Below are 72,089 nucleotides of genomic sequence, written 5' to 3'. Positions count from 1 at the left end.
GATCATCAAACCCATAAAAACTGCTGGAGTGTTAGTCAAACCGAACGGCATGACTATAAACTCGAAATGACCATACCTCGTTCTGAATGCGGTCTTAGGAACATCTTCCTCCTGCACTCTCAGCTGATGATAACCCGACCTCAGATTAATCTTCGAATAGACAGAAAAACCCTGCAGTTGATCAAAAAGGTCATATATTCTAGGTAAAGGATACCTGTTCTTTACCGTTGCTTGATTCAGCTGACGGTAATCAATACAGAGCCGCATAGAACCATCCTTCTTCCGAACAAAGAGAACAAGAGCACCCCAAGGCGACACACTAGGTCTAATGTATCCCTTGGCAATCAAATCCTCAAGCTGTTATTCAATTCTCTCAATTCGACCGGTGCCATACGATACGGAGCTTTGGAAATAGGTTGAGTACCTGACACAAAATCAATGCTGAATTAGATCTCTCAAATAGGCGGCAATCCAGGAATATCCTCTAGGAAAACGTCAGCAAATTCTCTAACCACCGGTATATCAACCAATTCAGGGCTAGATTTCAGTGTACGTCAACTGCATAAATCAAAAATCCCTCTGCACCTCTCTGTAACAAACGAGTCATCGATAACACAGAAATCAAAGGAATTCTAGATCGAGAACCCTTACCAAAGAATTTCCCCTCGTCTGCCATTTCAGGTCTGAATTTGACAACCTTCTAAAAACAATTGATGGTTGCCCTGTACTTGGTTAAAGCATCTATACCAACAATACAGTCAAAATCTGACAGCCCAAGTACAATACAGTCGAATTCTAACAAGTTTTCCTCGAAACGAAGTTCACAGTTCCTATCTAATCTGACATAAATAATTCTTCCACCCAAAGGTGAAGTAACAGCTACTACAGTAGGCAAAAGCTCAGTAGGCAAAGCATGAGCTTCAGTCATCACTTTTATTCTTAGTGAGTCTACTGATGGTACCCACATTCTACCTCTGAGATGAACAATTTCATCTTTGACAGTATACAGTGCACCACCATTAGCCTCATCTCTATTTCTCCACGCCATCAATTGTTCATCAGAAGCTTGACATGCTCGAATTCTATCAAGCAAACTAGGTACTACTGTTAAGGCTGATAGAGTGAATACCTCCATTGGTTTGAATACCTCCAAACTCATCCGCTCAAAATCAGAAATTAACTCTTTTTGGACTGTCAATTGGTTCAAAATCGCAGACTTGCGACTCAGTGCATCTGCTACTACATTAGCCTTACCTGGATGGTAGCTAATATCACAGTCGTAGTCCTTAACCAATTTCAGTCATCGTCTCTGCCTCATATTCAACTCCTTCTGCGTGAAGAAGTACTTTAGGTTTTTGTGATCAGTGAAAATCTGACACTGAAAGAATGGGTGCCCGGTGAGCCAACTTGTGGCTAAGGGCTTTGATGACTCTTTGTATAAACAATCTTTTGTTTAATATAATTTACACTTTTATTAATGGCAATGACTTTATCTTTCTTCATATTGTGATATTGTGATATACTATTGTTGTTTTGATAAAGACCTTGAATATACTATAGTGTATGTAAGATGTGGTAGAACATGGAGATGTCTATCATGAAACACATCTTATAGTCACTGTATATTCTAAACTGTTCCTAGTCGATTGAGCCGTCCGATAATAAGGATAAGGATCGCTCAAGTTTGAGACTAGCATTTGCGATGCGGAGTACCACGTTTCATTGGTAAGGAACATAGAGATGTTCGAAGCATGCAAATGGATATTCATATGATGAATGATCGAACTACCCTATCCGGACTTTCCAAGTGGTTATCACTTATCGAGTGGATAAAGTCCGCGGTTTTGGTTGTACACCATTAGTCCTTACTACTTGAAACATCATTGAGACTCTATATACTAGTACTGTGCTTTGACTCGTTTACCGACTCTATTGGGGTCATCAGGTGTCGGGATTGGGTACAGTTACAACACATATAGGAGTCGATGCTTTGTTGTCAAGGATTCACCACATACTTGCGAGTGTGGATATCCTATGCGATCTGAGGAGATATTAGTGTGACGAATCTCTGGCCAGAGTACATGATGTGGTTTAAGAAATGGTTTTTTAGTAGCACATGCGATGTCACTATTTGATCTTCAAGATGTATTGCATAGTTATCGAATCTCGAACGACTCTCGATATACCAATGGTTGTTGATTCGATCGGGATATATGGATGAAGGGACCGTACTGTACGCTAACCAAAATCTATTGGTTCTTGTAGGCACTATCAGTGATACCTAGGGAATCATGGGGCGATGTTGCTAGGCGCTCTTACCATGATTCGATGGGCAAGTCGGAAATTGTTGTTCCGAGTCACAAGGAGTTGTGAGCCCACGGCTAGCTGTATCCCTGAACCATTGAGGGTCACACAGTGTAATGGATTTTTAATCCCCGTTGAGATAGTTAAATTTAAAGAGTTAAATTTAATGAACAAAGAAGTTGGACTTCTTAATTATGAGTAGAGGAGTAAGATTTCCTAAAATGACATAGGGATGGACATTTTTGGAAACCACTGAATTCGGATTCAGAAAAATTTATCTTGACTTTAAAAGGTGCAGAAATGGTTTTTGTGCACATTGGTGAAATCGGTTTATCAATCGGAGTCACGATGAATTTTATATTAATTTCTGAACATGCGGGCTTTGCTTGTCGGGCTTGAACTTATGACTAATGGGCCCTAAGCTGTTAGTGGCCTACATTATAAATAAGTTATTGCAGTACAGAAATTAGACAGAACAGGTCACAAAATATTTTTAAAACCCTAGCTGCGTTTTTAATAAGTGGCCGCCCCCTCCCTCCCTCTGCTCGAAAAATCCAGCCTGTGAATTTTGAATTGCAGTCTGGTTTAACGGATCAAATTCGTTAATCTCTTCGTAGAAACTTCTGATAGATTTTCTAGTGCAATCTATCAGAGGGATTAAATATCCGTTCGTGGACCTGATTGAAGAACAGTTCGTCCATCAGTTCCAGGGATATACAACAAGAGCAGAGCAATCTGTTGGTGTCCAAAATCTCGATTCGAGATTGAGGCAAAAATTTATAATTGATATTTAATTTTTACACACACACAATTTAATCGTAAATGTTTGATACCCATTATGGAATCGTTCCATATAAAAAATTTTAAACTTCCGCTGCACCGGGTATCAATCTTGATTGATCTGATCGCCGTTCTCCAACAGACACCTCTTGCCGTATAAGTAGTGTCTCCACAGCTTCAAGGTAAATACAACTGTTGCCAACTCAAGATCATGAGTCGGGTAGTTCTTCTCATGTACCTTTAGCTGTCGAGATGCATATGCTATTACTTTATCGTCCTGCATCAAAACAGCCCCTAATCCACTCTTAGAATCATCGGTGTAGACCACAAAACAACTCGTGCCTTCTGGAATTGCTAGCACTGGCGCTGTCATCAGTCTTTCCTTCAGCTCTGCGAAGCTTTTCTCACACTGTTCTGACCACACAAACTTCACACCTTTCCGAGTTAAAGAAGTCATTGGTAGAGCTAACTTGGAGAAATATTGAATAAATCTCCTGTAGTAGCCTGCTAAACCCAAAAAACTCCGTATTTCTGTATCATTCTTCAGTGTAACCCAATTTCGGACTGCTTCCACCTTAGACGGATCCACATCAATCCCCTTAGCTGACACTATATGACCCAAAAATACAATTTGCTCAAGCCAAAATTCACACTTACTGAACTTAGCATACAATTTCTTTCTTTCAAAATCTGCAACACTATAGTCAAGTGCTGACGATGCTCCTCCAGACTGCGAGAGTAGATCAGTATGTCATCTATGAAGACTATGACAAACTGATTCAAGAAAGGTTAAAACACCTTGTTCATCAAGTCCATGAACACTGATGGTGCATTGGTCAATCCAAATGGCATTACCGAGAACTCGTAGTGGCCAGAGCGAGTCCTGAATGCTGTCTATTGCACGTATTCATCCTTCACCTTTAGCTGGTGGTATCTCGATCGTAGATCTATTTTAGAGAACACCACCACTTCCTGTAATTTGTCGAATAGATCATCGATTCTGGGCAAGGGATATCTGTTCTTCACTGTAACTCGATTTAGCTCTCTATAGTCAATGCACAACCTCATTGACCCATCCTTCTTCTTAACAAACAACACTGGTGCACCCCATGGAGATACAATCGATCTGATGAACCCCTTATCCAAAAACTCCTGTAACTGATCCTTCAGTTCTTTCATCTTAATCGGTGCTAATCTGTACGGTGCCTTAGAAGTTGGCTTAGTTCTAGGCAACAATTCTATCCCAAATTCGACTTACCTGACTGGAGGCAATCCCGCAACATCATTGGGAAAGTCTTCTGGAAAATCTTTCACTACTTCCACTTCTTCAAGTTTCGGTCGCTGCGCCTCCTAATCACCAGTTAGGCTTGCTGGAAAGCCTGTACACCCATTACTCAATAATTGCCAAGTCGTTCCTGCTGATATCATACCTGGTGTGCTCCTCTTAGAAGCAGCATGGAACACAAAGGGTTTTTCGTTCTGAATTTTTGAAGAGACGGTACTCAGTTTGCAGTCAATAATAGGCTCATGCTGAGCCAACCAGTCCATCCCAAAAATCGCATCGAAATCCACCATCTCCAAAACAATAAAATCTGCACACAAATATAGACTCTGCATCTGGATCTTACAATTTCTTACCACACTACTACTTTTTAATTCCTTTCCTGAGGGTAATGACACACAAAACTCCGAAATAGATTCATCCGGCAAGATCCCCAATTTCATCATAAAACTAACAGACATAAAAGTATGCGTAACTCCTGTTGTCCAACATGTCCACATGCTCAATCACGTTTTAAAAATACTACAACCTACTTGAAACATGCAAAACTCATAAATAGTACATACTATCATCATCTTAAACATTTCATAACATAAAAAAACATACAGACATGAAGACGAAGCATAGGGTCGTGGCGAGTATGCATGCGTGCGACAAACCCAGAGCGAACTGCTCTGATACCAAGCTGTAATGTCCCAATTTTATAATCGGAGCGTTACTTAACATAAATACTTCAAATTTTGAGGAAAATTAAAAATTTTGCAGAAACATCATCTTCTTTATTAAATAAGCGGATTAAAAAATTCACAAATAATGAAATAAACATTTAAAATACTATGCCAAACATGGCCATCAAATCAAAATTCAAAACTTGTTTTCCAATCAAAACATAAATTGGTTTGAACAACTTCCATTCATAAATATTTCGCACTCACGCATCACCCACGGGACCGACCCCTGCCTCTTCTTCATGTCCGCCCACATAATCATCAATGAATGCATCAACATCATCGTTACCTGCACCATTCAGGTATAGTGAGTCTAAAGACTCAGCAAGGAAATGCATAAAAAAATATCCTTCTAAACTTTAAAAGAGAAAACATTAACTTAAGATTTCATGCAATAAACATAACTTTGATGTAGCCATAACATAAAAATATTTGGGGTGATGAAGTATGAGTAGTGTGGCAACCGTCATAATGAGCTATTCATAGTTTCATGTTGATCAACAAGCATATGACATTACGCCCGTAAAATTTCATTCTTTGGATAGACGCTTCGGAGCTCATCTCGAAGTGCATACCCCGTATAATCATCCCGTGAGCCATGTTTGAATAGCCGCTCCGGAGCTCATCTCGAAGTGCATATCCCGTATAATCACCACAAGACGCATAATTCATCAAAATATTTTTCATGCACCATGTCATACTTCGTATCATAACATAACGTGTCATGCCATTGTCATACATCTCATAAAATCATGCTCTATAAACTCCTCGTGATACTACATGCATAAAGTTCTTCAAAACTTTTCATGAGAGAAATGATTTTCATAAGAAATTCATATAATCATGTCATACATAGCTTAACCGATTCGTGTGAGTCGTTCCGTCCATTTCAGACATTGAAAACATAAAACTTTTACATAAAACATCCTAAATATATTTAATACACCATAAAATATCATAAACATAACTTTTAGAATCCAAAAACAAAGGATTTAAAATTTCATAATTCGAAGCGATCCGAACCCTAGTCCGGACCCTTATCCGATCGTGACACGGACCCCGTGCCAGGGTCCGTGCATTAAGTTTTCAAAATAATTTCTTACGTCTATGTCGAGACACAGACCTATGTTCGGACCCCCTTCCGGACCCATACACCGATGTTGCACGGACCCCGTGCCCAGGTCCGTGCATAAGCCAAAATAGTTTTAAAATAAACACGTCGATGCATGATATGTCGACATTTTCCTATGTTTACTTGGAATTAATTGTCAGGATTAGGTACGTTTTGATTGATTAAATTCATTTTAAAATTCCTAATCATTGTATGTGATTTGATGAAGGTAAAGAGAATAAATGGAGCAAAGGGAGGAAGAAAAGCGCAAAAAAAATAATAATTTGGAGTAGGAGAAGAGCCGCAAGAATGAATTGTGGAGAAGAAATGGTCAAAAAATTATTTTTGATGGTAGAGATATTTAAATCCAATCTTTACCATTCAAAATGAAGTTCAAGATGTTTTGAAGCTGCTGTCCAAATTTCAGCTCGATCCGATGGCTAGAACTCTAGTTATAAATTTTTAAAAATTGTTGCGCGCTGAACAGAAACTTGCTCGCTCGATCCGTAATTTTTTACCGATCGAGCGAGACCTGTGCTGCGGGAAAAAATATATTTGACATAAAGTTGCTTGCTCGATCGGAGACTTTTTGCCGCTCGAGCGAGGCGTCGCGCAAACTCAGAAATAGAAAATTTCGGGAATTAAAATTCTTGATTTTTCGGGTTTTATTTCGTGGGCTTTTCAAGCCATATAAATAGAAGATAAAACATCAGATCTTGGAATCATCTTTTGGACGGCTGAAGAGTGAAGAATACATCTGGCGGCTAGGTTTTATCTTCCTTGTTCTTAGATTTAATTTATTCCTTCAATTCTTCTAAGTTTTAGTTCTTGGTAGAGGGAGACGAATCCTTGAAGTTTATTTATTTCGTGAGATTTTAATTTTCATTGTTTGATTTTTATTTTAGTATCAAGAGTTGTTTGGAATTCATTGATATGCTTGTGTGTTTAATTATTGCTGACTATCTAATAATTTCTCATACAATCTAAAGCTAAATTAGATATCAAATCCGTAATTGTTTGATCCTTCTAATTTGTGAAGAAACTGTGATTAATAATTTCCGCTTGTGAATTTGTTAATTTGTAGGAACATGTCTTGACTAGATTAAATACAACCGCTTGTGTTTGTATTGTTTAGCTTCATCAATTTCACTAGTTTGAATGCTACCTTGGGTTTAAACCTTAATCGCTTGTATTTTGGTTAATTCATTGGTAAGGGTTAATTTTGAACGCTTGTGTCTAATTAACTAAAATTAAGGTGAGATAGGAATTAAATTTTCAATGATAAATATTCAAATTTTAATTAATTATTTTTAGAGAATCGATGATCGAGTGAATAACTTCAAGGGTGTAGTCGACCGATACCAAGGCTTGTTTTTAATTGATTTTTTCATTATAATTTTAAATCTTGCATGCTAGTGATAAAATTTATTTTATTTTCTTTTAATTTTAGTTATTTAATTCCAAAATCCAAAAATCCCCTTTTATTTATTTTCAGTACTTTTTAAGAACACAAATAAATTTCACTTTCCTCGTGGGAGCGATCTCTACTCTTGCTACTGCATGTTTATTAAGTTAATTGAGCTGGTTTAATTTGGGCATGACACGACTAAGCGCTACCAAATTTTGGCGTCATTGCCAGGGAAGGCGTTTAATTTATTTGTGTTTTTGTTTTTATTTTATTCACCATTTTTTAATCTGTTTTTGCAAGAATTCTTATGGTGTAATACTTCGAGATGTCAAATCAACAAGTATTCACAAGTTTTATCCAGCAACACGGAGAGACATTCTACGCAGCATGGGAGAGATTTAAGGATTTCACTACCATCTTTCGGTATCATGATTTCTCTAATTGTTCTCTACTTACATTTTTTCTTGAGGGTTTGGATGCAGTGACAAGAAGATGGGTAATTGATGGAGCTTTTACAACCGGTAGTCCACTATTTTGCCAAGATGATGATAGTATGATACACCTGTTGGATGATATGGCAAAATCTGACTATTACCGATATTGGGATCTTACACCACATGTATGGAGCCACCAATACCCACAAGATACTCAATATCCGGATTTTACAGACCAACCATTCGAGCTTCAAAATGAGGAGGGAAGTTGTTCTCAATTGATCTTACATCCGCTAGAGGATATAATGAGCAAGTTTGTGGCATCGACTGAGGCAGCTATAGAAGATCTAATCAATTCTAGATGCCACCTTGTGGAGCACATAGAGAATATCAAGAGATCAATCCTCCATGAACACCAAGAACAGGAAGTGAAGCAAGATACTCAAGCAGTGACCAACCCGATTTGGTTCAATTATGATGACTCAGAGAAGCAGGATTGAGAATGCGAATCAAATCATGCTGAAAATTTAGAGGTGTTTGAGTTTTCTCTTCTTATTGAACCTCAGTCGGAAGATGTTCCGGAAAAAATAGGGTATGATAGAAATATGCTGCCACTCAAGTGTGAGGATGACGGAAATCAAGAGTCTATCGATTTGAGCTCATCGATAGTATTATCATACACACATCCCCAAGATCCTTCTTTTTCATTAGTACCAGTTTCAAAAGATTTTTTGGCTTCCAAGAGCCCACAGAGATGTTCTCTTCCCATGTTTACCAGCTACTATGGAGTGTTGTTGGGGTGACGAGCTTAAACTGTATACATCTAACCAAGCCTGAGGGCATATGGAACAAAGATCCATTTGTGGTGTCATATGACACTGATTTTGGGCGTCAGCCGCTCTTTGAGGAGTGCTTCTGAGGGTCAAGCTGAAGACTGAAAATCAGGCGCTTCTTGGGAGGCAACCCAAGGGGAGTAGTTTCTTTCATTTATTTTATTTTATTTGTTTCTTATTTGTTTTTCTTTAGTGTTATTTTTACTTACATTGAGGACAATATAAGATTTTAAGTGTGGGGGAGAGGACTTAGCCAGTCATTTGGATATTGATAGCCTATGATGATGAATTTTTGTAAAAAAATTGTTTTTGTGAAAACTTTTCCTCTTGATTGGACATGAGAACCGTAGGTTGAATTGTGAATAATCTTAAGCACACATGTTAGACCAGTGAAATATAGTGAAATAATTGATGATGTTTGTATCTGTTGGACCATTGCACGACAATAGGTGTTTGTTGATCTTGATAGTGTCTTTTGAGTTCTAATGATTTTTATGACATTGCATGTACGATCTTGGGCGCACCTGTTAAAACTTTTTAATGAAAATTTTTGAGAAAAATAAATTTGGCTCCATCCGGGTTATGAACAAGGGATTGAAATCATAGTCGTCTTGTTCTTGACTAAGTATGCGGAATCAACGGGGTTAAAAGTTTAAAATTTTTGGAAATCAGTAAAAATCTTATCCGAGCCTGCAAAGAGATTGAAATTCTAATCAATTTTCCATGGCTAAGTTTGCGGGTTCAATGGGATTGATGCTTCATCCGAGCTATAGACGAGGGGATTGAAATTATAATTCTATCACAGTTATAGCTAAGTTTGCGGGTAATTATTGGGGATTAAGAAAACCGGGTGCAAAATCCGGAGGTGCGTAATAAATCTCAAGAAAGTCGTGTTTTTTTTTAAGATTGTTGGGATGAAGGAGCCCTTGATTGTGATACTCACACTGAAGTGTCATAGGTCGGCGAACAGTCTTAAAACTATGTCTTTTGAAATTGCATGTAGCTGGAATAACATGACACACACACACGATCACACTTGACTGGAGGTGTATTGTGAAAAATCAAGAGTATTCGTAAGTTTGTTTTTGTATGTTGAAACTATTCGGAGGCTATGATGTCATAATTTGCCCTTGCTTATGTTTTTGTTATGTTTGCATATTGTTTTTATATGACTTTTTCGAGGGAGAGCAAAGTTTTAAGTATGGAGGAGTTTGATATGTCGACATTTTCCTATGTTTACTTGGATTAAATTGTAAGATTAGGTGCGTTTTGATTGATTAAATTCATTTTATAGTTATTAATCATTGTATGTGATTTTATGAAGGTAAAGAGAATAAATGGAGCAAAGGATGGAAGAAAAGCGCAAAAAAAAAAAGGAAGAATTTGGACCTCAAGAATGAATTACAAAGCAGCAATGGTCAAAAACTTATTTTTGATGCTAGAGATATTTAAATCCGATCTCCACCGTTCAAAATGAATTCAAGATATTTTGAAGCTTCTGTCTAAATTTCAGCTCGATCCGACGGCTAGAACTCCAGTTATGAATTTTTAAAAATTATTGCGCGCTGGACAGAAACTTGCTCGCTCGATCCGTAATTTTTTACCGATCAAGCGAGACCTGTGCTGCGGGAAAAAATATATTTGGCAGAAAGTTGCTCGCTCGATCGGAGACTTTTTGCCGCTCGAGCGTGGCATCGTGCAGACTCAAAAATAGGAAATTTCGGGAATTTAAATCCTTGACTTTTCGGGCTTTATTTCGTGGGCTTTTCAAGCCATATAAATAGAAGATAAAACATCAGATCTTGGAATCATATTTTGGACGGCTGAAGAGTGAAGAATACATCTGGCGGCTAGGTTTTATCTTCCTTGTTTTTAGATTTAATTTATTCCTTCAATTCTTCTAAGTTTTAGTTCTTGGTAGAGGGAAACGAATCCTTGAAGTTTATTTATCTCGTGATATTTTGATTTTCATTATTTGATTTTTATTTAAGTATCAACAGTTGTTTGGAATTGATTGATATGCTTGTGTATTTAATTATTGGCTGACTATCTAATAATTTTCTCATACAATCTAAAGCTAAATTAGATATCAAATCCGTAATTGTTTGATCCCTCTAATTTGCGAAGCAACTGCGATTAATAATTTCCGCTTGTGAATTTGTTAATTCGTAGGAACATATCTTGACTAGATTAAGTACAACTGCTTGTATTTGTATTGTTTATTAGTTTTATCAATTTCACTAGTTTGAATGCTACCTTGGGTTTAAACCTTAATCGCTTGTATTTTGGTTAATTCATTGGTAAGGGTTAATTTCGAACGCTTGTGTCTAATTAACTAAAACTAAGGTGAGATAGGAATTAAATTTTTAATTATGAATATTCAAATGTTAATTAATTATTTTTAGAAAATCGATGATCGAGTGAATAACTTCAAGGTTGTAGTCGACCGATACCAAGGCTTGTTTTTAATTGATTTCTTCGTTTTAATTTTAAATCTTGCATGCTAGTGATAAAATTTATTTTATTTGCTTTTAATTTTAGTTAGTTAATTCCAAAATCCAAAAATCTCCTTTTATTTATTTTCAATACTTTTTTAAGAACACAAATAAATTTCACTTTTCTCGTGGAAACGATCCCTACTCTCGCTATTGTATGTTTATTAAGTTAATCTGAGTTGGGTTAATTTGGGCGTGACACGACTAAGCGCTAACAATGCACGGACCTGTGTCCGGACCCCCTTCCAGGGTCTGGACACTGCGAATAAAATTCTGCAGATTTACGAATCTGCAACTAGTTTTTACGAAAAGTCAGATTTTTAAATTCCTAAAAAGATCAATCTTCCTAAAACCAGTAAAAGCACTTTAAAACCTCAATAACCCTTCAAATAATACTTCAAAATTCACCCATCCAAACATAAACTCAAAGATTTGAATCAAATTCACACCCAACACACTCAACCCAAAATGTTTGGATTTCAAACATCTATGCCCTTACATCTCATCAAATTTATACCGAAAATATCTGGAACGCCTCACGTTTCACAATTAAACAACATACTCATGAATCATCAAGAAATACGCTTAAATCATCAACAATCTCATAGGGTTTACTTGAAAATACATATACTCTTGAATGGGTTTCACAACAATATAATCTTACCTGAATCGTTTGATTGGAATTAACCTGGACTGCGAAACGATCTAACCTCGAGAAAAAAGAACCCTAGCCTTGGATGCAGCGTTTGAACGAGAAGAAAGAAAATTTGAAGAGAATAAGCGGCGTTCAGATTAGAGAAAAGAAAAGAACTTTGAACGCTTGAATTGTTTTGTGACTAATGGGCTCCCTATACGGCCCATTAGTTACACTTAAAAGTCTTTAAAATTTCAACTTTCCCATTTAATAAAAATAAACTGCATCAACTTAAACTTTTTAATTAAAACATTTTCTTAATTCTCTCGAAGGCTAGACTCGTGCCTACGACCCAAAATTAAATGTCAATCTGAAAACTTTAAAAATCACATCACATCACATAAAATTTCAGGTGTTAAATAAATCACATAATTAAACATAACAATTAATTATTCTAAATATCATGCAATAACTCACATAATTTAATTAATTTATCGTGATTAAGCTAGTGAACTTTTTGGACCTTACAAATTGTAGGATCATACTTAAATCTTTTAAACTGTACGACCCTCCAAGCATCATGGTTCGATTGCTCTACCCATTAGGAACAAATATTGCACCCCAACAGAGTGCATTTAGTTCGAGAATCCAAGGGATTTAAAAAGTTTCTTTTTTCCTTAAAAAAATCTATATTGTTTGGTTACACAAGTTGTTTTCAAAAAACACTTTTAAAACCCTTTTTTATATAAGCTATGATTTATGACTTTTAGTTTCTACTTCTACTTCTAATTTTGTATAAAATTTAAAATAAAAACCTTTTTAACAGTTATCCAACGCAAAAAAACGCCACTCTTTTTTTAAAAATAAAAACACTTTAATTAGTTAAGTATTTTTTCTAAATTATAGCTTCTGTATCTAAATTCACTTTACTCTTCAGAAAGACATAGCTAAAAATTTCTAAAAATATTGTGTAGGATCAAGCGCTTATCCATTTACTAAAAGCTAAATCTGGTGTTATACAGAAGCAATTATATCACTTTCAAAAATCACCCTCCCTATAATTACAATCCTTGCAACCAATGAGAATCGAACATATGACTTTGGGTGTGATATTAATTGTAGGATCGAAAATTTTCGCTTTATCAAAAGATATAGCTAGTGGTAATGATGTAACTCAAATATTTTAAACCACATAGCAACTCTAGCTACATGTTTCGATCGCTCTACCAAACAGAGATATATAATTATTGCACACGAAGTCTCCATCGCCTTCTTTCTTTCTTTTCTTTCTTTCTTTCTTTCTTTAATATTATAAAATTTCTAAAAATTGTGTTTTTTTTTTTTTGCAAATTGTATTTTGTTCTATTATAAATTCTCAGTTAAAAAATTATATTCTTCTATATTCTAATTCTTGATTTTTCAAATTAATAATTAAATCGTTACATCCTGCTACCTTTACATACATACATACATACATACATACATATATATCGCGTTCAATTGGCGTCTAATTGGCAACTTTTTAAATTTTTTTTATAAATGTTCATGATAACATCTTTGAAACATTAAATGCTAATAACTAGGGACATAAATGTGACATTTCATAAGATTTTCATACGAATATTTAATTTTAAAAAAAATTAAAAAAAAAGTTATAATTGGCGTATTAATTACCATGCACACTAGAGTGCACGACAACAAAACTATAAATACATATACACATATATAAGCACACATAGATATAAATAAATAAAATAACGCATTAACATAATTAGTAATTACCTTGGTAATTTATTAGTAGAGAGAGAAATATATCTTCTTTTATTCAATAAAAGCTTTTACAATAATTAAATGATTTGTTAATCATGATCAATAACTCAAATATTTTAAAAAATACTTTATTATATTAAAAATATGTGTGAATTATCGAGTCTGTAAATTACTAGTATATAAAACCCAACAAAACCTATATATGTTTGTGTGCTCATAATAATCCTGCTCATATATATACTAGTCGTCGACTATTTAATTACAATAAAGCGACACATGGCATTCCTGTTCAATGGCTGCCGATTTATGGCACTGCCCAGATCTTATCGTTTTTTCGTAAATAAATTTTTTAAAATTAAATCAAATGTGTAATGTCACGCTTTACCCTCAAAAGTTTGAGAGAATGATTTTTTGCTGTGTAGAGAGAAACAACATTGGTGTTGTGTATTGAAATAGACATGATTTGCAATATTTCATGTGTTAATTAATTAAATAAATTATTATTTTATCATGTGATATAAATTAGAGAATGTTATTTCAATTGCACAGTATCATGTGTTGTTTCTCTCTCTACAGTAGAGGATCCAAATCCAAAATTTTGAATGCTAGCGTTATTTTTATGTTTACCTTATTATAGATCATATATGGATTGTAGATAGAGTATTCTTTTTGCTTTTTTAGTCGAGTAGGGATTTACTATAATTAAGTCTCGAACTTGATGTTTCATCACAATATTAATACCCATGACATTGATGATTTTCAATCAACAAATATGTTTAGCTTAATATTGGGGTTTTTTTTATATTTAATATTAAAAAAAATTAAATTTCAAAAATAAGTTGAATTGAAAACGATTGTACATATACCCCAAAACGCCACTACTGTTAGCGGACGTTGGAACGCTGGACAAAGGTTTGTCATAAAAACATAAAAACATGGTGCTGGAATGTTCAAGGAACTCAACAATATGAACTAAAATGTACACTGAAAATTTTTGAAAACATGAAACAAAGATTAAAATATGAAAATCTGCAGAAAAATTAAAATCAAGAGCAAATTTTGGAGTTCTTGTGGATTTGTGTGATTGATTGATTGTGTCCCTTGATTTGTGTCTGTCGTGCCTTTTTGTTCCTGATTGAAGCAACTACCCACTACTTTCAACTTCTCATCATGGTTCACCTCCTTCCCCACTTTCCACAACTTAATTTTGACCAAGCCTTTGATTTTGAAAACAATTTTCCAATTTGCCGCTATTCATTCCGGACTTGGACTTCCATTCTTTTGAGTGGGCTATGATGATTGGGCTGGAGAAGCTTCAGGAATTGGGCCGATAAAAATTTCAATTTAATTTGGACTTTTGAAATAATATTTATTTTAGGCTCAAACATGAATATAAAAATATTACAAAGGAGCTGATAAATTAAATTCACACAATTATCACCAATATCTAATTTGATAAACCTAATGTCCGTAAAAATATTATAAATTATAAGATATGACATATATAAACTAGCTATATTAACAAAATGTTGATACTCTCCGCGCGTTAGTTGACAATTGTCAACTAGATCATCGTACGTAATCAAACTTAAATACCGAAATTTTGGCATACCGTATCGAAATTTTTTCGATATACAGACATTTTTTTGGTATACCGAATTTTTTTTCGGTATCTATACGGTTTTAATATGGATTTTTTTCGTACCAAAGTTTCGAAATTTTACTATCGGTATCGTTATGAATTTTTTTTATACCAATATTTATAATAAGGTATACCGAAAAACCACCATAAACTTAACTACCATTTTTTTTCAATGGACAATGGCAAACTCATTTAATCTATCATGTGAGTCACGCACCTGAGTGTGAGCAATTTAACGAATAAATAATTTTTTTAAGTATTAAATATAGTTTTTTTTTACATAAAGAAAAAAGGAACAATATTGCAAAAAGTTAACAACTATTTCAAATTTCAACAAAAATAATTGAGATACCCACCTAGAATTTTAAATGAAAAAACCAAAATGATAATAATAAAAATATTAAAAAAAAATTTGGGGCTCCATCAAGGGAGGCCCTAGACAAGGACTGTCCTAAGATAAATTAAGAACTGAGCGAATAAAAATATAGACACTTTCATTAACTTAAACAATTTGATATAATATATATATCTATATATATATATATATATATATATATATATATGTAAACTAATCAAATATCATAATCAAAGTAAACCATAATATTTAATTTAAAAAAATTACATATCACAAAAGCTTTATATACTTTCTCAAAATAACTTATTCAACCACCATGATTATTTAAAATGCACTTTTCTTGCATTCTTTGAAAAATAGTAATCCATTTTTAACATTTTACGTATGATAAATAATTGTGCAAGAGTAAAATTAGTTTAACTAAACCCATAAACAATGTAAAATAGTACTATATAATTAATGAGCTCAAAAACGAACCAAAATAAACATATATATATGATAAAAATAATAAAATAGTATAATATGAATTAATAAAATTACAATAAAACATTAAATTAGTAAATAGTAAATGAAGAAACTGAAACAAAAATTTTTACCTTTTTTGTAAAATTACATAACATAACTTGCAATCTGCGTAATCTACATGTTTTAATTGTATAATAAGTAAGAAAAACTTGAAAATATTCCCACCTATGAAGCAATGGAGATATGCGATAAATTTTTGTGCTTGAATTAAATTAAATGCAGGGTTGCACGAACAAAGAAGATGAAAGTTTAAAAACAATTAGTGGCGTACGAGAGTTTGGGTAATTTAACCCAATTAGAGAAATGTTTTGCCATAAAAACTTACTGATGCCCCGGTAAGCCAGGGGGCAGGGCCACGAATGCCCCGGAGTGGCAGGGCCGTATTAAGGCAGACCAGGAGCCTCAGGAGCCCAAAAAACCAGGTCTGCAGGACTTAGATAAGGCCCGTGTTTTACGGGCATGATCCCCACGATTATCATAAACCCGAGCTTTTCGGGTTCATCGTACGTGACAGGCAAACGTGGGCAACTACCGCACCCGCGATCCAGATCGTGGCCACTACCCTGAAATTGCGGAGTGACACTCTTACTCCAAGGCCTATAAATACCTGGTCACAGATATTTGTAGAGGTATGTTCATCTAAACTTCCAAAGCACTATACTCATTTCTCTAAAAAGCCCACTCTATTTCTAAGTCTAACTTAAGCATCGGAGTGGCCCCGCCGAAAACCCCTCTGGCGCCCTACTAACGTGCTTTTTATTCCCTTCCTTGGTGTGCAGCTCATCTTGATTAAGGAAGGACAGCTCATATATTACCTCCATTAACCCGGTCACCACGTCAGGCCCATTTCACTACCCTGATAGCCCGGGCCCTGGTTTTTCAAAACCATCATCATTGGCGCCGTCTGTGGGAAAGCTTGTTCTATAGACGTAGATATGGCTTCTCATGATCAAACATCACCTGGAGACCACCAGCCAGGACGGAATATTACCATTCCCGTGGAGCAGTTCGAATCATATGTCCAAGATGTGGTACGGAAGTCGTTGATAGCTGCAAAGCAGCCACAATCAAAGGACATAACAGTGGAGGAAGAAGGGAATCAGGGTAATCCAAACCCTACTGCCTAGGTTCGAGAAGGAGAAGAAGAAGAAAGCTCTTGGATGCACTCAATACAGCCGTCCATGGCGGATGAGTTTCATGAACTCAGGAGGAAGGTACAGAAGTTGGAGGAGGGGGGGTTCCAAAATGGCTTGCCCTATCAAAATTCCGGGTTGCCCTTTTTCACAGGAGGTGATAGAGGAACCCTTGCCACTGAATTACAAGTCGGCAAAAGCCCAGGAGGTTCCAGGCCCCGGCACCCATCTTAAGCCCAAGGCATATATAAGCCCTTGGCATTATATAAGCCCGAGAGGTACCAGGCCCCGGCACCCATCATAAGCCCAAGACATATATAAGCCCGGGAGGTTCCAGGCCCCGGCACCCATCTTAAGCCCAAGGCATATATAAGCCCTTGTCATTATATAAGCCCGGGAGGTTCCAGGCCCCGGCACCCATCATAAGCCCAAGACATATATAAGCCCTTGGCATTATATAAGCCCGGGAGGTTCCAGGCCCCGGCACCCATCATAAGCCCAAGGCATATATAAGCCCTTGGCATTATATAAGCCCGGGAGGTACCAGGCCCCGACACCCATCTTAAGCCCAAGGCATATATAAGCACTTGGCATTATATAAGCCCGGGAGGTTCCAGGCCCCGGCACCCATCATAAGCCCAAGGCATATATAAGCCCTTGGCATTATATAAGCCCGGGAGGTACCAGGCCCCGGCACCCATCTTAAGCCCAAGGCATATATAAGCCCTTGGCATTATATAAGCCCGGGAGGTTCCATGCCCCGGCACCCATCTTAAGCCCAAGACATATATAAGCCCTTGGCATTATATAAGCCAGGGAGGTTCCAGGCCCCGGCACCCATTATAAGCCCAAGGCATATATAAGCCCTTGGCATTATATAAGCCCGGGAGGTTCCAGGTCCCGGCACCCATCATAAGCCCAAGGCATATATAAGCTCTTGGCATTATATAAGCCCGGGAGGTACCAGGCCCCGGCACCCATCATAAGCCCAAGGCATATATAAGCCCTTGGCATTATATAAGCCCGGGAGGTTCCAGGCCTCGGCACCCATTTTAAGCCCAAGACATATATAAGCCCTTGGCATTATATAAGCCCGGGAGGTTCCAGGCCCCGGCACCCATCTTAAGCCCAAGGCATATATAAGCTCTTGGCATTATATAAGCCCTGGAGGTACCAGGCCCCGGCACTATCTTAAGCCCAAGACATATATAAGCCCGGGAGGTTCCAGGCCCCGACACCCATTATAAGCCCAAGGCATATATAAGTCATTGGCATTATAAAAGCCCGGGAGGTTTCAGGCCCCGACACCCATCATAAGCCCAAGGCATATATAAGCCCTTGACATTATATAAGCCCGGGAGGTACTAGGCCCCGGCACCCATCATAAGCCCAAGGCATATATAAGCCCTTGGCATTATATAAGCCCAGGAGGTTCCAGGCCCCGGTACCCATCTTAAGCACAAGGCATATATAAGCCCTTGGCATTATATAAGCCCGGGAGGTTCCAGGCCCCGGCACCCATATTAAGCCCAAGGCATATATAAGCCCTTGGCATTATATAAGCCCGGGAGGTTCTAGGCCCCGGCACCTATCATAAGCCCAAGGCATATATAAGCCCTTGGCATTATATAAGCCCGGGAGGTACCAGACCCCGGCACCCATCTTAAGCCTAAGGCATATATAAGCCCTTGACATTATATAAGCCCGGGAGGTTCCAGGCCCCGGCACCCATCTTAAGCCCAAGGCATATATAATCCCTTGGCATTATATAAGCCCGGGAGGTTCCAGGCCCCGGCACCCATCATAAGCCCAAGGCATATATAAGCCCTTGGCATTATATAAGTCCGGGAGGTTCCAGGCCCCGATACCCATCATAAGCCCAAGGCATATATAAGCCTTTGGCATTATATAAGCCCGGGAGGTTCCAGGCCCCGGCACCCATCTTAAGCCCAAGGCATATAAGCCCAATGCATATATAAGCCCTTGGCATTATATAAGCCCAGGAGGTACCAGGCCCCGGCACCCATCTTAAGCCCAAGGCATATATAAGCCCTTGGCATTATATAAGCCCGGGAGGTTCCAGGCCCCGGCACCCATCTTAAACCCAAGGCATATATAAGCCCTTGGCATTATATAAGCCCGGGAGGTACCAGGCCCCGACACCCATCTTAAGCCCAAGACATATATAAGCCATTGACATTATATAAGCCCGGGAGGTTCCATGCCCCGGCACCCATCATAAGCCCAAGACATATATAAGCCCTTGGCATTATATAAGCCCGGGAGGTTCCAGGCCCCGGCACCCATCTTAAGCCCAAGGCATATATAAGCCCTTGGCATTATATAAGCCCGGGAGGTTCCAGGCCCCGGCACCCATCTTAAGCCCAAGGCATATATAAGCCATTGACATTATATAAGCCCGGGAGGTACCAGGCCCCGGCACCCATCATAAGCCCAAGGCATATATAAGCCCTTGGCATTATATAAGCCCGGGAGGTACCAGGCCCCGACACCCATCTTAAGCCCAAGACATATATAAGCCTTTGGCAATATATAAGCCCGGGAGGTTCCAGGCCCCGGCACCCAATCAAGCCCAAGGCATATATAAGCCCTTGGCACTCTATAAGTTCGGGAGGTTCCACGCCCCGGCACCCTATAAGCCCAAGGCATATATAAGCCTTTGGCACTCTATAAGCCCGAGAGGTTCCATGCCCCGACACTTCTAAAGCCCAAGGCATATATAAGCCCTTGGATAGCCAGGGGCAGGGCTGTAAGTCAGGACAGCGAGTAAAACTCTAGTCCGACTATTTTTGGGATGAGTAGTGATGCCCCGGGGGGCAGGGACATAAAGAGTCAGGGATTACAGGGTTGTATTAAAGCAAGGGTGGCGGGACTGTAAGTCAGGACAACGAGTAAGACTCTAGCCCGACTATTTTTGGGATGAGTAGTGATGCCCCGGTAAGCCAGGGGGCAGGGCCACGAATGCCCCGGAGTGGCAGGGCCGTATTAAGGCAGGCCAGGAGCCTCAGGAGCCCAGGAAACCAGGTCTGCAGGACTTAGATAAGGCCCGTGTTTTAGGGGCATGATCCCCATGATTATCATAAACCCGAGCTTTCCGGGTTCATCGTACGTGACAGGCAAACGTGGGCAACTACCGCACCCACGATCCAGATCGTGGCCACTACCCTGGAATTGCGGAGTGACACTCTCACTCCAAGGCCTATAAATATCTGGTCACAGATATTTGTAGAGGTATGTTCATCTAAACTTCCAAAGCACTATACTCATTTCTCTAAAAAGCCCACTCTATTTCTAAGTCTAACTTAAGTATCGGAGTGGCCCCATCGAAAACCCCTCCGGCGCCCCCACTAACGTGCTTTTTATTCCCTTCCTTGGTGTGCAGCTCATCTTGATTAAGGAAGGACAGCTCATATATTACCTCCATTAGCCTGGTTACCACGTCAGCTCCACTTCACTACCCTGATAGCTCGGGCCCTGGTTTTTCAAAACCATCATCACTTACTATATATCAATTTCTTTATTTTGTTATATAATTTTTTATTAACTAAAATTATATAAATTAATATAAATGTTAATTTTAAAATAATTGCAAGCCCGTCTCAAGATGGTGCCCAATGGGCGATCGGCGATCGCCCGACCCACCCTACCTCAAAGCTGCCCTTGGCCCTAGACAACCAGCCTCTTAGGTTACCTCTCCTTATAATTAGAACCAGCCATGATTGGGAAATAACATTGTTTAATCGGTTATCGAACTTGAGATATCATCTCGAATACGAGATCTCGATGTCATATATATATATATATATATATAACCAAACAAGTCTTCCAAAAAAAGAAACTTTAAGTTTTTCCGCTCAAAATACTTATTTCAAATGGATTATGCATATATGTAAACTAAAAAAAATTAAAAGCAATAACATATAATTTAAATATTTAAAAAAATGGATGTGTAATAGTATCATCATTACAACTTTTCGATTTTGGTGTCATCTACTAACAAATATATATATTATATAAATAGAGAATTATATTTAAATAAAATTAAATTTTTCCACCTAAAACAAATTACTTTAAATAGTATTATCAATAAAAATTAAAAAAAAACTGAAATAATATGCATCATTATATCTCATGCTTTCCTCTTTGATTTTTGTGCATCCACCTTGCTAAAAACTTATAAATTATGGGTGTCTTTTGGATAGTATTATCAAAAAATATTTAAAATAATTATAAAATACATAATTTATTTATTTTTACTATATCTATTAATCTACGTGTGTGTGTGTGTCTATATATATATATATATATATATATATATATATATATATATATATATAAAGTATACTAAAAAAAGAAAACTATCATTTTCCCAAGTTTCTTTCCAAAAATATTTAGATATTGCATAAATACAAATAAAGTATGATTGAATATAAACTTGTAGATAAAGATAATATTGAAGATTCAAAAAAAGATAGACTAGTTTATCCAAAAATTTAAAAATATAGATAGAAATACATTTGAATTTTAAAGAAAATTTAAACTAGTTTTTTTTGTGATCAAACAAAATTTAATTTTTTGTTTTTAATAAGTTGGTTGTTTCGCCAATATGAAATTATACATGTCACACCCCGGGCTCAGGTCTGCGCCTGCACGAACGCACACAATGGGTATCTGTAGCAAATACTTTGTATTCGTCATCGCTTTACGAAAATGATTAACTCAAGTTGCTATAGAAGTCCATTGTAGCTCATTTTAAACTCATTTTAAACCTTTTATTTTTCTCATGTGGGACAGGGGTCTCACGTCGCGACCTGAACTCTTGATACACCAGCACTGGGAATCTAGAGGTGGCTCCTATGGGTTCAAGAGGTGGCTCCCGTCATATAGCACTTTGCCCCGCAGGTTCAAGAGGTGGCTCTCACGCACGTAGATCTCATGTGGGGCAGGGGTCTCACGTCGCGACCTGAACTCTTGATCCACCAGCACAGGGAATCTAGAGGCGGCTCCTACGGGTTAAAGAGGTGGCTCCCGTCAACTTTGCCCCGCAGGTTCAAGAGGTGGCTCTCACGCACGTAGCACTTTGCCCCGCATAGCACTTATTTTCCGAGGTCTGCCGGCTGGTGACCGTCTCGATATCATTCGATCATGCCCCCGGCCCAGACCCGCGCCTGTGCGACTGCACACAATGGGCTATTATAGCCATGCAACTATTTTGTATTTGTCATCGCTTTACAAAAATGATTAACCCAAGTTGCTATAAAAGTCCATTGTAACTCATTTTAAAACTTTCATTTTTTTCATGTGGGACAGAGGTCTCACAATACATATAAGTAGGAACATTTTTTTAAAAAAAATGATAGGAACATTTTTTTAAAAAAAATGATATTATTAAAAATAACAGTGATCAAACAAAATTTAATTTTTTATTTAATATGGTGGTTGTTTTGAAATAATTTCATTATTATGAGTAAATTATAAATCTGATAAAAAAAAAATTATGATAACTTTTCATGTTTTGTAAATTTCAGTTGATGTTAAAATGTCGAACCTATAAATGTTTCATATCACATGCATATACATTAGATATATTATAATTCTTTTTCAATCATACTATATTGGTTTGTTTATTTAATTTTATATATTTTTCATATCAATTTTTTATTATATTTAATATATGAATATTTTATCAAAAAATTTGGAATTTAGTGTAACCTCATCTTATAAAAGTATTTTTATACGATTTATGAGGGTCAGATTGTCGTTGCTTTTGGCAAGAACATTGTTAAACCCCAAACATTAGTATATGATTAGTATATGCTAAACTAGTTGCATTACGGGAGAGACTTCTTCTGGCAAAAGATCGAGGATTCAGGATTCAACTAGTCACTTCTGACTCTTTCTTGGCGGTGCGAGTAATCACGTGTCCGGAAGAAGATCGTAGTTACAATGGAGCTCTTGCTAAAGATATTAAATATTTATTGCTTAGTCATTTAAATAGGGGTTAACCATGTGCGTCGTTTGGCGAATATGATTGCTTATTATATTGCGCATTTTGTTTTTCCTTCCCAAAATCTTATCATTTGAGAGAATGAAAATTTCCCGGTTTAGTTGTTAGATCTTATAACTAAAGACCTTATTTTGAATTAATAATATTACAAGCTTTATCTGTTAAAAAAAATCAAAAAAATTTATTTAAACATTTAAAAAATTTCTTTTGTTTTTTTAAATAAAATACAAGTATTGCATATGCCAAATTTATAATTATTAGATAAACAAAACTCCCGAAAAAATAAACAAAATGCATAAATTTATAATATTTGAAAGAATATTTACATATTTTTTTGCAACAAATCAAATCAAAACAAAATATCTGCATTTTTTAAAAAAATTAGAACTTATTGTGCAGAAAAAATAATCCAAAAGAAAAAGAATTATCAAAATATAATAAATTTCTCCTAAATATGGGTACAAAATAAAAATAAATAAATAGTAAAATAAATATGACAAAAACTTATAAAAAAATCTACACACTCATGTTATATACATTTCAAAAATAAAATGTTAAAAGGAATTTTTAAAAAAAAAACATATTTTATCGATTTTTTTAATTCAATATGTCACGATGGTTTTTAGTACATTAAATATTTGTATATTGATTTTATCATTATTATTATTTTGTATTTTTTTTATCAAAACTTTGTACAAATATTTATTCCAACAAATACATTATTCTTTGATGACAAAGTGAATCATTGTCTCATGTAGGACTTATTTTGAAGAGTCACATGTTTTGTCATGATCAGTGGTGTTCAGATTTACGAATCACAAATATCTAAAAATGTTGTGTCATAAGAATATTAAAATTTTGATATGTAGTATAACAACTACAAAAATTTCAATGAAAATCGTTGTATTATGAAGTTTCATCATTTATAAATTATTTTATAAATACACGAACTCTGTTTTTTTAACCCGCGCGTTTTTTTAAAATCATAAACACCTTTCAAATATTTTTTAAAGAGTGTTATCAAGTAACGCTTTTTTAAAAAAATCAATATGGTTTTAAAAAATGTTATTCAAACACAAATTTTAAATTTTTTCTAGTTATAAAACATTAAAAATGTTTTTTTTTTGAAACACGTCCAAACGGAGCCCATAGTCCATAACCAGTTTAAGTTGCATTTGGATTGAGTCATTTGAAATCTATGGACTTCACCAATATAAACTCAAGTCAATCTCCTACTTATTTTTACTTACCACAATGAATTTCAAATGATTAATGCAATATTCTTAGGATTTGGAACGTATTGTAATTAACTCAATTATAGTACAAATAAATATAAAGATGAATTTATTTTATTTTTTGTGTTAGTTATTTAAAAAATAGAAATACATATAAATCAATGGAATTTCAATCCTTCATATTCAAACTCAAACTTAATTTAATTGAATTTTAATTATTTATTCCAACACGCATACTTAGTAATTTTTAGTAATAATAATAAAATAAAAACAAAGTCCCGTACATCGCACACCTGAAACTTTAGTGCCAGATGAGCAACAAATCATCGGCGACAACACATTTATTTGAATGCATTACATAGCGAGATGCGAGCATTATGTATTAGCAAATAACAAGTAGAACATTATTGGGTATGAATCAATTCTAGTTGATAAGTTAAAATAAGATTATGTTTGTTTAAAAAATAAAAATAAAGCCTTTTCATTTTAATCCAATCTTAGGTAGTTGTAATATTGAAATTCGACAAATATCTAAGCTACAAAATCCTAAATAGATTCAACAATTGATTGGAGGAGGCAAAGTTAACAGTTCAAATGTTGGGATCGTGCCCGCCCCCAACATGGCAATAACGACAAATAATAACCTTTAGTGAACATTTTTTTTGTCCCTGCAATAATTAATATACGCCATTGACCAAATTAAAATCTTTCTTAGACCATCACCATGCCATACATGCAAATAGTGGCACCCATTTTTCCTCTCTATATTTTATTCTGCAGATTTTTTTCTTTCTTTGATTTTTTTATTGCGTAGATTTTTATTTTCAAGTGATTCAAATTGGGGCTACGTGTATCTTCACAAAAATATATTAAGGGACGTGGTCCAATGTCTGATCAGTCAAACACAGCCTTTTATAACAAATATATATATATTTATTTTGGATTTAGTCTTTAAAATACTTTTGAAAATAATATGTGACAGAATAGAAAGTGACATGTCTAACAAATTGTTTTCAATGTAATTCCAATCATTTTTATGACAGAAAATTACCAAGTAGATTTTGCTACAGTAACTTCCCAGAGAAACGAAAATATCTGCGGGTCGTTTACCATCCATAGTACAAATACATGTGGAAAAACGTTTAAATATTATAATATAATATTCTATGTTTATTTCGTAAATTTTAATATTTTGGGAAAGAATAATTTATTTTTATCGTTTTGTGCATGGTAGGGATCACATAACGGCGCTCACGAAAATTTTTTAATTGTAATTTTACTAAGATTTTCTCAATATCGTATTTCATCCTGAGATTTTTTTGGCGATATATATTGTTGATATTATAAACATATAATATACTTCAGCAAAGTTAAAAATGACTTGACAAAATCAATAAATTCTAGCTGACATATATTTTCCCACTGAAGAATCGTGAAATAATGATGATTGAGATACATAGATATTTTAATCGATATATCATCGATACATGCATTCACCATAATTTTGTTACATCATTAGACGATTATGTTCATGTATGTATTAAATTAATTATCATTTGATTCTCCTTTCAGAATAATTAATATATGAAATATGAATTTAAAATATCATCTACGATGTATTTAATTAAGATTCCATCGGTTCCAATATTTTTTTTTCACTCATCGTGCCAACTGCCACGTCTGAGCGTAAGAATGCGTAGCTTTGATTTTAATAATGTAATGAAATATGCGATACGACTTGTGAATCGGCCACTATTGATTTAGGTAGTGTTTGAAAGAGTTTTTAAGATGCATTTCTTAACTTTTTCATAACAAGTTAAAATTTCACAAAATTTAAAATTTTGTTAAAAAAAAACTGAAAAGTACTTACTAAAAAGTCTTTCAAACATTACCTTAGAAGAGGATTCAGGACTCAAAAGTTGCGTTGTTGGAAATATTTGTTCAATATCAATGTTCACCCATTATTAATATTTCAGATGTTAAGAGGAAGAGGAAGAGTGAAAATGAAATATTTTATATTTCAAATTGTTATTTTTTTATGAAAAAACTTTTTGGAGCCTTGATTTAATTCCGAGTAGAGATAGATTGAATGAATTCGTGGTCAAAAAATATCATGCACATCTTTCGTATTTGCAACGAGAAAAAATCGAATGAAATTTTATATGCATCTATACTATATATTAAGGAAGATCACCTTAATTGGTCTCTTGGTATGCTCAACCTCAAATACAAAAAAAACTCCATAAAAATTTCAAATTATGAAAGTAGATATCATATTAAAATCAAACATCTTAAAAAATAAATGTTATGTTATATACACACAACACATTATATTTATATATCACGTTATACACGCAAAGCGTGCGCGTTATCGCCAGTTTGAAAGTAATAGAAATCTTGAGTTGACGTATCCTGGGTTTTGGTCATTTGATTCCACTGCTATAATTGGTTTCTCAGTTGTCTTTTTTAATGAATTTAGAGTAATTTTTCGCATAATATGCTGGCATACTAATGACATGTTAATAATATTCAATTTCAAATTAACAATGTTTAGTTGGTGTATGATAATAAGTTGTGGAAATACGACCTAAAGTGAACAAACAAATTCGATTTATTGTAATGAGAACAAAGTTTTATACTTTTATTAGTTAGAAGCTCAATTAATTCAAAATACACTATAATTTACATGATATTCTGTTAATTTTTCCGCCTTGATATCGTAGAAACCATTTCCCTTATTTTATCCTCCGAAAAAATATTAGGTTTAAAAGAATGAAACTTCCTGACATAAAGTTACAAGTCAATTCAAGCGATGAAAATAGGCTTTTTAATTAAAATAATATAAAAATAATAAAAACATATTAAAATATAGCATTTTCAAAAACTTTCCAATCTATTTCAATCCGGGACTCACTTCTCGGATTTGCGAGAGAAAGTCTGACCGGATTCAATATATATATATATATACACGATTGAATCCGAAACGAGCCGATTTTTTATTTCAAAAAAATTACAGAAATTATATTTATTTTTCGTTCAAATTTTTAAATATTTAATGAATTAAAATAAGATAATGTATATGCTTCAAATTAATAATCGAGATAATAGATAACCAAATCAATATATACTCACATATAATTTTTTAAATAATCGAGATAATATATGTACTTATAATCGATTTTTAAATATTTTTAAATTAGTTAAATTTTTTAATATAATAAAAATTAATTAAATGATATTCCGCTACATTTATGGTGATAATTTTGTGTGATACTATTAAAATTAAGAAAACGTTATTATACTTTATTTATCGTATAAAAAATCAAAAAAACATATAATTTTAAATTTACGGAGTTTGCAAAATGTTATATTTTTATAATTTTTGAATTTCATATTATCTTTTTAAAAAATTCAATGTTAATATAGAGAGAAGAAACAAGCCGACTGTATAACATGTCTTGTTTCAGTCGATTTTTTTGGTCGACCGGTCATTTATTGGCCAAAAAATAAAAATTACAAAAAAATGATATGTCTCGGATTATTATAGTTTCAAACAACTACATTAGTTTTATAAATTTTATATTATTTTTTAAAAAAAACATGACATCTAGTACTATTTTATTCCACTAAAAACAAAATATTGTATATATATCGAAATATATACCATAAGGCATCCCGCATTAAGGAAGCTCTCTTACTGCATTACCTCATAGGATTCAGTAATTCTAGAGGGTGATGCTGACTTATCGATCGTCCTTATCACTCGATAAGAACACTCTCGCCTTTTTTTCACTGTTTCTAGTAGCTTAGATCAACACATTTGGTTTGTTTCTTCTTTCTATATTAACATTAGATTTTTTAAAAAGATAATATGAAATTCAAAAATTATAAAAATAGAACATTTTGCAAACTCCGTAAATTTAAAATTATGTGTTTTTTTTATTTTTTTTATACGATAAATAAAATATAACAACGTTTTCTTAATTTTAATAGTATCACACAAAATTATCACCATAAATGTAGCGGAATATCATTTAATTAAATTTTCTTATATTAAAAAATTAAATAATTTAAAAATCGATTATAAGGACATATATTATCTCGATTATTTAAAAAATTATATGTGAGTATAGATTGATTTGGTTATCTATCATCTCGATTATTAATTTGAAGTATATACATTATCTTATTTTAATTCATTAAATATTTAAAATTTCGAACGAAAAATAAATTTAATTTCTGTAATTTTTTTGAAATAAAAAATCGGCTCTTTCGGATTCAACCGGATAAATAAATATATATATATATGAGTTTTTTTTAAGTGCCCACCTACCATACTCACCACCATGCCCACTAATGATGTGACACTATTCTATTGGATGTGATAAAGATGTGATAAATTGTAGGTCCAATAGAATAGTGTCACATCATTGATGGGCATTGTAAGTGGACACTTGAAAGAAACTATATATATATATATATATATATATATATATAAAATTGAATCCGGTCAAAGTTTCGGCCAATATGACAGAAAGTTTGGCAAATCCAGGACAGTGAGTCCCGGATTGCAATAGATTGGAAAGTTTTTTGAAAATGCTATATTTTAATATGTTTTTATTATATTTATATTATTTTAATAAAAAAGCCATGAAAATATGTCTCTCTCGAAATTAAAACACCACAAAATAAAAAATCTAAAATATTTAATGAACCCATCAATTAAAATATTTATTGCCCTGTCTTTGGAGAAAATCTGATTTGGATTATCGAAAAATAATCAATTCTTAAAATTAGGAGACAAAATTCAATTACGACATATCAAGGGAGCAATTGTTACTGTCCGTGCCCACTCAATGTCGCTCAATGTAATAGTAACTTCGTTTTCAGACATTAAGAGATTCATTTTATGCCCATAAACGATCGTGTAACCTCATGTTTATTTCACAATGTTTTGTATATATCTATATATCCCTTTTCTTTATCATCAACGGATAATATATATATATAGATATATACAAGCACATTAATTATAATCTATATCACAAATAAAGCAATAAGAGACCTCAAAGAGATGTTCAAATTGATGAAGTAGCTAGGTGCATGGGTATGTGTTTGGCCAATGATCACGGGTCGATTTTTTTACCAACACTTTTCAGACGAGCAATCCCATTACAGTTTATCTGGAATTTTGGTTAGCGTGGTTTGTAAGCTATTGGGTTAGCATGATTATTACTTAATACGTGTCGAAAGATAACGACTGCGAGTTTCCACAACATAAAAAATAAAATTAAAGACATAAGAAACTTTAAGATAGTAGTTAACTTTAAGTTTAATTAGGTCTATTGTGACTAGCTAGTAAGAGAATCTCACATATCTATATCCATGAGACGTGTCCGTATGAGTTTTTGCGTAACTTTAACAACATCTTATGACACAGGAATTTTTTTCTCGTAATTAATTTCCCCACATTATATTATTTAATTTGCACGTACGTATGAGAAAAAGAAATTACTCTTAACGATTTATAAACTTTTGGAATGGAAGAAGTAACGGATCGAGAGTAGAGATTAATTAATGAATAAAATAAATTGTGGTATGGTATGGAACAGCGACATGCAGGCACAAACACGTCTGGGTGGAGTATAGAATATAAACGAAGACAGATTGTGTGTTGAATAAAAATATAAAACGAGAGGCGGACAATTGTAGTAATTAATGAAGAAGTAGTTCAACAGTTGTACTAAATAGGGACTTGTTAATATGATTGGCGAGGCCAAGAAACAGAGAGATTAAATGAAAATATAGTGGGGAATTGCAAAATATATAAAGTTCGAGAATTGCCTTTTTGGTCTCCTTGTACATTTGGGAATTATATTAATCGAGTATGGATCACGTCAAGATCATGATACGTACTTAAGATATATAACAACATTATAGGATTTTTGTTGATCTTCGTGATATTTTCATCTTACAAATGTCTTCAACTTATGCATTGTCGGTGTTATTTAGACGTACGTATGTGTATGTCGATGATATATACTATTGTGTATGTCAATAGACTGATTAAATTCAAGTCAAACAAGTCAAGCCAACCAACCGGTCGTACGCATTGTCGCGTTAGTTAGATGAAATCCGGACCGTTGGATGACTTAATTGATCCAGATCAAGGAGATTGAATTTGAGTCATTGGATTAGACGATTGTGATCTGATTCATCTAGGGTTGTATCCAAAGGGTGTGATCAATCCAAAGAGGTGCGATCTGGATCGTTCAATTCGAAATGGACGCGTGAGATTAAATCTGATCAGATACATGATCCAATGGTTGTGGCTCACCAAAAAGGGTGTGATCTACACCAATAGATTAATATTTGACGGATCAGATTGAATATAAAGCCTAGAGACACAACTAGTCGCAAAAAGACCCCTCCAACCCTTAGACATCTATAAATAGTCCCCAAGTCATAATGAAAAAGGTTGTTGGTTATTAGAGATTCTGGAATCAAAATTTAAGGTTCATATTTGTACAACATATTTCTGCATACGTTTTTTTTCAGCATTTTCAGAAAGTTCAAAAAACATTTTAAAGTTCGCTGAGTTTTGTAATTTGAAGTGCTTCTATTACAAAACGAAAGTCCTTGTATCTTGGGAGACGATTGTCATATTTCTTAAGCACCGTGTGTGTGACAAATTTGTCTTAAGGACATAAAGTCTAACTCTAGCTTCGACTTTAACTTTCTGTTGGTGTCGTATTCCAAGACATGTTGCAACATCTGTCAAGACAAAAGACGAACAGTTTCAGTTTTGCACAGGACCCAAATCCAAAAAATTTTAATAGTATGTTTCTTGTTAGACAATTTCATATATCTACATCTATAAGATGTGTAGATTCGGTTCATATATTGAGTGAAAAATAATGTTTTTGATATAAAAAATTACACTTTTTAATGGGTCGGGTCTAGTGGTACCTTATCGAAAATCGTACATTGTACGGAATATTACGGTATAAAAAAATATATACTGCTATCGTGCCGAAAATTTCTCAATATACCGAAATTTTCAATAGATATAACTACCATATAGATTATACCAAAATTTTGTGGCATACCTTTGATTTCACTACGTTATCGGTATATATTGTTTTATACGAAAAACTTCATATATTTTTAAGTATAACTTTATTATTTAAAAATATTATATATTTTTAATTTACATATATTGTTTCAGTATTTCGATAGGTGCCAAAATTTTACATATTTTTTCATAGCATTGTCATATTGTAAAATTCGGCATCGTTAAACTACGTACCAAAATATTCGGTATATCAAAAATTTCAGTAGTTTTTCTCATCTCTTAGTCGGGTCGAATAGGATATCTATCTCACAAAATTGAACTGTGAAACGATATCATAAGAGTCTGAGTTTTTCTTAATGATATTTTAATCACTCCATGCAAAATTTACAAATATAGGGAGAAAATATAGTTAAGATTTAACTCCATTTGTATAGGTTAAGTTCATGTAAACGATTTTACTATTTTTCTTTCTTTTGTACTCGAAGAGAACCCAAGAATTCGGGCCCAATAAATTAGCTAGTTTTTTGGCGAAGAAATTTGCATTTACGACAAATAATCGTACGATTTTTCATTTTTAATTTCTCGTATATGATATTCATTTTCCTCTCCGTGGTCTCACAAACTAAAAGAGTGTAGATGTAAAGATGGGTTATGGGTAGTTGGGTACGCGTCTCGGTCTCGCCTCGGATTTAGAGTAGTCTAGTTACTAGTATCAAAACTTGACTCGCGTCAATCCAATGATCATTTCAGCTTGTTAACTAAATATTATGTGAGTATTATAAAAGATTTGTTAGATTATATCCTTGTATATCTTAGTTTAAATCAGGATTTTATTTGTGCTTATCTAGTCATGATAGACATCTTATTCAATTGTATTTATACCTTACCTTGTGATTAATAAAATTATTCATTCACAAAACTCTATATGGTATCAGAAGTCCTTGGCTTACGCCGCTAAAATACCCTAGTCCCCTGCACGCCGCTGCCGGTTCTCTATGGCTTCCTCGGCCGCCGTCAATCTCACCAGCACACCCTCCCTCACCGCCATTAACGTGGCGGCTCAAGCACCTCTCAAACTCACCTCTACCAATTACCCTGCCTGGAAACTTCAGTTCCAGTCTCTTCTTATTGGCTATGATTTGATGGGTTATGTCGATGGCTTCAAGCCTGATTTGATGGGTTACGTCGATGGCTCCAAGCCTTGTCCACCCTCCACCATCACTACCGACGCAGGTGTCTCTCCTAATCCAGAATTTTCTCTCTGGGTTCGTCAGGATCAACTACTACTCAATACGATTATTGGTGCTCTCTCACCCACCATAATCTCATTCATTGCTACTTCTAGCACTTCGTTTGATGCTTGGACGACTCTCTCCAAGACTTATGCCTCTCCCAGCCGGGGTCGCATCTTTCAACTTAAGGCCCAAATTTCGAATCATGTTAAGGGATCGAAATCCATTACTGATTTCATGCAAAGAATCAAAGTCACGGTTGATGCCCTCGCTCTCATGGGTGTCTCTGTTGACTCCAAAGATCTCACCATCAAGGTCTTTCATGGTCTTGATGAGAACTACAAGGAATTATCTCATGAAATTCAAGCTCGGGATACCGCCATATCCTTTGATGAACTCCATGAGAAGCTTCTTACCTTTGAGGCTCATATTGCTGCTGCTACCCCGCCTCCTTCCACCACGCCAACCACTGCCTTCACGGCTTCTCACTCTGGCCGCCCACACCCCGCCGGTGTCTCGTCTGCCTCCTCTCGTCTTGGTTTCGGGCAGCGGGGTGGTCGGGCTTATAGTACCCCTTCATCGGATTCTTCTCGCCAGCCTGCGGCGCTCTTCCGGCCGTATCTTGGTCGCTGTCAGCTTTGTGGTGTCACTGGTCACTCCGCCAAATGCTATCCTTCCTTTCAATACACCCCGGTGTTGGCTCCTCCTCCTCGGCCAGCCTATATGCCTCCTCAAGCCCACACGACTGCTACCCCATTGTCCACGCCGCCTCCCTCTGATTGGTTACTAGACACTGGTTCTTCTCATCATGTCTCCACGGATCTAGCCAATCTGTCTCTCTATGCTCCATGTGATGGTTCGGACTCCATTGTTGTTGGCAATGGCACTGATTTGTCCATTACACACACTGGCACTCTCACCTTGCCCTCGTCATCCCAGTCTTTCTCCTTACCTAATAATTTATGTGTTCCATCTATGTGCAAGAATTTAATCTCAGTTTCTCAATTCTGTCACACTAACCATGTCTCTGTTACCTTTTTCTCCTCTTTTTTCAGGTGAAGGATCTTCTAACGGGGGCCATCCTCTGCACGGGACCTTGTAAGGATGGAATCTATACCTGGCCACACCCACCGACTCTTTCTCCACCACCCTCGGCTGCCATCTCCACTGCATCCTCTTTGTCTTTGTGGCACTCTAGTCTTGGTCACCCCTCAGATATTCTTCAACATCTTGCGTCTTCTCTTACTTTACATCTTTCGTCTCATTCGGTTTCGCACTTTGATTGTAATTCTTGTCACATTAATAAAAGCCATAAATTACCATTTTTTAATTTTACTCTTACATCTTCGTTTCCCCTTGAATTAATTTTTTTCGGATGTATGGACCTCACATGTTCTCTCACTTAATGGTTAAAAATATTACGTTATTTTCGTTGATCACTTCTCCAAATACATATGGTTCCATCCCTTAAAACGTAAATCGGATGCCTTAACCATTTTCCCACATACAAAGCTTGGTGAAAAATTACTTCCATCGAAAAATTATCTCCCTCTACACTGATAATGGTGGTGAATTCCTTGCTCTCAAACCATTTTTAGAGCAATCAGGCATTACCCATCTTACCACTCCTCCCCACACTCCCCAACACAATGGCTATGCTGAACGTCGTCATCGTCATATTGTTGAAACTGGCCTCACCCTTATTCACCAAGCCTCTCTACCCACCTATGTCTGGCCCTATGCTTTTGCCACTGCCACTTACCTCATAAATCTCTTACCTAAAGTCAACCTTTCCTTCATATCCTCTTTTGAAAAACTTTTCAATCACCCTCCAAATCTTACCAAAATTCGAGTTTTTGGGTGTCTCTGCTACCCATGGTTACGACCATATACACATCACAAACTTGATCCTCGTTCCTCTGCCTGCATCTTTCTTGGCTACTCTCTCACTCAAAGTGCTTATATCTATTTTGATGTCTCTTCTTCTAAAGTTTTTGTGTCCCGTCATGTTCGCTTTGTTGAAACAATCTTTCCCTATCTCACTTCCCCAGCCCCTGTTCCTGTCACCGACGACCCTCTCATCCCCATCGATATTACACCTCCAACACCCCCTTTCCGGCAACGGCTCCGTGTCCTGGTCCAGCCCCTGATAGGGTTCCTTCACCGGCGCCAACTGCCCCACTGGCTCCCACCGTGTCCTCTTCTTCGTTTCAGAATTTGCACTCCATGACCACTCGCTTCAAAAATAATATTTCTAAACCTAACCCTCATTATACTTTTGTTGTCACTAAACAGGATGCTCTGGCCGAACCAACATATGTCTCCATGGCCCTTAAGGATCCTCAGTGGAGCTCTTCCATGTCCGCTGAATTTGATGCCCTTCTGCGGAACGACACTTGGGATCTCGTTCCTGCTCATTCCTCTCAGAACTTGGTTGGTTTTAAGTGGGTCTTTCGCTTAAAATGGAAGTCTGATGGTTCTATTGATCGTCATAAAGCTCGTCTAGTTGCCAAGGGTTTTCATCAATGCCCTGACATTGATTTCTTTGAAACATTCAGTCATGTTGTTAAGCCGGTTACTATTCGTCTTGTTTTATCTCTGGCAGTTCAACATGGATGGCCCTTACGTAAGCTAGATGTGAATAACGCTTTTCTGCAGGGCTCTCTCACTGAAGAAGTCTTCATGGCTCAGCCTCCGGGTTTCATTGACAAGAATTTTCCTTCATATGTTTGTAAGTTAAAAAAAAAGGCTATTTATGGCCTCAAGCAGGCTCCTCGCGCCTGGTTTCAAGAGCTTAGTTCGTTCCTACTACGCCTCGGCTTCCTTGCCTCTCGAGCTGACTCATCTATCTTTATTTATCGTCATGAGGGCTGTACTATGTATTTCTTGGTCTATGTGGATGACTTGATTATCACTGGGAGTCACTTGTCTCTTGTTAATTCCATTGTCCAGCAACTGGCCGTCCGTTTCTCTGTCAAAGATATGCGTTCCTTATCTTTTCTTCGGGGTGTTGAAGTCCTTACTTCCTCGAGTGGTCTTGTGCTTTCTCAACGGCGCTATATTCTTGATATTCTGCAGAGGTTTAATATGCAATCCTCCAAGCCTGTAAGCACACCTCTTGCCACCACTGGTTCCTTAACTCTGCATGATGGTGCTCCTCCCACTGACCCAACCAGGTATCGTCAAGCAGTTGGCAGTCTCCAGTACCTTCTCCTCACTCGCCCTGATGTTGCCTTTGCTGTTAATCGCTTATCTCAGTTAATGAACTCCCCCTCTGACCTACATTGGGGGGGCTGTGAAACGTCTTCTTTGGTACCTCCACGACACTCTTGACTACGGATTACATCTTCGTTCTTCTCCTGAACCATCTCTGCATGGTTTCACTGATGCGGATTGGGGTGGAAATCCTGATGATCGTTGTTCTACTGAGACTTATGTTATTTTCTATGGATCCAATCCAATTTCTTGGAGTTCCAAGAAAAAAAATCTGTTGCTCGATCCTCCACTAAAGCCGAGTATCGAGCTGTTGCTTCTGGAGCTGCTGAGATTTCCTGGCTCTGCTCTCTCTTGGCTGAGCTGGGTGTTTCTTCCACTTCCACTCCGACTTTGTATAGTGATAATTTTGGCACGACATATCTCTGTGCTAATCCTATCTTTCATTCCAGGATGAAACATATTGCTTTGGATTACCACTTTGTCAGAGAACTTGTAAAGTCCGGGAAAATACGGGTAACTCATGTTTCGTCTGCCGACCAGCTTGCTGATGCCTTGACTAAGCCATTATCTAGCTCTCGTCTCCGACATCTATTTTTCAAGATTGGTGTTTCCTCGGCACATCCATCTTGAGGGGGAATGTTAACTAAATATTATGTGAATTTAAAAAAAATTTGTTAGATTATATCCTTGTATATCTTAGTTTAAATCAGGATTTTATTTGTGCTTATCTAGTCGTGATAGACATCTTATTCAATTGTATTTATACCTTACCTTGTGATTAATAAAATTATTCATTCACAAAACTCTATACAACTTATCTTTACATGCATTACCCCCATATAGATCTAAGGGTCATCATTTAACAATACAGATTGAACTTTCAAACAAGTTACACATTTAATACATTTTTTACTCTAGTAAATTTATTTAAAATAAAAAATTCAAAAAATTAATTTGTTAATCAAAATTAAATATAAACCATACTATTTTAATAATAAATTAAGAACATGAGACCAAAATATTGTAAATTAAGTAACCGTTTGTCACACAACATTATTAATCTATGTATAACTTATTTTATCAAATCTCGCGTTTTTTTCGTTATATTATTTATCCATCTATTAATTATTAATTTTTACATCAATCAAATCATTAATAATTTATCTTACATCAATCAAATCATTGAATTAAAAATATTATATTATCACTTATAAATTATTATTTATATTTTATTTAAAGTTACAAGGACAAAAATTTTATTTAACATTTTTATATAAAATTTAATCAATCAAATCAAATAAATTATAATCCATCAATCAAATCTAATGCTATATTAACTATCATTTTTTATTTATTTTTTATTGCATTATATTACTTGTCTATGTATTATTTATGTTATCCTTCAACCAAACGGTACATTGAGGGTCCGTTTGGAGTTGGTGATAAGATAGATAAAATAAAGATAAGTAATATATTATAATAAAAAATAAATAAATAAAGATAGTTAATATAATATTTGATTTGATTGATTGATTATGATTTGTTTGATTTGATTGGTTATATTTTATATAAAAATAGTGAATTACCATTTTATCCTTTTAATAATTAATAAAATATAAATAATATTATTTATAAAGAGTAATATATTAATTTAAATTTAATGATTTAATTGATGTAATATAAATAATTAATGATTTGATTGATGTGATATAAATAATTGAAAGATGGATAAATAATATAGCCCAAAAAATGTAAAAGACTAGATATCCATGTCTTCAAACGGACCCAAGGGTAAGTATTAAGACAATAATTATTTAATGTAACATAAAATATAAATATATTATTAGCAATTTATATGATGATCAGACACGCCTACTTAAACCCGCTTATACCTGTTGATCGGGTTTCGTGGCTTCTTATTAATCAATGTTCTAAAAAGAGTTAGGCGGTAGTCTGGCGATCATCCGCTGCCTAGCGCCTAGACGCTTAGGCGGCCGCCTAGACGGGACCTAGGCGATTTTTAAATTTTAGCCTAATTAACCATCCTAGGCAGTTTTTTACCCGCCACCTAGCGCCTAGACGCTTAGGCGGCCGCCTAGACGGGACCTAGGCGGTTTTTTAATGTTAGCCTAATTAACCCGCCTAGGCGGTTTTTTAATTTTAGCCAGCTAAATATTTAATTATTCTAATCCGATATATCTTAATATTTCTCTAATAATTCTTTATTATCGAATTCACAAGCTAAGTGGTGTTTTTTTGTTCTAAATATCTAATTATTCTCGTTTATCTTAATATTTCTCCAATAATTTCTCTTTATCAAATTTAAACTCGAAATACATGACATAATTCTCGTCTTCATCCGATACAAATTGATTGAAAAATATGTCAAATAAGCATTTTTAAAAAAAATTAAAATAAAAAATATTATATGTTAATTAGGCGGTCGGCCGCCTAGGCTGATTTTGAGACTTCTAGGCGGAGATTTGAGGCATCTAGGCGGAGATTAGGCAGCCTAGACGATCAATTAATGTAATAACGTAACTCCCAGAAGCTTCAACTGTCTAAAAATCAAGGCGGTGGATAAGCGCCTAGGCGGTCCTAGGCGCCGCCTTTTAGACACTGCTATTAATTGTGGGGTGTTTGATGCAAATACATATTTAAACGCGGTTTATTGTTCTCTCTATAGATCCTTAGATAATAAGGTACTGTTTGGTACATGAGATGAAAATGAGATGAGACACAAATTTTTACTCATCTCATGTTTCTCTCATTTTTTTGTTAACCCAATGATATCTCATGGTCCGGTATGAGATTAGATGTAGGTTTGATGACAAATACCTCTCAACCATGGTATTAATGGAGGATAAGTGTCATATAAGTGAAATTATGTGAAATTCACAATGATAATTAAGAGAATAAACAAAATTATCCTACAAAATCAAAAACATACAAAACAACATATTATTCATAACTATGTCTTGCTTATCCACATCTCATCATGTTTTTACTCATCTATCGTACATCTCATTCATGATACCAAACGATATCTTAGGGTATTGAATTTAGTTTCTATAGTTTTCAATTTTTAGGCGAATATATAATTTTTTAAATTAATTAGGTGTAAAAGGTTTAGGAAAATTCTTATTTATACATCACAAAAGCTTAAAGCTTAGTACCGCCGTAGCCCGTAGATTGATTGATTTATTTCCGTTTAATTTTTTTTTAACAAACAGTACTGTAGATTTCTATCCACATAAAATTTTTATACACTATGATGCCCATATTTCTTTAATGCTTGGTCTAAGCACTGCATGTGACATTTAATTCAAAGCCCCAAAATCTGGACTTAAAATATCAATAGTTGGTTGAAGTTTATGTTCTTTTTAAAAATATATATAATATTTTATTTCAATTCCCGATCCACACACTTTTATTAATATTATGGTTGACGACTAATCATCAAATTCATAAACAATAACCTCGACACTATTTATGTGTTGATATATAAATTCATTTGGCATGAACAAGAGTTTTAATTAAAGCTAAAGGTTGACTACATATGTTAATTTATAATTATATGGGGTTTAATTAGATACTTGATGCACATGGTTTAATGTGCTTTAAAGGGATACAAAGAATTTTAGTAAACAACTATATATCAATATAATTTTTAACTCAAACACGACGATGATTTTTTTTTTTAATCTAAAATTTTAAAATTGCGTTTTCAAAAACTTCTAAATTCATTACATAAAAATTTTTAGAAAACTTTAGTAATTACGGCCTAAGCTTTTATGAATAACTAATAATTATTATTATTGTGATCAGAAGAAATGAAACTATATGCAATAATCGAAAATTGATGATGACATGCATGACGTAATATTAATTTGTGGGACTACCTGTTGCTTTTTAGATTTAATGTATTTATTACTATATAATATACATATTTTTATAAATTATTTTAAAAAAAATCAGTAGCTGCATGACAATTGGCATTTGGACCATTAAAATCGACCATGCCTTCTACTAAAATAAAACATTAATTAATTTGTCTGTCACGCCCCCTACACAAACGCATGCAAAGGTGATCCAATATAACAAATATATTGTGATCTAATTCCACGTCACATTAATTGCAACATAATAATAAACAACAATGTTATATTCATTTAACCGTTATTATCATGACATATATTAATTAATTATTCGTTCTGCAGCAATTATCATGAATCAAGTGTAGATTATATTTTGTACGTCGCGTGATTATAAAAATGTCGAAGGGAATTAATTACATATATATTAATGCATAATTCGGATGCTTTAACTAAAATATGTTGAAATATCGAAGTTCAATTAACAAGTTTTATGTAAAATTATTGAATATAATTTTAAACACAAGGTGATAAAAGAGGGTATATATGCAATGGGATTCTCATAAGCGTCCATATATATATATATATATATATATATATATATATATATATATATATATATTAATGATCACCTGCACCTTAGGGTGCAGGATTTTTTGTTTGCGCTGTTTTAGTGTTTTTTTATACTAAAACACGGTACCAGGTTTAAGTGATTACTCCTGCAATCCTAGGGTGCAGGTGATCAAAATTATATATATATATATATATATATATATATACTAATTAAATTAGTAATGAATATCTAGTTATCTTGGGATTGCACGCCATTGCTATTCACTTTTTTTTTTTCCATTGCTATTCACTATTTAATGGATATTCCACATTTAAGTGTGTCTTGTAATAAAATAATTTTCAAGATCGAGATTTCGATCACAAAATAACATGAGGTATTAATCAAGACAAAATTCAAATAATACATATATTTCATATCTAAATCAAATAAATTACATTAAGTGCAAGGTTTTGTTTGTTTGTTAGTTTTCTAATCAAATATATGACAACTCCTAGCTAGCTAGCTATAAAACTTTGTCCTAGTTGCATACACAACATTTAATTGCATAAATTCATTCAAGCAAGATATACAAAATTATGAGTTAATTGTGTGAAACAAATTTCCAATCCGATCGATTTATAAAATATATTCCTTTTTTTTTTTTACTGAAAATACAGTTTGTCTAACCCGCATCTTTACTGGTTGAGTAATGCTACATGTAGAACGAAATTTGTACAACAATTATTACACCACACAAAATTCAATACAAAATTTAAATTTATCAAATCTAATGATACATTGAATGCAAAATCTCACGATATAATATCAAAATCTCACGAGAAAATAGCAGAATATCACGACATAATTATTATAAATATCGAATATATTGGTTGTACTTTGATATTGTTCCAACTCGTTTATACTTTCATTAATTATTTATATTTATTAATGAATGAATATTGAACTTACAATTAGTTGGAGTAAATATTTTTGGGGGCAGAGCGATTATAAATTAATGATTTGAATTCCTTTAACTTTCCGTCTGCTACACAACAGCAACAGCTACGCTACTGAGAAGACACAAGCCTAAAACTTGGATTCCACAGCTTTGTTAGTATAAAAAGTTGAAACACACAACAAATGCACAGCCTGTAATGCTGCATATGTCCAAGCCTCACTTTTCACTCTTTTTTTTTTTTCTGGCCATTAAGTGTCCATTATCCGCTTCAACTACCAATTATATATATAAAACCCCATCAATGATTTTCTAAAGTTAATGGATCCGCATTCGTGATCTTGCATGCATAAAATCCCACTATATTTATTTTTGACAACAAGAATCATCTTTTTGATTTTGTCTGCTTTATCTGAGGCGGGCTATTTTTTGATTATTTTAACTCCATTTTATTTTTTTTACAGCTTTGATTTGATGCTGAAGTGGGGGGGCCTTGAACTTTGTGTTGGAGAATTGACTTTGGATCGTGTTGTTGGGAGAATTACGGTAATAAAGAGGGCTATCGTATAGCGCTGGAGAACACGACACCGCATACACCAAACCTATACATACACCACCTTCTTTATATAGGCCTCTGTACAGCCAGCAGCATTTCTATGCTGGCGCCGCTCGTGCGCCGCTAAATTTCCCAAAATACCACTCCGGTTCACAGATCTCGATGCCCCATTTGTTAAAGATCAAGATTTTTGTCGATTATTTATTCCCAAGATTGTGTTTTTCTATACATTTGTTATCGAACCCCAAAGGGTCACTTTCCGTTTGCTTCAAACTATTTCCCCAAGTCAATATACAGAGAACTTGGGAGGAATATTTAAAATTTAGAGCGCCTTCGTTTGCTTCATTTGTTTACGCGTGTGTATATGTCAATGTGTGATTGGAGAGCTTCGGAGCCACAATCAAAGGGAGGGTCGGTGGTATTCTTGGGATTTACTATTTGATTGGGTTAATTAATTATAATTGTGATCAGGATTTGGGTTTTTTAGGGAGTGAAACTCGGCCCGTGAATGTGGGTATTTGGTTTGGTTTGCGATAGGTGGATATATATACTGGTTTAATGAGGGATTAAGATTTCGAGAAATGCCGGGCCTTAACGAGGGAGAAGAGATTTTCTTCGACACTACGGATCGGTTGATGTCCGAGGAATCTTGGGTTACGAAGGAAGAGAAGTGCAATAATCTAGTCTATGATATTTGGCTGCGGGAACCACAGAGTGTTAAGGAAAGAAGGGAAAATTTCTTGCGCAGAATGGACTTTCTTGAGTTTTCTTCCACTTTGGTTGAATCTGAATTTGAAAACGAATCCACAGAAGTGGTTTCAAGTCCTTTTGGATCATACAGCCCCAGTTTCGACGAAAATTTACTGTTTGAGAGGCTGGAATCAAACAGTGAAGCTAATTGTTCTGTGGATTATTCTGATCAAGATTGGTTGGATGATCTAAGCATTGAATTAGAACGAGGAAGCAATCAAAATCGTGAATCTTGTAAGAAATCTTGCATAGAAAGCCTGATGCGGGATATGGAAAAGAAGAAGAAGTTGGCTTGGTGGTGGCGAAATTTGAAACAGAAGATCAAGAAAAACCGTGACTTTAAACTATCTGAGGAAACAAGAGCATCGGTTAAGGAATCTAAGACGAATCGAATCAGAGTAGAACATCATCGAAAGAAGTATACAGAGTGCAGTGCTGTCTATTCCGGTCAAGATTTTAAAGCTCATTCTGGCGCAATTTGGTCTATGAAATTTAGTCCCGATGGCCAATATTTGGCTAGCGGGGGCGAAGATGGGGTGGTTTGTGTATGGCGCGTTAACTCTGCGGAAGCCTCTTGTGATGCCAAGAAGTGCAGTTTCGGAAGCCAAGATTTGGAAACAAAGCCAAATTCTAGAAGGAAAATGCCTAAAGATCCTTCCATCATCATCCCTGAAAAGATTTTCCATATCGAAGAGGAGCCGTTGCAGAGGTTTCATGGCCACAGCGCCGATGTTTTAGACCTTACATGGTCTTCATCCAATGTAATTCATTTTATGCAAATTTTCAAAATACTTATTTTAATCTTCTATACATGCATCTAATCAATCAGTATTATTACATGTTACAGCATCTTCTATCGGCATCCGTGGACAAAACCGTTCGGTTATGGCATGTCGGGTCGGACAGGTGCCTAGGCGTCTTCGATCACAGCAACTATGGTAATGATCAGAAGAATGTATTTGATTTAATTTGTGCTTTAGTTTATTTTATTGCATTGCTAATATGTTCTTATCGGTTTTTTGTTCTTTTTGTTGATGTAGTAACATGTGTCCAATTCAATCCTAAGAATGAGAACTACTTCATCAGTGGTTCCATCGATGGTAAAGTCCGGATTTGGGGAACAGCCTCTGGCAGAGTTGAGGATTGGGTCAATGCCCGTGATATAGTGACCGCCGTGTGCTACAATTCGAACGGAGAGGTGCGAAATCATGTTAATGTTATACATAGTTGAAGTTGAATAAAATTTAATGATTGTATAAGTAGTTACGTACATTGCGTGACAAATTCCCATGGTTTCTTGATTACAGGGATTTATTGCTGGTTCGGTCTCTGGTACATGTCGTTTCTACGAAACATCAGGTACATATTTCTCTTGAATGTTCTTTTAGCTGTTTGTGTAGAAATTATTCTTAGTATTTGCGATATCGTTCTACAGGCGACGAGCTCCAGCTGTATGAGGAGATAAACGTTTCTAGCAAAAAGAAATCGTCTGGCAACAGAATCACGGGCATTCAGGTATGACTCGAATGAAAGAAATTTAACAAGTTTATGCTTAATTTCTTATATTCAGTTGAGTTTATGTTGCCTTTTTTGTGCTCAGTTTCTAGAAAATGACCCCCAAAGAGTGATGATCACGACAGAGGACTCCAAGATTCGTATACTTGACGGTCACGAGGTGGTCCGAAAGTACGAAGGTATAGAATCATTGAAACTCAACTTCTTGTAAAATTGTTTTGCAAGACTTGAAAAAGTTGTTGGTTTCTAGTTCTTGATCGAACTTTCTTGATCATTACAGGTTTGTCAAAGTCGAGTGCTCAAGCATCAGCCTCGTTCACTTCAAGCGGGAGGCATCTAATATCAACAGGAGACGACTCTCGGATTTATATATGGAACTACGACGATTTATCCATAACATTAAAACAAGCTAAATCTATACGTTCTTGCGAGCACTTCTCATCCAAGGGTGTATCCGTAGCAATTCCCTGGTCAAATTTCGACACACAACAAAACATTGCCAGTTTTGGTTCTGGCACACCAACAGGGGAATGTGACTCGGAACGTTTCTCTCTAGCAAACTGGTTCTCCATGGATAGCTCGGCTAAGGGCTCGATGACTTGGCCCGAAGAAAAACTTCCTTGGTGGGATTTACAAGAACATGACATTCGGCCATGTAACGATCACGGTGAGGATCATCTTCATCAGATGAGTAAGCATAGCCATAGCTCAAGAATCGTATCCTCGACATGGGGTCTGGTTTTTGTGACAGCGAATTTGGATGGCACAATCAAGACATTCCATAACTATGGATTACCGATGAAAACTTAGGAGGCGGCGCGGCAATTTTCTTGATCATAACTTTGAACTTTGAAGGGTTCGCGCGAAATGAAGCATGCATGTTCAAGCTTCGTAAATATGATAATTCAAGAGATGCCTGCATTTTTGATAAGTAATTATTGTATCGTAGATCAGGGTTAGCTAAAAGTTGTAAATCTTTGTTATTCCATATTTTTATTAGAGCGATTCTCAAAATTTTAGAGGATCTCTAATTTCATTAGAAGAAATGACGGCGATCTCTGCCTATTTTTAGTTCAACCTTCTGGTGTATTTATCGAGCATTTGTCCACTCAAAAAAAAAAAAAAAAAATTATCGAGCATTTGAGCATGTGGGTCTCTCCGTCTATAAATTTCTTTTTTTTTAAAAAAAAAAAATAAATTAAAACAATAATAAAAAATAATTTATTATATTATTATTATTATTTGATTTTTTTTTAGAGAACAATTGCAATAAGGAATCAGAGTACACCAATATAATGAATTTGTTCGCACAACCGACAGGACTTGAGCATTGTCTCAAAACTTGCTTATCTCGAGCAAAAAAATTACAAATAAACTACTAAATCTACATAAATAAATTAGGAATTCTACCCGCAAGCAGCGAGAATCAAATATGAGACCAAATGGCTCGGGACTTCAGCCTCAGAGAGTGTTTGCAATCACTAAAAAAAAGTGATTGTTAAATTTTGACTTAAAAAATCAATTTTGTGTGTTTTTTAAACCCAAATTATGTGTTAGTTTATGCTTAATTTAATTGAAATCCAAAAGTTAGTCATATGATGATTATGATTCTCCGAAAGTGATTCTAATAAAAAAGTCAATGTTCAAACACTACCCAATTTTGATTTTTAGATTTTCACATTTGTTTCCAAACACCAACAACTTTTGACTTTTCTTAATTTTTTTGTAATTTATAAATTTATCACTCCTACAAAAGCATAATCTTTTGCAAATACTCTCATAACATGAAACACCACAACTAAATTATTTAAGAAATAACCGAATATCATCAAGCCTATGTAAACAAATTAAGTTAAGCAAGTTTAAAAGCTACTGCATTGGCAAAAGGAGTAGCAGTTCAGGTGAGGCAAAGCTCTACGGGAGTAAAGAGGGATGTAATGGAGAATTATGACAATGTTGACCATGATGTTGTGAGGGCTGGTAAAAAAACAAGTATTGGATGTGGTAACTAAATGGGAATCGAGTTTGGCGGTGGTTGCTAAGCAACCCCGCCAATCTCTATGAGTTGTATTGTTTTGAATGTCCGGAGGCTTGGGAACCAACGGGCATTCCGAGAATTGAAGCGGCTTATAGCCGATAAGAAACCCTCTCTCTTGTTCTTGTGTGAAACTTGCAAGAGAGATATCAATAGCTCTCGGTGGTCAAGTATCCTCGGTTTTAAAGGTTGTTTTGTGGTGAATAGCCGGGGTCGTAGTGGTGGATTGTGCCTCTTCTGGAAGGATCCTTTTGAGGTTACAATTAAATCTTTTTCGCAGGGGCATATAGATTGTATTGTGATTCATGGTAATGAACAGTGGAGATTCTCTGGATTCTATGGAAACCCGGATTCGAGGCTTAGACATACCTCGTGGGAGCTTCTTCGGCGGTTGGCCAACTTGCAGGAGCTCAGTGATCTCGACTGGATAGTTGGAGGGGATTTTAACGAAATATGTTTTGATAGTGAGAAATTGGGGGGTAATCTTAGAAATCCCGCTCAAACTGAGGCCTTCAGAGAAATTCTCGATGAGTGCAATCTTCAGAGCTTGCATTGTGAGGGAGATGTATTCACGTGGGTTAATAGAAGATCTGGGGAAGGGCTGATTTTCGAACGTTTGGACAGGTTTGTTGGTAATTTTGGTTGGAGGTTGATGTACCCGACAGCAAAGTGTTCGTCCTTGGATTTCTACCACTCCGATCACCGCCCGATATGTTTGGATCTTGGAGTTAATTCGAGCTTAAATCTGCGGCAAAATGTTAATAGCAATAGAGTGATTCGCTTTGAGGCGATGTGGACTAGAGATCTCGAATGTGAAAGTGTTGTTTTGAATGCCTGGCAGAGGCTCAACCTTGAGACTGATTTTGTGATGAAACTCAATATATGTTCAGTGCATATACAACAATGGGCCTCGAAGAAGTTTAAGAATCTCCCTAGAAGAATTAAGGTCAAACAAGCACAGCTAGCTGACCTCCGTCATCACGAGAGATGGGAATTGGAGATGGATAACATTAAAGAGTTGGAAGCTGAAATTGAGATCCTATGTTCTCAAGAGGAGATGTACTGGAAACAAAAGAGTAGAGTGGACTGGCTTGCGTTGGGTGACAAGAATTCCAGATTTTTTCATAAATCGGCTAGTCTTCGCAAGGCCCAGAACAATATCCATGGCTTGATCTCTTCGCATGGTGACCTCGTCCAGGATCTAGGTGGTATCATTCTTGATTATTTTGATCATTTGTTTATTTCCTCTGATCCCACCACAGATTCAATGCTTCATGTATTAAATTGCATCTCGCATGTGGTTTCTGATAATATGAATGCAAGGCTCTGTGCGCCGTTTATGGATTCAGCTCTTAAGGCTGCCTTATTTGATATGAGTCCTGATAAGGCTTCTGGTCCGGATGGAATGTTGATTCTTTTCTTTCAAAAATATTGGCACATTATTGGGGAAGATTTCACCAAAGCAACGTTAGCTATTCTCAATGAGAACTCATCGGTGGAAAGCTGGAACAATACGGTTATCACTCTTATTCCTAAAGTTGCGAATCCGATGTTGGTGAAGGAATTCCGGCCGATTAGTCTATGTAATTCCGGCTACAAAATCATAGCTCGAACTATTACAAACAGATTAAAGCCGATGATCTCATTTATCATTGATGAGACCCAATGTGCTTTTGTCCCTGGAAGATTGATCTCAGATAATGTTATCCTAGGGTTTGAGGCAGTCCACTGGATGAGGAGAGAAAAAACAGGTAAGCATGGTTATGCAGCTCGATATGAGTAAGGCTTATGACCGGGTAAAATGGAAATTCCTGGAGGCAGTCATGAATAAAATGGGCTTTTCTGATGATTGGGTTTTAAAGGTGATGAACTGTGTTTCGAGTGTCAGTTATTCTTTTGCGCTGAATCCGGAAGTTGTGGGTAATCTGAAGCCAAGTCGTGGTATTAGGCAAGGTGATCCCCTGTCGCCGTATGTATTTGCTATATGTGCTCAGGGTCTTTCTGCTATACTCTCCTCATATGCTAACCGTGGTTTGTTTAAGGGGGTTCGAATTGCATCTTCTTGCCCTATTTTGTCCCACTTGTTCTTTGCGGATGATAGCCTTATTTTATTTAAGGCTTCATATGAGGATTGCTCTTCGGTGAAGGAATGTTTAAAAGCTTATGAAGTAGCTTCTGGCCAGCTGATTAATTTTGAAAAGTTAGCTCTTACTTTCACTCCTAATACATCTCCTGATATGGTAGATAGTATTAAGCGAGCCCTAACTATCCCAGTGGTTCAAACGCATGATCTATATCTTGGTTTGCCAACTTTTTCACTCCGCAGTAAGAAGGTCCAATTCAATTATTTAGTGGAGAGAGTTTCCTGCAGAATCCAGAGTTGGGGTAGTAAAGTTTTTTCAGCAGGGGGAAAGGAAACTCTTATTAAATCGGTCCTTCAGGCTATCCCTAATTATGCAATGTCATGCTTCCGTATTCCCAAAGCCACTTGTGAATCGATTGAAAGAGAATGCGCTAACTTTTGGTGGGGTATTGAAGATGGTAGACGAAGGATGCACTGGAAATCGTGGGAGTTCTTGTGTAAGCCTAAGTCCTTGGGTGGATTGGGATTCAGGAAACTTGATGTTTTCAATCAAGCTTTATTGGCAAAACAAGTGTGGCGTGTAATTCGGAATCCTAATACTCTGATTGCGAAGGTACTCAAAGACCGGTATTTTAAGCATGTGGACATCATGCATGCTTCTATTGGAAGTAATCCGTCGTTTATTTGGAGATCGTTGATGTGGAGTCAGGATCTTTTGGATTCTGGGCTTTATTGGAAAATTTCTAATGGGGATTCAGTGGATATTCTACGAGATAAATGGATTCCATCTCTGAGTTCCAATCTCCTCTCTTATGGTGTTCAATCACATGAAGGTGCCAAAGTGAGCTCTTGGATTATTAACCATCAGTGGAATGAGCAGAGTATTCGTATCTCATGCCCGAACTATATAGCTCATGAAACATCCTAGAACTTCTAGTAAATTTTTTTTTTTTTAAAACTCTCTGATAATAAAATAATGAATATAAATATATATATATATATATATATGCCCATACATATATATATAATACTTAAAAATAACTTTACTTAATTTAATATAAATTTACACATTAAACATAAATAATAACGGAAGTACATGCATGCAAATAAATACCTAACATTAACTACTAAATAATAATCCATAAGATTGTCATAATAAAATTCCTAAATAATATTTCCTTGACAAAAATCCATGCAAACTTATAAAATAAATACTAAAAATCTAATAGTAAAACATATGCGGAAATAAATGTTCTAGTTTCAACATAAAATTCATAATTGAGCGATGGTCACGGGTACTAGCCGCCTGGATACTCATACGCCCTCGCCGCCAGTCGGGAACACATTAACTTCATTAATAATCTGCTCACCTGCACCATTTAAATCTAGTGAGCCTAGAGGCTCAGCACGTTCTATCCTTATATAACAAAATAAAACCACACACAAGCACACATCATATAAAATACGTGAATAATAATTATACGTGCATGCTCTTAAAATATTATGAATATAAACATGAAATAAAATCATACTATTTAATCATCATGTTATAACATGTATCATCATAAATATCATGAATTAACTTATCATATTTTCTTAGTTCTCAACAGGTCGTATCCATGTCGGTGGCATCATATTAATCGATTGATCAATCTATAAACCAACGTACGCGGCGGTGGGGTTTCCACCTCTGTGCTGCCACTTCACCAGCCCTCTCAGCTGGATCCATAGGCTCATCATACTTATACATCATTAGGAAGGTCACCGGCCCAGGTATCCCGGCCTCCAACCACATCACTTTCCACCTTCACTTCAACTTCCATAAAAATATATTTTTCTTAACATGCAATTAAACTTATCATAAAAATTCTTAATGATGCATGAACATAAAAAAATTCTCATATATTTCTTTATTTTCATGAAATTCGCCCGTAAATATATATTTAATTTATTTTCTTAAAAATAATACTTATATATCTAATAAAAATGCATGCATGAATTAAATATATATTTACGGACATTTATTTTTTCCAAGGACTTGTTCGAGCTGCTGACCGCTAGACTTAAACTCAAAAATCCAAAAGCCCAACCTGACTTGGCCCATTAAGCTTCTTGGGCCCTCAAGCCCAAGAGAAACTTGTGGGCTCACTTAAAATATAATTTAAGCCCATTAACTAATTAACTTAAATTTAATTAAAAAAACATTGTTTACCCATTAATTATAAATTAGACCGATAAAATTATTTAACCCGACTCCACTTGACCCAATAATTCTCATGGATCACACGGTCCATGACAAATTAGTGGGCTCGCTTTCATAATTATTTAATCCCATTAAACTAGTCCAATTAATTAATTAATCAAGTCCAAACCCATTAATTGTTAATTAATCTCTCATTTAATTAAAATAAAAACACCCGAGCCCAAATAATAAAAATCTAGACCCGGACTAAAATTATTTGACCCATCATTTTAGACCCGACCCGGACCCAAAACCCGGGCCCGACCCGCCTAAACCCAAAACCCACACTGTACGACATCTCCCCATTCTCCCTCACCCAACCCTCACGACAACAGCCCTTTACCTCCTTGTTATTGCCCTGCTCCGGCCACCCCTGGCCGGAGCGCCGCCGGCAGGACCACCCCAGGGTCCTGCCGGTTCCAACAGACCAGCCCTGGACCATCCCCATGCCTTGCATGGATCAGCCGACCCCCTCTCATCCATACTTGCCGCGCAGCCTGCGCAGCCCCCAAGCCAAGGGTTTTCTGACCGGCTCCGGCCACCACCGGCCGGAGCTCCAACACCGGGACCACCTCATGGTCCAGGCGCAACTTTAGGACCAGGCTTGGCTCACGCCAAGACCCTGCCTGAACCAACCGAAGCTCCAACCCACAACGAAGCCGCTGCGGGAAATCTGCCGATCCGAAGAAAGGACGCGCCTAGCTTGGGTTCGAGCCTTATCCATGAGCGAACCACCCCGCAAAACAGACCCTACGGACTCTAGTTAGGACCCCGAACCCAGACACAACCTTAGTACTAGGCCTGGCTCGAGCCAAAACTCAGCATGAAGAGCCCGACCCCTTCTCCTCCAACCGATCGGCGCAGGTTGCTCCTGAGACACAACCCACGTCCAGCCTTGTTCCAGCTTGGTTCAAGACCCGACCACCCTCCTAAACTGACCCTAAGGAACCCTCCTAGACTCAAGAACCAATTGGCAGCAGACTCGATCAAGCCAAGAACAGAAATATCATCAAACTTGAGTCATCTTGCTAAGGAACGTGAAACATGCATGAACAATAAAAATATCCTTCGAAACTGAAAAAACGCATGCATTAATGGATCACTCATGTAAAAATCAGTGTACTATGATTTAAACGGTGGGCAATAAGGGATTCGAAACGTGCCTTGTTGAAGATTTGAACAAAACGTTGATATCGACACGTATCGGGCTCGCCGGGACGAACGGATCTTCAAACTAATTTAAAAACCTTGAAGAATTGGATATGGAGGCTAGTGATTCTGCTGTAAAAACGTGGGAGATGAGAAGGAAGAATGTGGAGGCGGCTAGGTGAGTTTTGGCGTGGTTTTTTTTTTTAAAGGGGTAGGATTAGGTTAAATCTTTTAATAACACATGGTTAAGATATTAAGTAATTATTGAATAAAATAAAATTAGACTCTTAAATACAAAATAGTTAAATCGGATATTTAACTTAAATCCCGAAATATAAAAATAGGGGATTTTTAAAAGTTATTAAAAGTCATTAAAATGACTTATTTTGGGTAAAAACTAGCACATAATTAAATATATATCTAAATACCTTAATTTTCTTCAAATTATACCATAAAATAATATTTTAAGGCTACTAAAAATATCATAAAATATTTTGGGTGTAAAAGTAATATTTCGTCCGTCCACGGTCCCGCCTACGCGATCGTAAAATAAACTTTCTAAGATAAATTCATAAATCAAATCATACCTATTTAAATGCCGAACAAATATTTAAAACATGCTAATAAATCATATAATTCACATAATAACATATAAAATTAATTTAACACATTTTTACCTTATTTTAAAATTATTAAATCCCCTAGTTATGCATGCGGATTTACGTGCCGAATTTCTGGGCGTTACAATTCTCTCCCCTTAAATGGAATTTCGTCCTCGAAATTGAAACGAACTCTAAGCAAGAACAAGTTTCCTCGTGTAGTTCCGAATCGAGCAATCCAAATACGACAAATTTAATGCATTTAAATAACATTACCCGTGATGCGCAAAGTATCTGGTGCTGCTTCCTCTGCCTGCATCACAAAGACTCGTCCAGCAGCATTCTTCTTGGGACAATGCAGCATAATGTGTCCCGGTTCCTTGCAATGGTAGCACATGCCTGATCCCTTCATACACGGTCCTGGATGGGGCTTCTGGCATTTCTGGCAGAGAGGTAGTGCTTCTGCACGAGGGACGATAGCTCCTTGCTGTCTCAGTGGATTTGGGCCTTTCGACGGCCCAGTAGACTGCTTCTTTGCATCCTGCTGTGGATACGACTCATGGTACGATGTTTGTAGCTGCCTCTTCCTCTGTTGCTCCCTCAAGATATCCTTCCTACCCTCCTCGGATCGTAGTGCCCTACTCACCGCTGCCTCATAAGTGGTGACGTCCAACATGCGTACATCATGCTTGATGTCCGCCCTAAGCCCATCAACAAACTGTCTCAATTTCTCCGGTGCACTGTCAGCAATAAGGGGTACGAAGCGACACCCCCTCTCGAACTGTGTAATGTACTCCACCACAGACTTGTCCCCCTGACGGAGACTCATGAACTCCCGGATCATGCGGCTGCGCACATCCTCAGTGAAATACTTGGCAAAGAATATACGTCTGAACTCTATCCAAGTCAAAGTAGGTAGGTTCACGCCCCTAACAGCGCCTTCCCACCACGAGGCTGCATCCCCTCTCATCATATAAATTGCACACTTGACTCTGTCCACATCTGTAATCCCCATGTAGTCAAAGATAGACTCTAGTGATCGGATCCATCCCTCGGCAATGAGCGGATCAGTGGTGCCTGTAAACTCCTTGGGTCCCTTCTTCTGGAACCGCTCAGCCACATCCTCATCGTGTGAAAGCCTCGGACGTGCCGCCTGCTGCTCCAACAGAGCAGTAATCCCAGCCATCATATTCGCATTGGCCTGCTCCAATGCTGAAAGAGGATTCTGTGGAGGTGGAGGTGGAGGTCCCCCACGTCTGTTCACTGGTCTCGGAGGCATTCTGTACCACCACATATTTCTTTACGTAAATCGCCATGCATAACTAATATTTTTGACTTTAAGACTGTCGTAACTTTAAATTCTAATTTTCATAAATAAATAAAAACATAACTCATGTGTCCCATGCATAAATCATAATTTAAAACACTTAAAACTTACAGACTGGCAGTGCGGCTTCTGAGCTCCGTGTAGCAGGCTAGTAACCCTCCAAGGACCAAGACTCTGATACCAAATGAAACATCCTAGAACTTCTAGTAAATTTTTTTTTTTTTTAAAACTCTCTGATAATAAAATAATGAATATAAATATATATATATATATATATATGCCCATACATATATATATAATACTTAAAAATAACTTTACTTAATTTAATATAAATTTACACATTAAACATAAATAATAACGGAAGTACATGCATGCAAATAAATACCTAACATTAACTACTAAATAATAATCCATAAGATTGTCATAATAAAATTCCTAAATAATATTTCCTTGACAAAAATCCATGCAAACTTATAAAATAAATACTAAAAATCTAATAGTAAAACATATGCGGAAATAAATGTTCTAGTTTCAACATAAAATTCATAATTGAGCGATGGTCACGGGTACTAGCCGCCTGGATACTCATACGCCCTCGCCGCCAGTCGGGAACACATTAACTTCATTAATAATCTGCTCACCTGCACCATTTAAATCTAGTGAGCCTAGAGGCTCAACACGTTCTATCCTTATATAACAAAATAAAACCACACACAAGCACACATCATATAAAATACGTGAATAATAATTATACGTGCATGCTCTTAAAATATTATGAATATAAACATGAAATAAAATCATACTATTTAATCATCATGTTATAACATGTATCATCATAAATATCATGAATTAACTTATCATATTTTCTTAGTTCTCAACAGGTCGTATCCATGTCGGTGGCATCATATTAATCGATTGATCAATCTATAAACCAACGTACGCGGCGGTGGGGTTTCCACCTCTGTGCTGCCACTTCACCAGCCCTCTCAGCTGGATCCATAGGCTCATCATACTTATACATCATTAGGAAGGTCACCGGGCCCAGGTATCCCGGCCTCCAACCACATCACTTTCCACCTTCACTTCAACTTCCATAAAAATATATTTTTCTTAACATGCAATTAAACTTATCATAAAAATTCTTAATGATGCATGAACATAAAAAAAATTCTCATATATTTCTTTATTTTCATGAAATTCGCCCGTAAATATATATTTAATTTATTTTCTTAAAAATAATACTTATATATCTAATAAAAATGCATGCATGAATTAAATATATATTTACGGACATTTATTTTTTCCAAGGACTTGTTCGAGCTGCTGACCGCTAGACTTAAACTCAAAAATCCAAAAGCCCAACCTGACTTGGCCCATTAAGCTTCTTGGGCCCTCAAGCCCAAGAGAAACTTGTGGGCTCACTTAAAATATAATTTAAGCCCATTAACTAATTAACTTAAATTTAATTAAAAAAACATTGTTTACCCATTAATTATAAATTAGACCGATAAAATTATTTAACCCGACTCCACTTGACCCAATAATTCTCATGGATCACACGGTCCATGACAAATTAGTGGGCTCGCTTTCATAATTATTTAATCCCATTAAACTAGTCCAATTAATTAATTAATCAAGTCCAAACCCATTAATTGTTAATTAATCTCTCATTTAATTAAAATAAAAACACCCGAGCCCAAATAATAAAAATCTAGACCCGGACTAAAATTATTTGACCCATCATTTTAGACCCGACCCGGACCCAAAACCCGGGCCCGACCCGCCTAAACCCAAAACCCACACTGTACGACATCTCCCCATTCTCCCTCACCCAACCCTCACGACAACAGCCCTTTACCTCCTTGTTATTGCCCTGCTCCGGCCACCCCTGGCCGGAGCGCCGCCGGCAGGACCACCCCAGGGTCCTGCCGGTTCCAACAGACCAGCCCTGGACCATCCCCATGCCTTGCATGGATCAGCCGACCCCCTCTCATCCATACTTGCCGCGCAGCCTGCGCAGCCCCCAAGCCAAGGGTTTTCTGACCGGCTCCGGCCACCACCGGCCGGAGCTCCAACACCGGGACCACCTCATGGTCCAGGCGCAACTTTAGGACCAGGCTTGGCTCACGCCAAGACCCTGCCTGAACCAACCGAAGCTCCAACCCACAACGAAGCCGCTGCGGGAAATCTGCCGATCCGAAGAAAGGACGCGCCTAGCTTGGGTTCGAGCCTTATCCATGAGCGAACCACCCCGCAAAACAGACCCTACGGACTCTAGTTAGGACCCCGAACCCAGACACAACCTTAGTACTAGGCCTGGCTCGAGCCAAAACTCAGCATGAAGAGCCCGACCCCTTCTCCTCCAACCGATCGGCGCAGGTTGCTCCTGAGACACAACCCACGTCCAGCCTTGTTCCAGCTTGGTTCAAGACCCGACCACCCTCCTAAACTGACCCTAAGGAACCCTCCTAGACTCAAGAACCAATTGGCAGCAGACTCGATCAAGCCAAGAACAGAAATATCATCAAACTTGAGTCATCTTGCTAAGGAACGTGAAACATGCATGAACAATAAAAATATCCTTCGAAACTGAAAAACGCATGCATTAATGGATCACTCATGTAAAAATCAGTGTACTATGATTTAAACGGTGGGCAATAAGGGATTCGAAACGTGCCTTGTTGAAGATTTGAACAAAACGTTGATATCGACACGTATCGGGCTCGCCGGGACGAACGGATCTTCAAACTAATTTAAAAACCTTGAAGAATTGGATATGGAGGCTAGTGATTCTGCTGTAAAAACGTGGGAGATGAGAAGGAAGAATGTGGAGGCGGCTAGGTGAGTTTTGGCGTGGTTTTTTTTTTTTTAAAGGGGTAGGATTAGGTTAAATCTTTTAATAACACATGGTTAAGATATTAAGTAATTATTGAATAAAATAAAATTAGACTCTTAAATACAAAATAGTTAAATCGGATATTTAACTTAAATCCCGAAATATAAAAATAGGGGATTTTTAAAAGTTATTAAAAGTCATTAAAATGACTTATTTTGGGTAAAAACTAGCACATAATTAAATATATATCTAAATACCTTAATTTTCTTCAAATTATACCATAAAATAATATTTTAAGGCTACTAAAAATATCATAAAATATTTTGGGTGTAAAAGTAATATTTCGTCCGTCCACGGTCCCGCCTACGCGATCGTAAAATAAACTTTCTAAGATAAATTCATAAATCAAATCATACCTATTTAAATGCCGAACAAATATTTAAAACATGCTAATAAATCATATAATTCACATAATAACATATAAAATTAATTTAACACATTTTTACCTTATTTTAAAATTATTAAATCCCCTAGTTATGCATGCGGATTTACGTGCCGAATTTCTGGGCGTTACAATTCTCTCCCCCTTAAATGGAATTTCGTCCTCGAAATTGAAACGAACTCTAAGCAAGAACAAGTTTCCTCGTGTAGTTCCGAATCGAGCAATCCAAATACGACAAATTTAATGCATTTAAATAACATTACCCGTGATGCGCAAAGTATCTGGTGCTGCTTCCTCTGCCTGCATCACAAAGACTCGTCCAGCAGCATTCTTCTTGGGACAATGCAGCATAATGTGTCCCGGTTCCTTGCAATGGTAGCACATGCCTGATCCCTTCATACACGGTCCTGGATGGGGCTTCTGGCATTTCTGGCAGAGAGGTAGTGCTTCTGCACGAGGGACGATAGCTCCTTGCTGTCTCAGTGGATTTGGGCCTTTCGACGGCCCAGTAGACTGCTTCTTTGCATCCTGCTGTGGATACGACTCATGGTACGATGTTTGTAGCTGCCTCTTCCTCTGTTGCTCCCTCAAGATATCCTTCCTACCCTCCTCGGATCGTAGTGCCCTACTCACCGCTGCCTCATAAGTGGTGACGTCCAACATGCGTACATCATGCTTGATGTCCGCCCTAAGCCCATCAACAAACTGTCTCAATTTCTCCGGTGCACTGTCAGCAATAAGGGGTACGAAGCGACACCCCCTCTCGAACTGTGTAATGTACTCCACCACAGACTTGTCCCCCTGACGGAGACTCATGAACTCCCGGATCATGCGGCTGCGCACATCCTCAGTGAAATACTTGGCAAAGAATATACGTCTGAACTCTATCCAAGTCAAAGTAGGTAGGTTCACGCCCCTAACAGCGCCTTCCCACCACGAGGCTGCATCCCCTCTCATCATATAAATTGCACACTTGACTCTGTCCACATCTGTAATCCCCATGTAGTCAAAGATAGACTCTAGTGATCGGATCCATCCCTCGGCAATGAGCGGATCAGTGGTGCCTGTAAACTCCTTGGGTCCCTTCTTCTGGAACCGCTCAGCCACATCCTCATCGTGTGAAAGCCTCGGACGTGCCGCCTGCTGCTCCAACAGAGCAGTAATCCCAGCCATCATATTCGCATTGGCCTGCTCCAATGCTGAAAGAGGATTCTGTGGAGGTGGAGGTGGAGGTCCCCCACGTCTGTTCACTGGTCTCGGAGGCATTCTGTACCACCACATATTTCTTTACGTAAATCGCCATGCATAACTAATATTTTTGACTTTAAGACTGTCGTAACTTTAAATTCTCATTTTCATAAATAAATAAAAACATAACTCATGTGTCCCATGCATAAATCATAATTTAAAACACTTAAAACTTACAGACTGGCAGTGCGGCTTCTGAGCTCCGTGTAGCAGGCTAGTAACCCTCCAAGGACCAAGACTCTGATACCAAATGAAACATCCTAGAACTTCTAGTAAATTTTTTTTTTTTTTAAAACTCTCTGATAATAAAATAATGAATATAAATATATATATATATATATATGCCCATACATATATATATAATACTTAAAAATAACTTTACTTAATTTAATATAAATTTACACATTAAACATAAATAATAACGGAAGTACATGCATGCAAATAAATACCTAACATTAACTACTAAATAATAATCCATAAGATTGTCATAATAAAATTCCTAAATAATATTTCCTTGACAAAAATCCATGCAAACTTATAAAATAAATACTAAAAATCTAATAGTAAAACATATGCGGAAATAAATGTTCTAGTTTCAACATAAAATTCATAATTGAGCGATGGTCACGGGTACTAGCCGCCTGGATACTCATACGCCCTCGCCGCCAGTCGGGAACACATTAACTTCATTAATAATCTGCTCACCTGCACCATTTAAATCTAGTGAGCCTAGAGGCTCAACACGTTCTATCCTTATATAACAAAATAAAACCACACACAAGCACACATCATATAAAATACGTGAATAATAATTATACGTGCATGCTCTTAAAATATTATGAATATAAACATGAAATAAAATCATACTATTTAATCATCATGTTATAACATGTATCATCATAAATATCATGAATTAACTTATCATATTTTCTTAGTTCTCAACAGGTCGTATCCATGTCGGTGGCATCATATTAATCGATTGATCAATCTATAAACCAACGTACGCGGCGGTGGGGTTTCCACCTCTGTGCTGCCACTTCACCAGCCCTCTCAGCTGGATCCATAGGCTCATCATACTTATACATCATTAGGAAGGTCACCGGGCCCAGGTATCCCGGCCTCCAACCACATCACTTTCCACCTTCACTTCAACTTCCATAAAAATATATTTTTCTTAACATGCAATTAAACTTATCATAAAAATTCTTAATGATGCATGAACATAAAAAAAATTCTCATATATTTCTTTATTTTCATGAAATTCGCCCGTAAATATATATTTAATTTATTTTCTTAAAAATAATACTTATATATCTAATAAAAATGCATGCATGAATTAAATATATATTTACGGACATTTATTTTTTCCAAGGACTTGTTCGAGCTGCTGACCGCTAGACTTAAACTCAAAAATCCAAAAGCCCAACCTGACTTGGCCCATTAAGCTTCTTGGGCCCTCAAGCCCAAGAGAAACTTGTGGGCTCACTTAAAATATAATTTAAGCCCATTAACTAATTAACTTAAATTTAATTAAAAAAACATTGTTTACCCATTAATTATAAATTAGACCGATAAAATTATTTAACCCGACTCCACTTGACCCAATAATTCTCATGGATCACACGGTCCATGACAAATTAGTGGGCTCGCTTTCATAATTATTTAATCCCATTAAACTAGTCCAATTAATTAATTAATCAAGTCCAAACCCATTAATTGTTAATTAATCTCTCATTTAATTAAAATAAAAAACACCCGAGCCCAAATAATAAAAATCTAGACCCGGACTAAAATTATTTGACCCATCATTTTAGACCCGACCCGGACCCAAAACCCGGGCCCGACCCGCCTAAACCCAAAACCCACACTGTACGACATCTCCCCATTCTCCCTCACCCAACCCTCACGACAACAGCCCTTTACCTCCTTGTTATTGCCCTGCTCCGGCCACCCCTGGCCGGAGCGCCGCCGGCAGGACCACCCCAGGGTCCTGCCGGTTCCAACAGACCAGCCCTGGACCATCCCCATGCCTTGCATGGATCAGCCGACCCCCTCTCATCCATACTTGCCGCGCAGCCTGCGCAGCCCCCAAGCCAAGGGTTTTCTGACCGGCTCCGGCCACCACCGGCCGGAGCTCCAACACCGGGACCACCTCATGGTCCAGGCGCAACTTTAGGACCAGGCTTGGCTCACGCCAAGACCCTGCCTGAACCAACCGAAGCTCCAACCCACAACGAAGCCGCTGCGGGAAATCTGCCGATCCGAAGAAAGGACGCGCCTAGCTTGGGTTCGAGCCTTATCCATGAGCGAACCACCCCGCAAAACAGACCCTACGGACTCTAGTTAGGACCCCGAACCCAGACACAACCTTAGTACTAGGCCTGGCTCGAGCCAAAACTCAGCATGAAGAGCCCGACCCCTTCTCCTCCAACCGATCGGCGCAGGTTGCTCCTGAGACACAACCCACGTCCAGCCTTGTTCCAGCTTGGTTCAAGACCCGACCACCCTCCTAAACTGACCCTAAGGAACCCTCCTAGACTCAAGAACCAATTGGCAGCAGACTCGATCAAGCCAAGAACAGAAATATCATCAAACTTGAGTCATCTTGCTAAGGAACGTGAAACATGCATGAACAATAAAAATATCCTTCGAAACTGAAAAACGCATGCATTAATGGATCACTCATGTAAAAATCAGTGTACTATGATTTAAACGGTGGGCAATAAGGGATTCGAAACGTGCCTTGTTGAAGATTTGAACAAAACGTTGATATCGACACGTATCGGGCTCGCCGGGACGAACGGATCTTCAAACTAATTTAAAAACCTTGAAGAATTGGATATGGAGGCTAGTGATTCTGCTGTAAAAACGTGGGAGATGAGAAGGAAGAATGTGGAGGCGGCTAGGTGAGTTTTGGCGTGGTTTTTTTTTTTTAAAGGGGTAGGATTAGGTTAAATCTTTTAATAACACATGGTTAAGATATTAAGTAATTATTGAATAAAATAAAATTAGACTCTTAAATACAAAATAGTTAAATCGGATATTTAACTTAAATCCCGAAATATAAAAATAGGGGATTTTTAAAAGTTATTAAAAGTCATTAAAATGACTTATTTTGGGTAAAAACTAGCACATAATTAAATATATATCTAAATACCTTAATTTTCTTCAAATTATACCATAAAATAATATTTTAAGGCTACTAAAAATATCATAAAATATTTTGGGTGTAAAAGTAATATTTCGTCCGTCCACGGTCCCGCCTACGCGATCGTAAAATAAACTTTCTAAGATAAATTCATAAATCAAATCATACCTATTTAAATGCCGAACAAATATTTAAAACATGCTAATAAATCATATAATTCACATAATAACATATAAAATTAATTTAACACATTTTCACCTTATTTTAAAATTATTAAATCCCCTAGTTATGCATGCGGATTTACGTGCCGAATTTCTGGGCGTTACAATTCTCTCCCCCTTAAATGGAATTTCGTCCTCGAAATTGAAACGAACTCTAAGCAAGAACAAGTTTCCTCGTGTAGTTCCGAATCGAGCAATCCAAATACGACAAATTTAATGCATTTAAATAACATTACCCGTGATGCGCAAAGTATCTGGTGCTGCTTCCTCTGCCTGCATCACAAAGACTCGTCCAGCAGCATTCTTCTTGGGACAATGCAGCATAATGTGTCCCGGTTCCTTGCAATGGTAGCACATGCCTGATCCCTTCATACACGGTCCTGGATGGGGCTTCTGGCATTTCTGGCAGAGAGGTAGTGCTTCTGCACGAGGGACGATAGCTCCTTGCTGTCTCAGTGGATTTGGGCCTTTCGACGGCCCAGTAGACTGCTTCTTTGCATCCTGCTGTGGATACGACTCATGGTACGATGTTTGTAGCTGCCTCTTCCTCTGTTGCTCCCTCAAGATATCCTTCCTACCCTCCTCGGATCGTAGTGCCCTACTCACCGCTGCCTCATAAGTGGTGACGTCCAACATGCGTACATCATGCTTGATGTCCGCCCTAAGCCCATCAACAAACTGTCTCAATTTCTCCGGTGCACTGTCAGCAATAAGGGGTACGAAGCGACACCCCCTCTCGAACTGTGTAATGTACTCCACCACAGACTTGTCCCCCTGACGGAGACTCATGAAACACGTATTAGTTAAAATTGACACGTATTAGTTAAAATTGACATTACCGATGACTGACACTTCTATTGCAGCATAATATGGATTCACTGTCCGTATATTTCTTCCCCCTCCTAGAGAATCCGAAATCACATAAGAACACATTGTATTACTGCAATTAAATTAATCAAGTTACATGTATAGTTGATGTACCTTCCATATTGCTTGTTATTGCTCTTTTTACCTTATACAACAAACATTGTCGGGTTTGATATCCCCGACCACGAAATCAATGCAAGAAACTTCTTGAATAGTCGTAGCAAGCTGAAAGAGTATCTTGTGCACGACTCTTCATTCGAATTTCTTTTATGTTATTCACGTAAATCAATGAGACAAACTAGATTGCAAAATATTTTGAATAATTTGCATGCCAACATGATGATAAATTATTTACCAACGTTCGAAAGCAACTTGGAGATTTCCAAAAACGTAATTCATGACTATACTAAATTGTTCATTGTCGTAATATCATATATATATATATATACATATTTTTTTATTAATTTATTAATTAATAATAATAATATATATTCTCGGGTTTTGGGACGGGGATGAGGATTTGGTTCCCGCGGGGTAATTGAAATCCTACCTATACAAGTACTGCCACAACTCAGATTCAGGCGTTAAAATTTATCGATACATGTGTGGTCTACAGTTTTTTTCATTTGATCCTAAAAATATTGATAAATCTGACCCTTAAATACATCATTGGGGTAGTGCCTATGTAGGTAGGATGAAATTATCCTCCCAGCAGGGATAAAGAAGGAGAATCCCCGATAAAAAATTGTGGGGATCAAGGCGTGGATGGAGACGAGTTTAGAATTTGGGGATGGGGAAGGTGAAGGCATCCCCGTCCCCGCTCTGCCCCATTCTCATCCCTATTATCACCTTTGATCATACAAATATTGTATCATTGCTCGGATTAAACCATAAGAATGACTAAAAAAAGTTTTGTTTAATTTTGAACTATGTTCCAAAAAATCTTGAAGAAGTTATTGGAGGTAAACAAATATATCTTAGTGTACGTATTTGAGTGTGCAACTTTAATGCAAAAAATTATGTTTTATAAATTTTAACTAGCTAATTATTGATGTAATAAACATTATTGACAGAAGGGAGTCTTAGATGGCCCGAGGTACACAAAATACTCTTAGAGCTCATTGCAACAATTGGAGAAATTTCAACAAAAAATTTTGTGGTCGGTGATATAAAACCCGAAAATATACGTACTGATAGATGAGGTATGGACTATTAATGTAATCGACGCACCATATTATGCAACAATCCTTAAGATTAATTGACCTCAATCATCATGACCTAGTTATGAAATTGTAGGAATATAATGTTTATTTGTGCGATTTCGGATCAGCGAAAATTGGGGGAAGAGATTTGCCGATGGTAAATCGATATCACGCGGAAAAAGAAGTATTACTGAAAGGTAATGATATCTTCAAAAAATTAATATATATACTAGTTTTACAGTTTTATGAAACCAGCTCGTTTCTTACTATACAGAAGGTTGATTATTTCAATAATTAATAGAAAAAATATTGTCGTTACTATTTTGGTGTCACACAAACACCTATCAAAACAAAACACATATTAGTTAAAATTGACATTATTGCTGACTGACACTTCTCTTGCAGCATAATGTGGATTCACTGTCCATATATTTCTCCCACCCCTCCTATCGGATCCAAAATCATATAAAAACACATTGTATTTTTGCAATTAAATTAATCAAGTTACATATATAGTTGATTTACCTTCCATGGTGCTCGTTATTGCTTTTTTTACATTATACAACAACACGTTGTCGGGTTTGATATCCCCGACCACGAAATCTTTGCGAAAAACTTCTTGAATCGCCGTCGCAAGCTGGAAGAGTATCTTGTGCACGGCTCTCCATTCGAATTTCTTTTATGTTATTCACGTCAATCAATGAGACAAACTAAATTGCAAAATATTTTGAATAATTTGCATGCAAGCATGATGATAAATTATTTACCAACGTTCGAAAACAACTTGGAGATTTCCATAAACGTAATTCATGTCTATACTAAATTGTATATTGTCGTAATATCATATATATATATATATATATACATATTTTATATTAATTTATTAATTAATTATATATATATATTCTCGGATTTGGGGATGGAGATGGGGATTTAATCTCCGCGGGATAAATGAGATCCTACCTATACAAGTACTGCCACAACTCAGATTCAGGCGTTAAAATTTATCGATACATGTGAGGTCTATAATTTTTTTCATTGGATCCTACAAATATTGATAAATCTGCACCCTTAAATACATCATTGGGGTAGTGCCTATGTAGGTAGGATGAAATTATCCTCCCCGCGAGGATAAAGAAGGAGAATCCCCGATAATAAATTATGAGGATCAAGACGTGGATGAAGACGAGTTTAGAATTCGGGGACGGTGAAGGTGAAGGCATCCCCGTCCCCGCTCTGCCCCATTGTCACCCCTATTATCACCTTTGAACATGCAAATATTGTATCATTGCTCGGATTAAACCAAAAGAACTAAAAAAAGGTTTTTTTTTTAATTTTGAACTATGTTCCAAAAAATCTTGAAGAAGTTATTGGAGGTGAAAAAATACATCTTACTGTACGTATTTGAGTATGAAACTTTAATGCAAAAAGTTATGTTTTGTAAATTTTAACTAGTTAATTATTGATTTTTATAAACATTATTGACAGAAGGGAGTCTCGGATGGCCCGAGGTGCACAAAATACTCTTATAGCTCGCTGCAACAATTGGAGAAATTTCAGCGAAAAATTTTGTGGTCGGAGATATAAAACCCGACAATATACGTACTGATAGATGAGGTATGGACTATTTAATGTAATCGACGCACCATATTATGCAACAATTCTTAAGATTAATTGACCTCGATCATCATGACCTATTTATGAAATTGTAGGAATATAATGTTTGTTTTTGCGATTTCGGATCAGCGAAAATTGGGGAAAGAGATTTGCCGACGGTAAATCGATATCACGTGGCAAAAGAAGTATTACTGAAAGGTAATGATATCTTAAAAAATTAATATATACTAGTTTTACAATTTTATCAAACCAGCTCGTTTCTTACTTTACAGAATGTTGATTATTTCAATAACTAATAGACAAAAGATTGTCATCATTAATTAGATTTTGGTGTCACACAATCACCTATCAAAACAAAACACGTATTAGTTAAAATTGACATTACCGCTGACTGACACTTCTATTGCAACATAATGTGGATTCATTGTCGGCATATTTCTCCCACCCCTCCTGGTGGATCCGAAATCATATAAGAACACATTGTATTCATGCAATTAAATTAATCAAGTTACATGTATAGTTGATGTATACTTCTATGGTGTTCATTATTGCTCTTTTTACCCTATCCAACAACACGTTGTCGGGTTTGATATCCCCGACCACGAAATTTTTGCGAGAAACTTCTTGAATCGTCGTCCCAAGCTAGAAGAGTATCTTGTGCATGACTCTCCATTAGAGTTTCTTTTATATTAATCATGTCAATCAATTAGACAATCTGGATTGCAAAATATTTTGAATAATTTGCCTGCAAACATGATGATAAATTATATACCAACGTAAGAAGAGTCCCAATAATTTTTTAACGTTTGCTACTTCATATTTCATCTTTTTGCTTCTTCTTTGTAATTTTCCTTCAATCCTTGCATCTCACAAAAACAACAACAAATACGCATAATATCCATTCGATACATCATAAAAGCCAAGTAAAATCATATATAAATTAAGTGCATAAATTGCACTTATCAAATCCCCTCAAACTTAAAATTTTGCTAGTCCCGAGAAAAATAATAATGAGTAATCTAGTTGACCTCCGAATTTTTACATTCCATGATTCAATACACATGTTCGCTAATTTTCTCAAGAGTTCTCGTGTTTGTGTGTGTGATTTGTCAATCTTGTCTATCCTCCTCGCTTTCGATACACTAATGCAACAAGTTTATTTCATAGAATTATCAACTCCGCTCTTTAGTTTCAAAACACTCTCTATCAAGTTCAAATTCTACTCACGAAGATCAAAAGGACTTTTCAAGATATGTCAAAGCTTTTTCATAACATCGCTGGATTCTGCACCCAATTTTATTTTAGCCCCATAAATTACCCGCAAACTTAGCTATAACTAAAGATAGGATTCGGATTTCAATCCCCTCGTCTATAGCCCGGATGGATAATCAATCTCATTTTTTCCACAAACTTATCCATGGATTGGTGATTATGATTTTAATCCCTTTCCATGCCCGGATGGAGTTGTAAATAGTTTTTGCAACTTTTTATCTACACATTAAAATTGCCAAAATCATTTCTAAGCTCGTATTAGTCTACCTCCGTTTCAAGTATAAATCACCAAAGTTAATAATCGAATCATTCAATCCACTCACAAAATCACAAAGCTTCTCTAATCACTAGAGTCTAAACAATCAATGCATTCATGCATATGAGTGAGAACTCAAGATTAAATATAGCTAACACAGACCTTTCAGTACAAAAAATTATTTTCATCATAGGCCAACACAATTACACATCATGTCTTTAACTCAAACTAACTCATCAAAAAAATTCAAAAATTTCAAAATTTTTTGAAAGACCCCCCCCCACCCCCACCCCCAAACTTCAAATGTGCACTATCCTTAATGTAAAATAAAAAAAATTAAATATCAGAGGAATGCACGTACATGTGACAACGACCATCATTAGTCGTCATCTTTTTCATCGTCATTTTCAGTGCATTGAATTATAGTAGGAGTAACACCACCAAACTTCATCTCCACATATCCTATAAAAAAAATGACAAGGTACAAAAATTTAAGAAGTAAATACATAAAAATCAAATAAACATAATAAATAAATAATACTAAAAACACTTGGGTTGCCTCCCAAGAAGTGCTTAGTTTATAGTTCTCAGCCCGACTGAGTCTGCACATTCAAAACTTTAAGATCTATGAATAAACTGCAGACATAGATAAAAAAAAATAAATTAATTTTTTTTAAAAAAATTATGATAATAATAAATAGACAATAAAAAATAATAATTCTAAATAAAAATCAAGATCACTTGGTAACAGTATTAGTGCACAATAAATTGAATCAATCCCCGGCAACGGCGCCAAAAACTTGTTGCGTAATTTTGTGTCCGCAAGTGCAAGGTGTCAAGTTTTAATATATGATGAGTAGATTATCGTTTCCACGAGGATTGAAAATTTATATTCACACTAAATACTGTAATTAAAATAATTTCAACTTTGTTTAGAAAATCAAAGTTTAAAATTTAATAAACTAAAATAAAAGAAAAAATCCAGAATTTCAAGGATGGCTTTGGGTACACGATCTGAGACGGGTTATAGATACAAGATATCACTCGATTTTCATTCATGCAAATCATATTAATTGATTATATCATATATTAAATTTATAGGCCAAGAACCCTTAATTGTTATTTACTGTCTATCCCGAGCGCCGAGTAAATGTTATTATTCTAATGTTAATTTCGATATCCCTATCAGAAATCAAACCGCAAAATACTTTAATCAAGTTCTATGGTTCTCTTTCAATGACCTCAAAGGAACTTGCAGGCCTCCCAAACTCTACAAAAATTCTAGGTTGTGTTTTCCTATGATCCTATTCAAAATCTTCTCTCTCGAGTGCCAGATTTCAAATAAATTTAGCATTAAATCTATGATAAGTAAATTGAAAGACAATCAAATCAAGAATATACAAATAAATTGTTAAGAAAAATAATATTATGAAAAATAATATTCAAAACATGAAAATCAAATCAAGATCCGTCAATCTCTAGAAACAACCAATAAGTTTATAATTAAATAATTAAACACAGACATATTCAAAAATCTCATAATAAATCAAGACAGATAATAAAAATCACAGAGTAAAGTTGATTCTCCGTCCCCAGATGAATTTTTTCTGTCTTTTGATTCGACTATCCCTTGTCGTTCGCTTCCACGTCTCAAATTTGTGTCTCAAGCCTACTTGAATGCGTGGTTGTATGTGATTGTGTTGTTTGGGTAATTTTTATTGCGGTTCTCTTGTTGTGTGTGGTTCCCCCTCCTTTTTGTTTCCTTGAAGTCCCTTTTATATGTCCTCGAAGCCCGCCAAATAAAGCCCAAAAAATCATGTATTTTAAAAACTCAAAAATCTGCACGCTTCACGCACAGAGTAGCGCGGGCGCGCATGCCTCTCGCATGCGCTATTTTACAACGCGTGATAATTTTAAAAAAATTATATATCACAATCTAACCCTTGGATTAAGTTGAAATTTTTACAACAGCTTTAAAACATCCTAATATTTATCATGAACGGTGAAGATTTGATTTTTATGTCTCAAACATTTCCAGTAATTTTTTGAAGTTGGCTACTCCATATTTTATATTTCCTCTTCTTCTTGGTAATTTTTCTCCAATACTTGCATCTCACAAAAACAACAATAAAAACGCATAATATCCACTCGATACATCACAAAAGCCAATTCAAATCATATATAAATTAAGTGCATAAACTGCACTTATCAGTGTGCGGTGTTTGACCTACATCTAGAACAGCTAGATGTGAAAACTGCATTTATTCATGGCGATCTTGAAGAAGAAATATATATGCTTTAGCAGAAGGTTTTGCGGAAAAGGACAAAGAGAACTTGGTTTGCAGGTTGAACAAATCTCTGTACGGTTTCAAACAGGCGCCGAGGTGTTGGTACAAGAGATTTGATTTCTATATCATGAGCCTTGGGTACAACAGACTAAGTGCAGACACTTGTACGTATTTCAAGAGGTTTGGTAATGATGATTATATCATTTTGTTGTTGTACGTGGAAGACATGTTGGTTGCAGGCCCCAAAAAAGATCATGTCCATGAATTGAAGACACAGTTGGCTAGGTAATTTGATATGAAGGATTTGGGACCAGAAAAAAAGATTCTAGGGATGCAAGTTCACTGAGACAAAAGTAATATGAAGATTTTTCTTTCCTAGAAAAATTATTTGAAGAAAGTTTTGCTGCGCTTCAACCATGCAATACTGTAAGCCAATTTCAATCCTTCTTCCTACTAACTTCAAGTTATCCTCTAAGATGTGTCCTAGCAGTGAATTAGAGATGATGAAGATGTCTCGAGTATCATATGCATCAGCAGTGGGGAGTTTGATGTTTGCAATGATCTATACAAGACCAGACATTGCGCAAGCAGTGAGAGTAGTCAATAGGTATATGGAGAATCCTGGACAAGAGCATTGGAGCACGGTTAACAGGATCTTTAGATACATTAAGGGTACTCGGATGTTGCGTTATGTTTTGGAGGATCAAATTTTACACTAAAAGGTTATGTGAATTCAGATTACGTAGGTGATCCAGATAAAATAAAATCTACTAATGGTTATGTGTTTACACTTGCAGGAGGTGCAGTAATCTGGTTTTCAAAACTGCAAACGGTTGTAGAATTATCTACAACGGAGGCAGAATACATGGCAGCTACTCAAGTTTGTAAGAAAACAATATGGATTAAAAGACTATTGGAGGAGCTTGGACACAAACAAAAGAAAATTCCTTTGTTTTGTGACAGTTAGAGTGCCTTGCACATTGCAAGAAATCTAGTCTTTCATTTCAGGACTAAACACATTGGAGTTCAATTTCACTTTGTACGAGAATTGGTAGAGGAAGGGAGTGTGGATATGCAGAAGATCCATACAAATGATAACATATCTTATTTTTTGACCAAGCCAGTGAACACATATAAGTTTAAATGGTATAGATCCTCAAGTGGCCTAGCAGAAACGTAAGCAACGGGGAAAAACAAGATTGAAAATATGTGTGGAGATGCGTTTGATTCTCAATTAAATCTTCAAGTTGGAGAAATGTTGGGAGTTGAATTGGTCAAGGCTGGCATGCTCTTTTAATGAGCAATGGAAATTTGACTAGAGAAAGCAGATTCATATTGAATTTGCATCTTTCTCATGTTTATACCATGTGTTCAGACGGGAATCCCTTACTATAAATAGGTGTCTCCCCTTCAATTGAAGAGCATCTCATTCTCAAGCAATTCCCTCTAATTATTGAGCTTCATCTCCCGTCTAATTCTATATATATATTTGTGAGATAAGTTTTTTCATGTATTAAGAAAGTGAGTGTCTCTTTGAAAACATAAAGAGAAGTTCTAATACTCCAAATATTATAGTGGAATCTTTTCATCTTGCCCGTGGTTTTTATCCTAATAATTTTAGGGGTTTTTCACGTAAATCTTGATGTCTATTTTATTTTTCAATTTTCATATTTTATATTTCGTGATGCCGCACCTGAGACCAACACTTTTTACAAATATAAAAGCATATTTTTTTCAAACAATATGAAGGTTAAAGTGTTATCTTTTAAAATAATTTAAAATTAAATAATCCACTACATAATATAATATAAAATTGAAATAAAATGTTACCTTTTCTTTTCTTCCCCCTTGAATCCCAATGACTTGTCATAGAAGAGTTTTTAACTTTCTTTGATTTAACAAAAGAAGGATCATATATAACTATTTGATCCATGTCACGACCATCTTCATCAACAACAACCTTATCATTTAAGTTCAAGTTCTCAAGAATTTCATTTATCTCTGTAGAAAGTCCTTGAAGACTTCTTCTTATCAATTTTTTCACATCACCATCAACCACATTTTTTGTTACAAGATCTTAGCAAAACCTCATCATTTAATTCTTGTACACAACATCATACTCTTGCTCGTATTCCACATCATATTTTTCACTATACTGTTTGTTATTTCTTATCACTTTTTTCCATCTCATTTTTATGTATTTTTTTGGTATCTCATGCACATTCATAAATTTTAAAACAAACTCTATGTGTCTACACAAGACTCCCTCCATTTCAAAATAATGACAAGTGCATTCGATCTCATTATTTTCCACATCAAACTTAACATTTCGAATTTGTTTTGATTTTCCAAAAGATCTTAAATCAAACTTCAACGGATTGCCAGATAATAAAGGTAAAGAATCAAACTCAATGTTCAAGAAATTCACCAACTCCTTTTTAAATATTTTGTAAATTTCAAGTGGGTAAACAGATGCAGCGGGTTGCAACAATGGCTGATTTTTCACCACAATCGAAGGCATTTTAAGTCGGCATCTATAGTCTTCTTCATTGTCATTCGTTCGCCATAGTTTCTGAATTGTTTCAAACTTTTTCACAATCTCAAATAACGTAAAAGTTTTCTTTCCTCCATCTTTCAAAACAAAATTTGTAGACTCACTTCTAGATGTAGATTTATGCCCGACACAAAATTTGTTAGTACTGAATGTTGTTGACCATTTGTGCCTTAATTTGTGCATTCCCTTGATCCATGAATGGTCTTGAAGACCAAACTCATTAATCATTTTTTTCCCACACTATTTTAAATTCTTCTTCAGAATCACAAAATTGCATAC

General features: G+C 36.1%; 1 protein-coding gene and 1 non-coding gene across 2 annotated transcripts; one reads left to right on the top strand and one right to left on the bottom strand.

Annotated features, from left to right (window-relative positions):
• Positions 1-7,943: 7,943 nt before the first annotated feature.
• LOC140894020 (small nucleolar RNA R71) lies at positions 7,944-8,048 on the bottom strand. Its single transcript, XR_012153575.1, has one exon. It is a non-coding gene; the product is annotated as a small nucleolar RNA R71 (small nucleolar RNA).
• A 33,793-nt stretch (positions 8,049-41,841) lies between these two features.
• LOC140891687 (uncharacterized) lies at positions 41,842-45,496 on the top strand. The gene is made up of 7 exons (XM_073300290.1): positions 41,842-43,670; positions 43,757-43,847; positions 43,950-44,107; positions 44,217-44,268; positions 44,345-44,424; positions 44,510-44,603; positions 44,705-45,496. The coding sequence occupies exons 1-7, from the start codon at positions 42,741-42,743 to the stop codon at positions 45,232-45,234; spliced, it is 1,935 nt and encodes a 644-aa protein (XP_073156391.1). The 5' UTR covers positions 41,842-42,740; the 3' UTR covers positions 45,235-45,496.
• Positions 45,497-72,089: the final 26,593 nt, after the last annotated feature.

This window comes from Henckelia pumila, chromosome 3 (assembly GCF_033568475.1).
Source record: "Henckelia pumila isolate YLH828 chromosome 3, ASM3356847v2, whole genome shotgun sequence".
Classification (NCBI taxonomy): Eukaryota; Viridiplantae; Streptophyta; class Magnoliopsida; order Lamiales; family Gesneriaceae; genus Henckelia; species Henckelia pumila.
The sequence above is the reverse complement of the archived record's forward strand: the minus strand, read 5'-3'. Positions and strand labels throughout refer to the sequence as shown.

Excerpts from the sequence above, each read along its gene's own strand:
- LOC140891687 (XM_073300290.1), top strand. The coding sequence starts at position 42,741 with ATGCCGGGCCTTAACGAGGGAGAAGAGATTTTCTTCGACACTACGGAT. Across the intron at positions 43,848-43,949 it reads CTTCGATCACAGCAACTATG|TAACATGTGTCCAATTCAAT; the intron begins GTAATGATCAGA and ends TTGTTGATGTAG. Across the intron at positions 44,425-44,509 it reads ACAGAATCACGGGCATTCAG|TTTCTAGAAAATGACCCCCA; the intron begins GTATGACTCGAA and ends TTTTGTGCTCAG.